This window comes from Microcaecilia unicolor, chromosome 6 (assembly GCF_901765095.1).
Source record: "Microcaecilia unicolor chromosome 6, aMicUni1.1, whole genome shotgun sequence".
Taxonomy (NCBI): Eukaryota; Metazoa; Chordata; class Amphibia; order Gymnophiona; family Siphonopidae; genus Microcaecilia; species Microcaecilia unicolor.
This window is the reverse complement of record NC_044036.1, coordinates 305798722-305861396: the sequence shown is the minus strand read 5'-3', so window position 1 is coordinate 305861396 and position 62675 is coordinate 305798722. Positions and strand designations below refer to the sequence as shown.

Below are 62675 nucleotides of genomic sequence, written 5' to 3'. Positions count from 1 at the left end.
TCCTTTCTGGATTTTGTTGTTAGTTGGCCCAGGCTGAGAACTGACAATTATATTGCAAGGATAATTTTCAAGAGCATTTCTAACATTCCAGAGAACTTTAACTGCGGTACATTTTTTTAAAATAAAATTGAATTACACTACTACAGCCTGTGCACACAGAAGTTTGCCCACACTGAATGGAGGTGTATATTAAAGGAGGGGTTTGAATTTACTTGCAGACTTTTGGAAATATGCACACAATCACACATGCATGCAAGACAACCCAGAAAACTTGAGCATGCTGAAGACCAGGGTGAAAACATAAGTGAATAAATTACCCACGTGCATATTTTCATTTCAAACTCTTAAGAACATAAGCGTTGCTATACTAGGACAGATTGAAGGTACATCAAATCAAGACCAATATCCTGTTTCTCTAACAGAGGTCAATCCAGGTCACAAGTACCTTGCAAGATCCCAAAACAACAAAACAGATTTTATGATGCTTATTCTCAAAAGTGACAAAAAAAGGGGAAAAAACAAAAGTCTTCCACAGGAAGTTAACAGACAAGCAAAACTGAAGTGGAAGTCACCAAACAACAGAAGTTCAAGACTGTAGATAACGCTGTATCAGCATGCTGCTATTTCACTGCAGTTTAGTATAAGTTTGTCCTCATTTTGGTTGTAACCTCTTATTATCCTCACACACAACATTCATAGGACCCCTGAAAAAGGCTTGTGCCGAAACATGGCTCGTGTTGGGTGTTACTCCTGTAGCTGGATTGAGGTTTAACCAATTATGGATGAATAAATTTGATGGACATCATTATTACTACCCTATTGATGTTTATTTACAGTCTTGAACTTCTGATGTTTGGTGACTTCTGCTTCAGGTTTGTTTGTCTAGTCTCAAGAGTGTGCAGAGGGGAAGATATACCCATACTTCTAATGCATCTGCTCAGTTATCCCCTAGTTACTGCAGGTTCAAAATGTGTCTAAGTAGTCAGTCATCCAAACCATAAATGTACAAAATAATTATGTCAGCCAATGGTAACATTTTTTTTCATTTCTTAAAAATAATTTTTGGCTTAATTCAGATGATTGTTTTAAAAATAGAGATTCTGGATAGAGAAAGCATGCCATTTATCATCTCAAGCTGAACATTAACTACTAAGGGCCAGATTCAGTAAATGGTGTCAAACATTAGGCACAGGGAAAAATCTGTGCTCAGTGCTATAAGCACATCCAACTATGGGTGTGTGAACTTCCACACCAGGATTTACAGTAGGTTTCAGTTGGTGTAAGTTGAGCATGCATCCCCCAAATTCAGGAACACCTGTGCATAACTTTTTCTAACCTGCTCATGCCCCTCCCATGGTCATGCCCCCTTTTGGGTTGCACACAAGAAGATTTAGGTGTGGTTCTTTATAGAATCATGCATAGGCAGTTGCATACACAACTCCAAATTAGTGCCAATTAACACCAATAGTTTACTGTTAGCAGTCAATTATTGAGTGTTAATAGCTCATTAACTATTCAAAAGCATGGATTAATGAGCATATTTAAAAGCATGGATTAATGAGACAAAGTCAACATGGATTTAGTGAAGGGAAATCTTGCCTCACCAATCTACTACATTTCTTTGAAGGGGTGAACAAACATGTGGGTAAAGGTCAGCCGGTTGATATTGTGCATCTGGATTTTCAGAAGGCATCTGACAAAGTACCTCATGAAAGACTCCAGAGGAAATTGGAGAGTCATGGGATAGGAGGTAGTGTTCTATTGTGGATTAAAAATTGGTTAAAAGATAGAAAACAGAGAGTAGGTTTAAATGGCCAGTATTCTCAATGGAGAAGGGAAGTTAGTGGGGTTCCCTAGGGGTCTGTGCTGGGACCGCTGCTTTTTAACATATTTATAAATGACCTAGAGATGGGAGTAACTAGTAAGGTAAATAAATTTGTTGATGACACAAAGTTATTCAAAGTCATTAAATCGCGGGAGGATTGTGAAAAATTACAAGAGGACCTTACGAGACTGGGAGACTGGGCATCTAAATGGCAGATGATGTTTAATGTGAGTAAGTGCAAAGTGATGCATGTGGGAAAGAGGAACCCGAATTATAGCTACGTCATGCAAGGTTCCACGTTAGGAGTCACAGACCAAGAAAGGAGTCTAGGTGTCGTCGATGATACGTTGAAACCTTCTGCTCAGTGTACTGCTGCGGCTAAGAAAGCAAATAGAATGTTAGGTATTATTAGGAAAGAAATGGAAAACAAAAATGAGGATGTTATAATGCCTTTGTATCGCTCCATGGTGCGACTGCACCTCGAATATTGTGTTCAATTCTGGTCACTGCATCTCAAAAAAGATATAGTGGAATTAGAAAAGGTGCCCAGAAGGGCGACCAAAATGATAATGGGGAAATACTAGGACTAGAGGGCATGAGATGAAGCTACAATGTAGTAAATTTAAAACGAATCTGAGAAAATTTTTCTTCACTCAGCGTGTAATTAAACTCTGGAATTCGTTCCCAGAGAATGTGGTAAGGGTGGTTAGCTTAGCGGAGTTTAAAAAAAGGTTTGGATGGCTTCCTAAAGGAAAAGTCCATAGACCATTACTGAACAAACTTGGGGAAAATCCACTATTTATGGGATAAGCAGTATAAAATGTTTTGTACTTTTTTGGGATCTTGCCAGGTATTTGTGACCTGGATTGGCCACTGTTGGAAACAGGATGCTGGGCTTGATTGAACTTTTGGTCTTTCCCAATATAGCAATACTTACTGTATGTACTTACGTATCTAATTTAGTTGAGCGCGCAGCTCAGAATCATGCCCTTTATAGAATCTGGGGGTAAGTGTCCAACTCTGTAATATCCTAGTTCAGATGTCCGTCAACTCTAGACCAATACTGATGTATTTTTGCGCAGGTTCACATCTTGTAGAAGAAGTCAGCTCTGGAAACTCTCCAACAACAGTTCTCATCTGAAATGGCCAAAAACATATGGGACAAATGACTGAGCATCACATATATTCAACTGACAATATTAAGGAGGCAATTACATAACTGGCTGCATTGAGGTTAGTGCAGAGGCCTGAGATCCTGGGGAACTGGGTTCAGTTCCCACTGCACTTCCTTGTGATCCTGGGCAAGTCACTTAACCCTCCATTGTGCCAGGTGCAAAAACTTAGATTATGAGCCCACTAGGGAAACAACCAAATATAAACCACGCTGGTTGTATATCTATATATAGATGTGTCAGTGCTGAGCACTGAATGCCAATTCTATAATGTTATCTGTGCACCAAGATGTCATTATAGAACACGAGTGTAAGTTGTCATTGATGCACCTAAGGTTAGGTACAAGCAGTTACGCTAGGTTAATCGCAGGCGTAAATCAGTGGCGTAGCCACAGGTGGGCCTGGGTGGACCAGGGCCCACCCACTTAGGGCTCAAGTCCACCCAACAGTAGCACACTTTTAGCAGTAGCTGGTGAGGATTTCAAGCTCCACCAGCTGAAGTCTTTCCCCTGATTGTAACAAAAATGCTACTCGCCACAATACCTGCACCTGCGCATTCTCAGTTTTCAGCACATGCCTGCTGCAGAATGCTAAGGTGGAAAGAAACGTTTTCCCGCCAGCTGAGATATTTTTTTGGTGGTGGTGGTGAGGGGAGAACACTTGGTGCCCACCCACTTCTTGTCTAGGCCCACCCAAAATCTGTTGTCTGGCTACGCCCCTGGCGTAAATGTTCATGCCTAAATGATCCATGATACATGTGTAACACAGTATTCTAGAAGTTACACATATAAGGAGGAGACATGCCCATGCCCCTCCCTCTCCTCCTCCCATGCTCAGCCCATATATATGTCCCTTGCAGTTATGCGCTAATGCACTTTCACATTAACTACATGCGCACAGTTATAAAATTGCCCTTTAATTCATTTAGCTCTCAGTATAATAGTGTCAGAATATGGCTTTGTTGATTCTAATGTTGCACTCCAGGCAAGAAATGCCAAAAGCAACTCCTATTTTCAGTTTCTTTATGACTGACCTATCTCAGATTGACTTGGCAATAAATTAGAAAATGGACTCAAAATCTGTTTGTGTAAATATGCAGTTATTCTGCTATATGTTTAGTAGCAATATCTAGGACATGTAAATATCTAATATAATAATTTGCACTCCCAACGTTCCAATGTCTCTGGCTGCGTTCGTAACCACCAGCTGACGTCACCAGAGACATTGGAACGTGTGCACAACATCTTCCTCCGGCTACACAGAGGCAAAATAAAAAAAAAAAAAAACTTAAAAAAACACATTTGCTAAACTCCCTCCCAGTTCCAGGATTCCCCCGTCCGTCCCTCCCTTCCTCCCTTCCACTTCCAGGCCCCCTGCCTCCGAATTTTTAAAGTAACGTCGGACTTACCAAGTCGGGGTTACGTGGTCCGGCAGTAGCACTAAGAGCCGTGCAGGCTCGGTCCTTCTCTCGCTGTCTGTCTCTCACCTGTGGTCCCGCCCTCATTTCCTGTTTCCGCAAGAAATATCTATTATCTGTATGGGATTTCTCATGAAAGCCTCCACAACTCTAGACAAATTGGGATGACTATTTGGATGCATCTAAAGCAGACCCAAAGCCAACTTCTTATTACCACATTACCATTCTTTGAATCCCTGATATCAGACTATGAGGCTCATTTTCAGAGCACATAGACTTAAAAAGTTATATAAGTTACTGTGAGGGTCTTTTACTAAGAGTGCTCACATTTTTGGTGAACATTAGAGATGCCAATGCATTCCTATGGGTGTCTCTAATGTTTAGCATGCCCACAACTTTAGCGCGCGCTAAAAATGTGAGCACACCTTAGCAAAAGACACCCTAAGTAACTTTGCAAGTCTTTGTACTTTGAAACTGAGCACCTATATATAATATTGTATATGATATGTGTGATATATCATCTAGTCATAACTAATTCTTACCTTGTTGGAAATGCAATCTCTATCTATTGATTTTCGCTGTTCTGCAAATATTGGTTGAATTTTGATTTTCTAATTGTGAATACCTCTTGACCGATAAACACTGATGGCTAAATCCATGCTTACATAGTGCCACATATTTGGGAGTCCCAATTGCCAACCTACCAACTAGAAACACATCTGAATCAACACGAACGTAGCTAAACCTGCACTACTCAAGCTGCAAAGGACTCAAATACATATCAACTTATGCATCCAGTTTTTCCTACATAAGCACACAATTGTGGAACACATTACCAAAAGCCTAGAAAACTACGTATGACCACCTACACTTCCGGAGAACACTAAAAACGTATCTGTTTAAAAAGGCAAACCCTGCCAACCCAACATAAGTGCCTGATCTCCGTAACACAACAAAACTAAAATACGGAATGGACATAACACAATTCTTCCGCTGTACGATTCCCTTCTGTGGCTGTACCACATGAACTTTATCTTATCTCAACATCACTCTGTATTTGTTTACACCGGAGTCTGCAAACGCATCTCCAGTACTATGTAGGCCACATTGAGCCTGCAAATAGGTGGGAAAATGTGGGATACAAATGTAACAAATAAATAAATAAAAGGGTCCATTTGGAAGGTACTTGGTCTAATATTTATTCACATAAAAACACGGAAATATGGTGGCAGCTAAAAATTGTATAGCAGTGGTTCCCAAACCTGGTCCTGGAGGCACCCCAGCCAGTCAGGTTTTCAGGATATCCACAATAAATATTCATGAGAGATTTGCATGTACTGCCTCCACCTCATGCAAATCTATCTCATTATTAGCTTATTCAATCTGCCCATACATACAATCTAATGTCTCTTCCTCTCCCTAAGAGATCCCATGTGCTTGTCCAATGCTTTCTTGAATTCAGATATGGAATTTGTCTTCACCACATCCACCAGGAGAGCATTCCATACATCATTACACTTTCCGACTTGAAAATAAAATTTGGGGGCATGTACAAGGCAGAGCCACTAAAGACTACTACTACTACTACTTATCATTTATATAGTGTAATAGAAATTGATTGCTCTCTATTAAGATGTTTTATCGTGTATTGTGTTAACATTGTAAGTAGTATACTATGCCATTATTATGTATTGTAATTTGAATATTTTATCTGTTGATGTTGCCTATTGCCTATCTCCAGGTTGATCTTGCTGTACACAGCCTTGGGTGAAATTCTTCAAAAAGGTGGTAAATAAATCTGAATATAAATAAATACATAAAAATGCAGTGCTGTACAGTTAAATGCTGAATATTGCACTTAATCGGTTCTATTTTTGCTGGCTCCGTATACCTGGAAATTCAATGCCAGAACCTGGACATGGCCTGGCATTGAATTTCCAGGGATAAGGTCAGCAGTGGTCAGTAAAAGTGCTACTGGATGAATATCAGGCCCATACTTCTTTTCTCAGGCTTTCCTGATTGCATCACACAGGGGTGTAGCCAGAAGCCCATTTTTGGGAGTTCCTAAAAGTGATCTGCCGATATTCTCTCCCTCTCCCCCCCCCCCACTGAAGCCACAGCCGCCTGCTCACCGGAATTAAATATTACCATTACTGGTGGGGATGCCGAGCATGCTCAATTAGACCTGAACTGAGTATGTGCAAGAGAGCTGGCATTAGCGGCTGAAGTGTGCCTGTTGAATTAAATGCTGCTGGAGGCGTGACTCAGGCAGGAAACGTCTTCTGCTGGAAGGGCTAGCATTCTCTGCCAGCCACGAAAGCAGAGGGGCTCGGAGCCGAAGGTGAGGGGGCCCAGGCCCCCCTGTGGCTATACCACTGGCATCACATCATTGGCAAGCCAAAACTAACTTATCTGCATCTCTATCACTGATTGCCTGGTGGCTCTTGAAGAACAAGAGCAACTCTGTATTTGACCACCCTGTTCCTTAGTTCCTTCTGTGTTAGTCCCCTGAATACAGTTCTGGTTTTTATTGTCTACTTAACTTTATACTCCCTCCTGTCCCTTATTCTTTTAAATGAACTTTGTATACTGCTTAGATTTCTTTACTGAACTTGAACCATCACCTTTGGGAACGCTCCTAAAAATCTCATCAATGCTGTATTGGTAATGCTAACATCCTATATAATAAAACTCACCCTCAACGTTCTGAGGACACTGACGCCAATGCAGCCAAGCCACTGACGTCACTTCCGTCATGAAGGGTTCGTGGTGGTGAAGCCACCGAAAGCACCAAGTCTCTGGGCCCCACCCTCGCGTCAAACGTGATGACGTCGAGAGCGGAGCAATGGCGTCACGCAACGAGGGCGGAGCAATGGCGTCAGTGGCTTCAGAACCAGGAAACGTCGAGGGTGGAGCAATGGCGTCATGCAACGAGGGCGGAGCAATGGCGTCAGTGGCTTCAGAACCAAGAAGCTGAGCTCAAGAAGGTGCGTTCACGAGGTCCGGAGCAATGGCGTCAGTGGCTACAGAACGACGAACGGGTGGGTAGGTAGGGAGGGAGGGAGGGGGGGGTATTGGGGAGGAAAACCTTGCTAGTGCTCGTTTCATTTGCTCCAGAAACGGGCCTTTTTTTTTTTTTACTCGTTTTCACATAAAGCACTATAGGCTCCTTTTACGAAGCCATGCTAGCGATTCCAGTTTGGCAAATGTGACAAAGCACATTCAATTCCTTTAGGCTTCATCGCATTTGCCGCGCCAGAATCGCTAGTACGGCTATATAAAAGGAGCCATATGCCAGCAGCACGTTAAACCCTTGGGACCTTTGCCCTACAGTTTCAATAGAGGGCACTCCCACACTTTCTTTTTTTAATTTCTTTTTTTATTGAAAGTATGGTATAAATATCAAGTCATTACACAGCAACAGTGTATTAAACATATCTCATAAACTTAAATACTGAACAATGTAAAATAGCACACAAAATATCCCCTCATTCCCCCCTCCCCCCCTATCTTGCAATCAGCAATTATAAAACATTGAAGGTAGTAAGACGTCCAGAAGCATTCAAAGCCTTGGAACAATGAGCTTAGGGGCATCAAGGTCTATGCTAGATTTTAGTCTCCATGATCCAGGGCCGGTCTTAAGCAGAGGCAACCAAGGCAACTGCATAGAGCCCCGCGCCTAAGGGGGCCCCGTGCAGCGCCTCAACTCTGCCTCGCTCGTGCCTCCGCTCCGACCTCCGCCGCTGCTCGCCTTAGTCGCCTGAGATGATCCCCATTTCCGCGGCTCGGCCACTCCGCTCCCGCCACCACCGGCGTGGCATCCACCCCCGGCTTGGGCCTGCTATTAATTGTAGTGGACTTGAACTGAATAATTTCTGGGGAGGGGAGGTTTCATGATAGCATTGTGCTTATTATTTCACTCAGATTTTTTTGTACAAGTTTAGCTTCATTTGTCTTTATTTGAAATTTCGTAAATAAAAAAATGTTCTAAAAATGGAATAATCTTATCAATGGGGTGGAGCTAGGGTGGGGGCGGGGCTAGGGTAGGCGGGGCTAGGATGGGGCCCCACCAAATTGGTTTGCATAGGGCCTCGCACATACTAAGACCGGCCCTGCCATGATCGGTATCGTTCCCAGAGCATATTAAACTTTGCTACATGTCCAGATCGTATAGCTGTCATTTTAGACATTTGATAGAGATAGTCCATCTTATACACTACTTTTATCACAGGTGGTGCCACTAAGCTTTTCCACTGTGAGGCCAATATAATTTTTCCCGCCACCAACCATATTGAAGTGAGCCAATGGTCTAAAAGTCGTACCCCTAAGGGGCGGACATGTAGCAAACAGATCTCCGGCTTGTGAGGATACCGTACTCCAGTCACTTGGACAAACATATCAATCAACTCTGCCCAATAAAGCTGAATTTTCGGACATGTCCACCAAATATGAAGCATGTCCCCCACTGCAGCACAGCCCCTCCAACATTTGTCAGACCCCCTGCCCATACATTTTTGTGACCACTCCCACACTTTCAAACTGCAGTCTTGTAACTAGCAAGGAAGCCTGTCCCATGTGTACTTCTTCAGTGCAAGGAGGGAGACACTGCATCTTTTCCAAGTAGGCAGAAGGCTTTCCTCTGACTCTTCCAACCAGGACTGAAGGAAGGAAGAAAAGAGAGAATGATTTCTCTTCTTCTGGTAGGACTTTTCACTCTACTGGTGTTTCTCCAGTTCCTGCCTTCTCGGAAGAAGGAAAGCCTGCCTCCTGGACCATGTCCATGGCCTCTGATTGGCTACATTCACCAGCTGGATAAATCAGTCCCTTATAAAACCTTAATGGAGGTACTGTATCTTATAATCTGTGACCTAGGGAAGGCTATTTATTGGGTGTCTCACTGTGTGTTATATCATGCCTTCCTTTTCGCTGACTGATCATTTCTTCAATGCTTCGCAAAGAGAACTTCCAGCACCAGTGTTGCATGTAAGTTATTTTTTTATTTTTTTTGTTACATTTGTACCCCGCGCTTTCCCACTCATAGCAGGTTCAATGCGGCTTACATATTATATACAGGTACTTATTTGTACCTGGGGCAATGGAGGGTTAAGTGACTTGCCCAGAGTCACAAGGAGCTGTCTTTGGATTTGTTGGAGTATTGTAAAAGTCCCTCTTCCATTTGGTCTTTAATTTTATTCTCGAGAAATGTTTTTTTTTTAATGTGCTGTCAAACCATTGTCAATTGCACAGTGCCTGACAAATGAAGGTGAAGCCGTGTGGATCCTTAGGCGACCCTGCACTTCTGTGGCACCTGTAACTTACAGTCTGTATTGCACAGACTTGCCATGTCTGTTCACGTGGATATGGGCTCTTTGCTCCATAACTTCAATGATGTCTTTTTCTCAAAATTAATTGGTTTTTTAATGGAAAGGCCCCCTTCCAATTTATTGCTAAATATCCAAAATGTTTCTGTCCTATTCCTTCTTTCTACACACTCAGTGAATCTCACATGCGCACTCGCACCTACTGCGTATCTGTACTTGTACTTTTAATGAGAGGAAAAACCTTATACTACTGTGGCCCCACTTGGTTACCTTTAACCGGAAAAATAATGCTGTTGGCTCACAGTGAAAAAGTAATGATGCGTGAAAAAAAACTCTCATTTGCCCCATCAATCGATTTGGGCCCAGATGCACTAAACTTTAACGACCCTTTAACGAGGAAATTTTCAACCGTAGCATGCATTAAAGGCCATTTTCCAACGACGCTAGCAGCTAACGAAAACGGAATGTAAACGAATAACTACCATTGAAATGTGGACAATTCGGGATGCGCTAACCATACCGACGATTGCACCGAATCATTTACCGCGATATATTTTACGTGAGGTCAGAGCTGTCGTTAAGGCCTGAGCTGTCAGACACGCTGCTACTCCCCGCTTCCCCCTGCAGCATACAAATCCAAACTGGCATGTTTAAAAGTGAGACTAAATAAAAACGCTACCAATAAAGAACGACAAGGTGGATGCAGTACTTCCTAGGCTTCCCCCTGCATTAAGAAAAGCAAAACATAAATCAAAAAAGGATCGGGAGGGGGCAAAGGCGCTCGTCAGGAGCGTCCTGTATGGACGACTTTCCCCCCCCCCGCACGAAAACTCCAAATTTTAGCAGCCACGGCCCCCTCCCTTCCTGTTCCTTTCTCTCTACTCTCCCATAGCTCTGCCTCCCACCATCCTCTGCCCCCGTGCCCCGCCCCTGCCGCCCCCCTGAGGTCATCGCTGCTGCTCCCCCCCTCCACCGTGCCCCCCCTCCGCATTACTGGGCCCGTGCAGCGCCTCTCACCTCTTTATGGAGTGCCCCTTGCTTGTCGGGTTTTTAGGATACCCACAATGACTATGCTTGAGAGATTTGCATATAATAGAGGTAGTCTTAAAGCCCACCTCTTCAATGCTGCGTTCGGCACCTAACCCTTACCGTTCAGTGAATCCAGACTGCCCCAATTTGACTGCCCCTATCGGACCGACCGTTCACTTGTCTATTAGATTGTAAGCTCTTTGAGCAGGGACTGTCTCTCTTTGTTAAATTGTACAGCGCTGCGTAACCCTAGTAGCGCTCTAGAAATGTTAAGTAGTAGTAGTAGTTTATGAAGGCGCTGCATGGGCAAGAAGACCATCTGATCGCTGCAGTCTTCAGGACGTCTCTCTCCGTTCCTGACCTGGGCCCGCCCCCCGTCTGGAGAGAGACGTCCTGAAGACTGCAGCAATCAGATGGTCTTCTTGCCCGTGCAGCGCCTTCATGCAGAGGTGAGAGGCGCAACTCGGGCCCAGTAATGCGGAGGGGGTGGAAGGGGGAAGCGGTGGCGATGACCTCAGGGGGGGCAGCGGGGTCGGGGCACGGGGGCCGAGGATGGTGGGAGGCGGAGCTGTGGGAGAGTAGAGAGAAAGGAACAGGAAGGGAGGGGGCCGGGGCTGCTAAAATTTGGAGTTTTTGTGCGGGGGGGGGGGGGGGGGGGGGGGGGGGGGGGGGGGGGGGGCAAGGCTGTCCATACAGGACGCTCCTGACGAGCGCCTTTGCCCCCTCCTGATCCTTTTTTGATTTAAGTTTTTAGTTTTCTATTTAATGCAGGGGGAAGCGGGGAGCCACGTGTTTGTGGTTTTTGTTGTTGTTGTTGTTTTGACGTTTGTGGCATGCGCAGAGCAGCCAGCAAAATGCTTGGCTGCTCTGCGCATGCTTTAGGGGCCGATTACCGACGGGGATTACACCACTTTAACGAATGTTTAATACATCGTACTTTTCAATACCGCACCGAACATGTGCGACTTGTTTTTTTGGTGCATTCTTCGTTTTTTTCAAATTCCTTAAGGACTTTTACGTTTTAGATTTTTTTTACGTTTGGTTGATGCATCTGGGCCTTGGTTAAGTAATCCAAAACCACTTATCTTTATGTGATCTGTACTGTGTCAGTGCTTCGTGGACCTCACTCACAGAACATCCAGGGAGCAACAAAGCACTGACACAGCACAGATCACATAAAGATAAGTGTTTTTGGATTACTTAACCAAATCGATTGATGGGGCAAATGAGAGGTTTTTTTCACCCATCATTACTTTTTCACTGTGAGCCAACAGTATTATTTTTCCGGTTAAAGGTAACCAAGTGGGGCCACAGTAGTATGAGGTTTTTCCTCTCATTAAAAGTACAAGTGCAGATACGCAGTAGGTGCGAGAGTGCATGTGAGATTCACTGAGTGTATAGTTTTAGAACAAAGGGTGTGAATCGGATCTAATTTTGTAACACACTATTCCTTCTTTCAACAAATACACTAGACTTCCAATATGGTTAGGAATATAGCAATGGGGGAACCCCCCCCCCCCCCCCCCCAAGAAAGCAAGGATGATTTTTAAGCAGAATACCGCTTGAAATATCATAATAGATACATATTATTCGAAAGATTTCTTCCTCCATATCTACCAACCGTCACTGCATTAGGAAGCTTTTCCCAGCCTGGCTTGGTCATTTCTTTTCACGTTGAAGGTGTGTGTAGCTCTTAGAATATTTACAGTAAATGTGAGGCCGGAGCAGGTGCATCATATAGGAGGTTTGTGGTAAGAGCCTGCAGTGTTTCCTTGGAGTTCATCACCAAACAGCAGCCTTGCAGAAAGCACCTCTTCAGCCTGCCTCAATCTCTGCTGCAGAAGTCTGGCAAATTGTGTTCAGAAAGGAAAATGGTGTTATTAAATTACCAACAACAAAATTCACTTGACAAGGGATCATTTTAATCAGGTTTCCCTGAGCATGTGGGTCATTGAGCTTCGGGAAGCCTTTAATTCTCGATATCTATTTAAATATATCTATTTTTTATACATAGTTTACTTTCAGAAAACTAAAGAGAGTGGAAGTAAATGGCTTCCTTTTCTATAAAAAAAAATTGGATTTTAGTAATCTGCCTTCTGACATCAAGCACCTAATTCCAAGTATAGGCACAGATGAATCACAGTCTCTCAAAAATCGAGATTTAAGACAATCCTAGTGGATTGTTGTGTTGGATCTCGACTGTTGCAACATCCACAGCATGGAACGTCTGGAGTTCAGGTTGGACCGGGCTCCGGCCCTGCGCTGCGTGAATGCAGGCTCTCCCATCCCCTTCTGTGAAACTTGTGAAACCTGCATCCTGTCCTCAAAAGTCTCTTTCACCAAAGAATGGTTCCAGAGGGCTGGGGAGACATCCAAGAGAAAGTTTGTGACTGGGATCCTGCACAGGTTCAACAGCTCTGACTTGCTGGCCTACACTGAGAGGCTGCTGCGGCCAACCCTGGGCAAAGATTTCACATACTCCAGGTCCAGAATTAATCCTGGCCTTCCAGAGGACCTGGGCGTGTTCGGCTCTGATCGGGCTCTGGATAAAAAAATGCTGGCACAAGCCATGCTGGAGACGTGGGAATGGTTCAAACAAGGCACCTACTGGACAAAGGCTAATTACAGCCTCCAGCTGCTGCGGCTGTGCCATCCTGATCTGCTGCGAATCGCTGCTAATTTAATCCATGTGCTCCTCGTCAGAGACAGACATGCCAGCTCTGCCAAATCAGAAGGTAAAACAATGACCAGACTGTATTTAATTAGAGAGAGTCCCTTTACGGGAAAAATGTAACTATGTTCTGGTGTGGTGAATATACCCCCTAATTCTGTATATGGCGCTCAAAATTACACACACAAAAAATTGGGCGTGTGCCCAATTTACACGTGCAATTTAATTGCATAAAGAAAATAGTATTTTTTAAAATGCTTTAAAGATAAAAAGAAGAAAAAAAATTGGGGGGGGGGGGGGGGTAGGGGGGGTTCTGGTTTGATGAATGACAAACGATAAGCCCCTGGTACAAAATAAGTACCTGAATATATGTAAACCGCTTTGAATGTATTTATTTGTTGCATTTGTATCCCACATTTCCCCACCTATTTGCAGGCTCAATGTGGCTTACAATGTTCTGTCATGGCATTCGCCATTCCAGGGTGAACGATACAATTAGATTGCTTAGAGAGCATGGATGAAATTCTTGAGTTAAGCAAGTAGATATAGTAAGAGAACATACAGAATATAAGGTGGAGTAATGATGATTTACAGTTCTAGTCATTGATCATTGTGGTATGCCTTGTTGAAGAGATAGGTCTTCAGGGTTTTACGAAAGTTAATTCATTCGTAAATTGTTCTTAAGTTAAGTGGTAGTGCGTTCCACAACTGTGTGCTCATGTAAGAAAAGCTGGACGCGTGTATTAGTTTGTATTTTAATCCTCTACAATTGGGGAAGTGCAGATGTAGTTGCAAAAACCTCAGAAAGACGGTATAGCAAGTCCCATTTCCCTTTCCCTTTAAATAGCAGTAAAGAAGCTGGCTGAAGTCTTTTTCCTGCAAAATCAATAGATAAAGTAATAAATGAATAGTGAGGAGGTAGGTAATGGTGAAAAATATTGAAGTAACCTAGATGTGGATTTTTATTTTCAAACCCAGTTTTTTTTCTATATTGTGCACAGTGCTGGTTGGGTTTGATTACTTGTTTTGAGTTTTTGTGTACTGCTACATGATTCAATAAAACGGCTAAGTGCTGTTATATATAAGTATCCAGAAACCACTGCAGGGATGCAATACACTCACACATAGGCATGTATTTAATGGCACAACACCTAGGGCAGTGTGTTTCAACTGGTGTGCTGTGGCTGCTCCCCAGGTGTGCTATGGGCATAAGCGTCACTACAGGGTGGCAATTGCAGGGGCGTAGCTACGTGGGGCCACGGGGGCATGGGCCCCCACAGATTACGCCCTGGCCCCCTCTACATTTGACCCCCGCCGTCACCGCCCACCCCCCGCCCCATCAGGTACCTTCTTTGCTGGCAGGGGTCCCCAAACCCCGCCGGTCGAAGAGTTTTCTTCAGCGCCGGTCGACTCCGGCGCCTCCGTTGTGGGATCACCTGTTTCTGACGCCTTACGTCCTGCACCGTGCATGTAGCCCCGTGCAGGATGTAAGGCGTCAGAAACAGATGATCCCACAACGAAGGCGCCGGAGTCGACCGTCGCTGAAGAAGACTCTTCAGCTGGCGGGGATTGGGGACCCCTGCCAGCAAACAAGGTACCTGATGTGGGGGCGGGCGGCGGATTTTGCGGTTGCGGCGGCGGTCCAAAGTGGCGGGCGGGCTGCGGTTGTAGCAGTGGGGGGGGGGGGGGTTTCCAAAGTGGGGGGTGGGGTCGGTGGTGAGTGGAGGTGGTTAAACATTGCCCCCCCACCTTGGGCTCTGGCCCCCCCTCCCACGGAGGTCTGGCTACTCCCCTGGGCAATTGCCACCCCCAAAAGTTGCCTTCCCACCCCTGCTACCTGCTCTGCAGGTGTAAATCCGTGCATGCATGCACATTTGTATTTTACAAGCTATGCGTGTACTTTGCAACTGCATGTGTATTTATAGGTGCAACTTTATAAGAACCAATTTCTGACTGCAAAACACATTTTACCATTAAAAAATGTTTTTATAATTACCCATTTATGCATTACTTTGGCAACACATATACACAACATGCCAATAAAGTTTCCTGAATCAGAGGGAGGGTACACACAGCCCACCAGCCTCAGACAGAGTATGAAAAGAGAACAGAGGGAGACATAAGTACATGAGTCATACTGGGTCAAACAGTGGCCAGTCTAGGTTGCAAGGGAGTATTTAGTTATTCATTAGTGTGATCTGGAGGGGCATTTCCGATATTACATCTAAGTCCAACCTTGGATGTTTTGCACAAAATGGCCAAAATCCAAATAGGAAAGAAGGTCATTAAAAAAAAAAAAAAAGAAAAATGTCTATTTTATTTCCAAAATACTATTTTGAACAAGGTTTTGTGCTTTCCATGTTTTCTTTTTGGGACCATTAAAAAAAAACCAAACCAAAACAAAAAACTTCCAAATGAAAAACATAGAAAATCAAGCCATTGGGATGTAGGAGGGGCCAGCATTTTTACTAGACTCCAGACATCCCAGGAGAGCAGTGAGATACTCTAGGGGGCACTGCTGTGGAATTCAAATAAATGCTCCCAGGTATACATTTCACCATTACTCCCTTATCTTGTCTACTGAGCCCCCCCCCCCCCCCACTGTATACCACTACAATAGCCCTTATGGTGAAGGGGGCACCTATATGTGGGTACAGTGGGTTTCTGGTGAGTTTTGGAGGAATCACAGTTTCCACCACAAGTGTAACAGGTAGGAGGAGGTATATACCTGGGTCCACCTATTTGCAGTGCATGGTACCCACCACTAGACTACTCTAGGGACTTGCATACTGCTCTAATAGACCTGAGTATAACATATGAGGCTGGTAAGTAATGTTTTTAATCACTTTTTTTTGGAGGGGTGGGGTTCGGTGACCACTGGGGAAGTAAGGGGAGGCCATCCCTCATTCCCTCCAGTTGTCATTTAGGGCACCTTTTTGTGCCTTATTCATTATAAAAACAAGTCTAGCTCAAAACCTCTTAGATTTAGTCCTGGGCAGTTTTGTTTTGAAAATACAGAAGAGGAGCAGGGGGAGCTGGCTCTTCCCAAAACAATGAGGGAGACGTATATATGATTGAGTCTTTATTACAAAACATCAAAACCACTCAACACAGCAGCTGTGTTTCGGAACTTGAGTGCCTGCCGCAGCAGTCTACAAAACATATAGTAAGAACAATATAAACACATAATATTGAAAATGAAAATGACAAAGCAAATATATACATACACGGAGAAGTTTAAAATAATTGTGTAAAAATACAAACATATAAAAGTATGTATATAAAAAGAAATGAACAACCAAACTGATGTATAAATATGAACACATATACTGTATAAATGAGTAAACAACCAATAAAATTTATGCATAAAACGATCTTCCTCTTCAAAGAAGTATATATAAATATTTGACATAAAAAATCATTTATGAAGCATTAATAAGTGAGCACTAATTAAATTCTACTGACCTTATGATGTAGTGAATGCTATTTGCAATGAAAAGTGTGGTGTTCCCCTTCGGTTTTGTTTTGTTCCATTATGGCTGAAAAATGTCCAAGTCTTAGGAACGCCCAAATCCTGCCCTTAGCACAGCCTTGAGATCTGGACGCAAAGCAAAGAAAAACTTCTGAAAAATAGGTTTAAAAATTTTGATTTTGTTGTTTTTGTGAGAAAAATGTCCAAATGCTGTTTCATGCCACTTTTTAGATCTTTTTTTCTCTTTTGAAAATGAGCCCTATAATTTGCCAATAGATATTGTCCTTGTAGTTAGAACAGCAAATTAAAATACCACACAGAGGTGAATACACAAAAAGAAAGCAGTACCATATATTAAACACTAAGGAGCCCTTTTACTAAGGTGCGGTGAAAAATGGCCTGCGGTAGTGTAGGTGCAGGTTTTGGGTGTGCGCAGAATCATTTTAAAATTCTTACTGAAAATGGACATTGGGCAAAATTAAAATTTTTTAACCTAGGGTTAAAAAAAAATACCAGTACGGCACAAACAATATTTAAGATAAAGTAACAACATGATAATGACATGATAATGGTTATAGTACAGAGCTGGGCTTCAGCATTCACATAATCTCAAAATGACCTATCTCCCTGTGCCTTGGGAATAATAATAATACAATATGGTTCATTGAATTTTGCTCTCCCTAGTTCTCCTGCTCTGTGAGCTGGAGTGCATGACACTGAATAATGTTTAAGCTCGTAACAGAGGAATGGTCAGCTATGCTTCGGATGATGACTGACGAATGATGAGAAACAAGATACTTCAACCATGGTCAACAACCTAGACTAACTTGATCATTAATGTGTGATATATAAACCTCACTCTGGCAGTTGCAGAAACATCTTGAGAGAGAGAGAGGTGTGGAATGCTTGCTTTCTAAGCCCAACATTGAGAATTTTGTCCTAGATGGAGGCAGTGTGCAAAACAATTGCCAAAAGGACTAGTGGCTCTGAAATTGACCAGTAGGGTCAAAGGTTGTACCTTGGGCTGAGGCATGAAGCCAGGAAGGTCTCAAGGAGACTGGAGGGAATGGTTCACACGCAACTTTTACTCTCTCATTCTGTATCAGAATGGCTAAATGTAAGTGCCATTTGCATGCTCATCTTTGTAGAATACTGCCACCCATGCATGTGTAACCCGGGTCTCACCACACAGTTCCTGGCACCAGCTAGTTCTTCGGGTCAGTACCCGAACCGGGGCCACAAACAAAAGTTTTGAACACACTGAGCTGGGCGCAGGCCCAGGCCAGGCTTGATCCCGGTAAGCCAGTGGCGTAGCAAGGGAGGGGCGGTCCGCCACGGGTGTCAGCTCGGAGGGGGTGCTCCCTGCCAGCTCCTCCCCCCCGGGTGCAGCACGATGACATTCCCCCTACCCAGTGCCTACCCTCCTCAGCTCCCTCCAACCAGCTGAGCACCCTACCTTTAAAGACATTTTGGAAGCGGTGGAGAGGCAGGCGCAGCGCCTCGCGCCTGCAAGTAAAAGAAGCGAGGATCGTCATCGGGTCTTCCTTCACGCTGTCTGTCCCGCCCTCCGCTGACGCAACTTCCTATTTCCGCAAGGGTGGGACAGACAGCGTGAGGGAAGGCCCGATGACGATCCTCGCTTCTTTTACTTGCAGGCACGAGGCGCTGCGCCTGCCTCTCCGCCGCTTCCAAAATGTCTTTAAAGGTAGGGTGCTCAGCTGGTTGGAGGGAGCTGAGGAGGGTAGGTACTGGGTTGGGGGGGGGGGTGCCATCGAGCTGCACCTGGGGGGGGGTGCAACGGTGAACTGCCCCGGGTGGCAGCCCTCCTTGCTACGCCACTGCGGTAGGCCGTAAGGTTTTAAGCTCCACTTTAGTAATTATTTTCTATTAGTCTAGGAGTAAAGTAACTTCACATGCACTCCAAAGAAACTCTCCACTCCAGGATTCATATTTTATGCAATACAGACTTTACTGGAACGCTGCAACAGACAGCTATCCAAACTTCATACTTTGTCAATATCAAACAGTTTCTTTTATAACCGAACAGTCTACTTTGCTGAAAGAGGTTTTTATGTCAGTCCAAACTCTTGGTGTATACCTTATCTACCTAGTTGATAGTCTCTTTATAAATCCTAGAGGGTATTTACATATCTACAGTACCACCAGTTCTCCAATACCCATCCTTTATGGCAGAACAATCCAAGGCTGTGCTTGCAGCGCTTTCTGCAGCAAGCTGTCCTGCTGGGTTTTATCCAGCTGCTGGACCTACTCCGAACCAGACCTCCCTGTCTATCCTTCCTTCAGAGGTGCATTTCCAGAGCTGCCTTTGGTACCAAACAGGCTCTTTCCTGCTCTGCTCCTGGGCTGGGTTAACCCTTTATACCTGCCCGGAGCACTCCTCACACTCCAGTTAATGCTTTTGTTGGCCAAAACCTCTTCTTTATTCAGCCTTAGATTATTGGACCTATCCAGGACACCCCCTCTACTCATGGGTCCTGGCGGGGGTGAAGGCAACCAAAGACTATGTGCTCACTAAACCCATCACTTTCCAGCTCCACTCCACTATGACACCTAGAGGGGCATAATCGAAAGGGACGCCCAAGTTTTTCTGAGAGGACGTCCCTGTGAAGGGTATTCCTTTGGTCGTGGGAGGAGCCAGCATTCGTAGTGCACTGGTCCCCCTCACATGCCAGGACATCAACCAGGCACCCTAGGGGGCACTGACTTCAGAAATTGCTCCCAGGTGCATAGCTCCCTTACCTTGGGTGCTGAGCCCCCCAAAAACCACTACCCAACTGTACACCACTACCATAGCCCTTACGGGTGAAGGGGGGCACCTAGATGTGGGTACAGTGGGTTTCTGGTGGGTTTTGGAGGGCTCACATTTACCACCACAAGTGTAACAGGTAGGGGGGGATGGGCCTGGGTCTGCCTGTCTGAAGTGCACTGCACCCACTAAAACTGCTTCAGGGACCTGCATACTGCTGCGATGGACCTGAGTATGACATTTGAGGCCGGCAAAAAATATTTTTAAATAATTTTTTTTGAGGGTGGGAGGGGGTTAGTGACCACTGGAGGAGTAAGGGGAGGTCATCCCCTATTCCCTCCGGTGGTCATCTGGTCAGTTCGGGCACCTTTTCGTGGCTTGGTCGTAACAAAAAAAGGACCAAGTAAAGTCGTCCACGTGCTCGTCAGGGATGCCCTTCTTTTTTCGATTATGGGTTGAGGACGCCCATGTGTTAGGCATGCCCAAGTCCCACCTTTGCTACGCCTCCAACACCCCCTCGGGAACTTTGGTCATCCCCGCGATGGAAAGCAGTTGGAGACACCCAACATCGGCTTTCAATTATGCCGATTTGGGCGACCCTGTGAGAAGGACGCCCATCTTCCGATTTGTGTCGAAAGATGGGCGTCCTTCTCTTTCAAAAATAAGCCTGCTTCTGTCGGTTACTCTTTGCAAATCCTCCTTCTTGGATGGGCTCTCCCCCACCCATCCATTCCTGCTCTCCCTCCTTCCCAGTGACTCTGGACCATTCTACAGCAGTCTAGTAATCCCATGAGGAAATTTCTCAAATTCAATTTACCAGGGGCTTACACATGTAAGTGTACACTTGAGTGTGTACATGGCAGCTGCACGTTAAGTGTTATTCTATAATGTAGGTGCACATGTCACTTAGGGCTAGATTCTATAAATTGCACCTTGATTTCCGCATGAAAATCAGTGTATTTTATAAAGTACGCTTTAATTTAGGTGTGCATTATAGAATACAATATTATTTTAATGTGTGCTCCGAATGACTAAATTTAGTCACTGTCAATTATGCCAACTAAAACCTGGTCTAAATCCCAATGCGTAAATTAGGCGTTGAGTGGGTGTATTCTATAACAATGCTTAGCAAGTTGTGCATGCAAATCTTAATGCCAATTAGTGCTGATAATTGCTTGTTAACATCCAATTAACAGCGCTGATTAACTAGTTAAGCAATTAAGTTACGCACATTGTTATAGAATATGCTTCCGTTTCTGTGCAGACATTAAGGCGCCATATATAGTATCCTGGGGTCAGGGCCGCCGAGGGGGGGGGCAGGGGGGACAAAATTCCCTGGGCCCAGGCCTCCAAGGGGGCACCCGGTGCCGCAGTCCCACCTGCTCGCCCTCGGCTCCGTCGTCGACCGTCTGCCGCCGGGCCCCCTGCATTAAAATCACAGCGCCTCTCACCTCCATGTGAAAGCTCTGCAGGCAGCAGCAGATCACCTCCCTTCGGGTCTCCTTCCCTCCCTGTGTTCCACCCTCGTCTGACATAACTTCCGCGAGGGTGGGACATGGAGCGAAGGAGGCCCGAAGGGAGGCGATCTTTCTGCTGCTGCCTGCAGCGCTTTCACACGGAGGTGAAAGGCGCTGTGATTTCAATGCAGGGGGCCCGGCCCGGTCACGAACGGAGGGGGGCGGGTGGAGGGGTGGTGGCGGTGCGGCGGCCTCGGGGGCGGCGGGGTCGGGGGCCCGGCCTAGTCTCTCGGCGGCCCTGCCTGGGGTTAGTGTGTAAGTTGCAAGGGGGACATTCACAGGGGAAGGGGATGGGTGGGGCATAAGCGAGACCTACATTTACACGTATGCATGTCGCATTAAGGTTCACCCATTTACACCATCCATTGACTTGATGTAAGGCTTGCCAAAGCCGACTTATTCTAGTCAAACATATAAATGGCAAGAGGCGTACTCACTCACAAATGCGCAGTAGAGACCCTCTCTGTCCCGCCCCCGCGTCAATACATGATGATGGGGGCGTGACAGAGAGGGAACCTGCGCACCTGCGAGTGAGGGAACCGTCGTCGCCACCGCTCCCCCCACCCACCCGGAGTCACCGCCGCCACCCACCCTCCACCCGGCCCGGGTACCTGGCTTCACTATTCAAACCGCCGGAACGCAGCACACAGCTCATCTGAGCTGCCGTTGGCCTTCCTTACCTGCCTGTGTCCCGCCCTCGCCGACGTTGCGTCACACGAGGGCGGAACACACGCAGAGAAGAAGGCCGACGGCAGCTCAGATGAGCTGTGTGCTACGTTCCAGCGGTTTGAATAGTGAAGCCAGGTACCCGGGCCGGGTGGAGGGGTGGCGGAGGGGACTCCGGGGGGGGGGGGGGGGGGGCGGCGGCGACCTATCGGGGGGGGGCCTTTCAACCCCCCCCTTTCCTTTACTAGCCCGTTTTTACGGGCTCAACTGCTAGTATTCTATAACAAAATCTGGGTGCCCAGATGCCATTGCAGAACAGGTGCTCCCCATGCTGCATCAGCCCACCTACAACGAGGCACCCAACTGTAGAACTTTAGAACATAAGCTTTGCAATACTGGGACAGACCGAAGGTCCATCAAGCCCAGTATCCTGTTTCCAACAGTAGACAATCCAGGTCACAAGTAGCTGGCAAGATCCCAGAAGAGTAAAACAGGTTTTATGCTGCTTATCCTAGAAATACGCAGTGGATTTTTTCATGTCTATCTTAATAATTACTTACGGATTTTTCTTTTCAACTTATCAGCTTTGTGCTCCCAATGCTATTACATGCCGTTTTATGGAGAGACGTAATCGGGCTTTTTCTGTTGCTGCCCCTTTTTATGGAATAGTCTCCCTGGATATCTTAGATGTTGTACTTCAGTTTATCAATTAAAAAAATTACTAAATACATGTTGTTTTATGAAAGCTTTTTTAGAAAGTTGATTAATTGAAATGCTGGGAATTTGTACTTCTCTTTAATGTTCATTTTCTTTAATGGATGAGATTGGTTTGATGGTTTTGTATGTTTTTGTGTGTGTAGTTTGTAACCTACTTTGTATAAAGTGGGATATAAATTTTAAAATAAATTGAAAATAAATACATACAAGAACAGGGACATTTAGGACTCCATTATACACTTATTAGTGGGTGAAGAACTGACTATACTTAAACCAAGGAACATAGACGCTGAGAGGGGGGGAAGGGGGGCAAAATTCCCTGGGCCCGTGCCTTCACGGGGGGCCCAGCGCCGGGGTCTCTCTCTCTCTCCTACTCCTGACAGGACCCGGGTGATCGCGTCCCGACAGGAGCAGGAGAGAGAAAATTCCGGTGCCGGTTCCACCCTTGCATTGCCTGCGTATTAGCTGCTGGGCCTTCAGGCCATGCATGCTCAGTTTTGAGACTGAGCATGGACGACCTGAGGAAAGCAGCCATAGGGGAAGGCAATGCCGGGCAGAGGAAGGAGCCACACTGCCTGCAGCTGGTGGAGCCAGCTAAGGTACTTCGGGTGGGAGGAAGGGGGGCGGTGGCGATGATGATTTTTTTTTTTTTGGGGGGGGGCGGCGGCGGCAGAGATGACGATTTTTACCCAGGCCCCATTCAGTCTCTTGGTGGCTCAGACGAATTTGCCCCTGCCCCAGGCCCGGCTCAGTCTCTCGGTGGCCCTGCCAACGAACAATAATATCATTCTTTATTAATTTGTCTGTATAGCTAACATTTAATTATTTCTCATCATGGTTTGCCATCTGTCATTATTGACTATGATTCCATGACCCACAACCGGCAGTGTCTGATTGTGAAGTATACTGAGATTCTGCATGAAAGAAATGCCAATTTTATACACTTTCATTTCAGCAAAGGATAAGATGGAAGATAATGGCGTTTCAATCCCAGTTTCTCATTACGCCTTGCGGTCGGAAGAGCACCCAGAGCTGGAGCTGCTGGTTCAGACATGCCCAGAGAACAAAGCATTGACGTCTGACATGGTCTATGAGAAACTGTCCACCTCAGCCTCAAGTGAAACCTCCAGTGGAAAAGAGGAGACCAGGATTTCAGGTACGGTAATGAAGTCAAGTTAAGAAATGTTTATATGCAAAGCAAATGTGCTCCTTCCCACAGCATTGTAATAGCAGACTGTGAAATTCATTTTGGAATAGAGTACAGTCTTGATTATCCGACCTTTGGTAATCTGACAATTGGGCATATCTGATAGACCACCCCCCCTCCTGGTGATGTCATTGAATTTATTTCTATTAAAAATTTTTTGTTTTAGAACAATTTTTGAAAATTGGGACCTCTGTGCCTTTCTTTGTGCATTGTTTGAGAGGTTTATGCAATATTTTCTGTATTATCTGACTTTTCAGCTATCCGACAATGGGTCAGCCTTGTTTATGTTGGAAAATCGAGACTGTACTATAGTTCTTTTTACCTGTGTCCATGTCTTTGATGATTTGTTATACTGGATTTCCATTGGCATCATCAGATATGTAGATGATAATTTGAACTTCATGATGTCATGTAGAGAAAATACTGCCAGAGCTGAACAATCCACCATTATTGAGAAATAATTGTGACATCACAGTGATTTTTACTAAGAAACTGACCATATGTAAAACAACCCAGAAACTGTATAGCCTGCAAATACATGGAACCCAAAGACTTTATAAAGTGGCATTTAAGAGGTAAGAGATGATTTAAGCTGGGACCCCTGGTTGTGTAGCGATCTGAACCAAGATGCTTAGGTTTCACAACTCAATCCACAACTCTAAATTAATATGACACTAGGAACAAAATCGCCAGGAAAGAAAGCCTTGAGAGGTTAATCATTTGAAGCTTTGGCGATGGATTCAACTGTTACCAGCTGGTTTTGAAGTTTCAGGCACCTCCAGGTCCAAGAACCTCTGGGTACAAGCGATAAAGCGCTACTTGGATGAGAAGAAAGAACCGGTGGATGATTACCCAGACCCTCCAGATGAGCCGGCTCTAATGCTCGTTCCAACATCATATCAGTCATCATCAGGACTCAGCCAGTTTAAGGACTTCATCCGCTGCCTGCCTGTTCACCTGTCAAAGTACATTCTGGGTAAGAACTGAGTGATGTACAATGGTACAGCAGTTAGGAGATAGGATTGCCTGTCTGTTTTTCCTTCTCCCTATATAATTTTCCTTTTGCTATATTGAAGGCAAGTGTTTGTTGTCTACTTTTATTGTTGATTTGTTTGTTTGGTATTATTTATTTGGTTTTAATGAATTGTTTACCAGCTTCATGCAGTTGTTTGAGAAAAGTGGTAGGTATGAGTCAAATAACAAAGAAACTAAACTACACTTGAAGTGATTATCACAGACACAAGGTCATGTGTGTGTCAATATGAGCTAAGGTTTTAAAACCTTAGTTATTTATTTATTTTTGTTACATTTGTACCCCACGCATGGCAGGCTTAATGCGGCTTACATGGGGCAATGGAGGGTTAAGTGACTTGCCCAGAGTCACAAGGAGCTGCCTGTGCCAGGAATTGAACTCAGTTCCTCAGGACCAAAGTCCACCACCCTAACCACTAGGCCACTCCTCCACTGTTGCTACTATTTGAGATTCTACATGGAATGTTGCTATTCCACTAGCAACATTCCATGTAGAAGTCGGCCCTTGCAGATCACCAATGTGGCCGCACAGGCTTCTGCTTCAGACTCACAGAAACAGAAGCCTGCGCGGCCTTCTACATGGAATGTTGCTAGTGGAATAGCAACATTCCATGTAGAATCTCGAATAGTAGCAACAGAATCTCAAATAGTAGCAACATTCCATGTAGAATCTCCAATAGTATCTATTTTATTTTTGTTACATTTGTACCCTGCGCTTTCCCACTCATGGCAGGCTCAATGTGGCTTACATGGGGCAGTGGAGGGTTAAGTGACTTGTCCAGAGTCACAAGGAGCTGCCTGTGCCTGAAGTGGGAATCGAACTCAGTTCCTCAGTTCCCCAGGACCAAAGTCCACCACCCTAACCACTAAATGTCTGTCAAGGATGCAAAAGGATCTCACCCAGGTCAACTTTGCCAAAACAACTGATCTAGTCCTGGTGGTTACCTCCACTGCACACCTAGAGAAGCAGTCCTGCTTTTCTTAAGGAAGGCAGAACTCCATACCTGCAATGGTACCTTAGATCAGCATGTTTGGGCTAAGAGTCAGCGTCTCCCCTTTTTTGCTTCCATTCTTCTAGGACTCCTGGATAAGGACTCCCTGTCTGTTTGCCTACATGTATGTCTGCACTGGCGTTACCTGGGGGAAGAAATCCAGAAGGAGAAGGAAGTCCAAATTGCAGTTCAGAATGAGGCCATGATTCTCCAGGTACTGTCAGGCATACCGCAGGAACGGCTTGCTTGCTTGGGGGAAGGCTGACAAGGTGATTTTTAACATCTGTTGACTGGTTTTCAGCATTTTATTTTACTTTGAGGAAAGATGGGGCCTCGGTGTTGGTAGAGAGAGAAACGTTTGCAATGGTGTTATAATATGTTTCTATAAAAATAGCATAATGCTGTTGCTCCTAAACCTGGTCCTGAAGGCACTCCACCCAGCCAGTCAGGTTTTCAGGATACCCACAATGAATATTCATGAGAGAGATTTGCGTGCAGTGGAGACAGTGTATGGAAATTTCTCCCGTGAATATTCATTGTGGGTATCCAGAAAACGTGGACTGGCTGGGGTGCCTCCAGGACCAGGTTTGGGAACCACTGGCATAATGACAGGCTAGACATAGGTTTGATTATGGTGTTGTGAACTGATGTCGGAAGGTACTGTTGTAATACTGGTTGGAAAAGTTCAGTAAAAGAGTAAAGACTAGTCACGGAACCCCCAAATGCTTCCCATTACAAACTGCTATAATTGAACTTCATTTTAATATCTGTAATTGTTAGCTTGATACATGCTGCAGTTGGTGTTTTTTCTTTAATTTACATTTTTTATTGTGTTAATGATTAAAAAACCCACAACTTAAGAATTTGGGTGGAGGGATCTGAGACATATGGGCCCTTCCAGTAAACTGCGGTAATATTTGCCGTTACCACGGGTTAACGCTGGACTTTAACCCCTGGTAGCTACAAATTGTAACGTGTTAACCGTTAGGAGTGTTCAAATTGTCTTATTGCATTTTGTACATTAACATTCAGTTAAATCTGATCTAATACAGTCATTTCTAGTCCGCTTTACCCACAAGGACTCAAGGCGGATTACAATATCAAAGTGAATAATGGAACAAAAAAATCCATTGAAATACAAAATAAAAACAGGTCCTTTTACTAAGCAGTGGTAGGGCTAACGTGGGGATAGCAGGCTTCAAATCGACACTACCACCGGGGTAGCGTGGGCACCCAGTGGTAATTTTGAAGTTGGCGCACACTGTTTCCCGCGGTAGAAAATATTTTTCTATTTTCTATTGTGGGGGGCATTCCCAGCGGTAATCGGCAGTGTGGCCACATTGGTGCCTGTTGAATGATTACTGCATGAGTAGCGCATGAGCCCTTACCGATAGGTCAATGGGTGGCGGTAAGGGCTCAGGCAGTAAATAGCCACTCGCTACTTTTAATTTTAGCACACAGTCATTTACTGCCCCAATAGAAACAGCCCTTTTTCCCCAGCCGCAGTAAAAAAAAAATGGCCCAGCGCGTGCCAATTTCACGCATCCAGACTACCATAGGCCATTTTTTACCGCAGCTTAGTTAAAGGACCCCTTAAATAACAAATATCAAACTAAAGAAGCATTCAGATATTGAGAGAATAATTTTGAGCGCCTTTCTAAAAGTGATATAACAGGTAATATTTCTAGTATCCTTAGGCAATTTATTCCAGAGATCTGGACCTTTACCAATTATAGATAGTTCTATCCCTAGTAGTCATCTTATGGAATATTGGCAAAGAAGGAGGCTTGATTAGAGAATGACATGGGGACGGGGAACCGCAGTAACCGTGGGGATGGGGACGGGGACAGAGCTTGCGGGGACAGGGCGGGGACAGATCCCACGAGGATGGGGCGGGGATGGGGACAGAGCCCACAGGGACGGGGACAGGGGACAAACTTTGTCCCCGTGTCATTTTCTACTTTGAATGAACTGGACTGTTATTTATGCTTAAGTGATGCCTAAAAAGATATTTTGATTTTTTGGAAATCAAGCAAACATACTGGCCACCACTAGCAAACTTTGCATGGGAGATCCTGTACATCCTGCTACCAGCACATCTTCTAAGAAGACAACTTCTATTCCAGGAAGGACTATGGAAGACAGGAGAGCTAGATTGAATCCTGAGATTGTTGATGACTTCTTATTTATCCACAGATTAAAAAAACATAACAGTTCTTTATAGGGCATATTTTTCCCCTCTAGGGCATATAGAACGGGTTGTATTTTATACCCCTGGACATTTTAACAGTGTGAATTAGGATTCCTTGGTGTAGTAGAAATCACCTATTGTTGGGGTTGGAAGGGTAGAGGGTGGTGGTGGGAAGGAGGGTTATTATTTATTTATTTATATTACATTTGTACCCTGCGCTTTCCCACTCATGGCAGGCTCAATGCGGCTTACATGGGGCAATGGAGGGTTAAGTGACTTGCCCAGAGTCACAAGGAGCTGCCTGTGCCTGCAGTGGGAATCAAACCCAGTTCCCCAGGACCAAAGTCCACCACTCTAACCACTAGGCCACTCCTCCACTGCTCATTGTTATTATTGTTGTCTATTTGTAATTTATATACAACAGTTGCACAGCATATTGTTCCTTTTTATATTTTAATAAAAAGATTTAAATATAAAATCATAAGTGTTCGAGGCTTCTGCAGATGAGGACAGAGCCCATGGGGACGGGGCAGGGACAGAACCTGCAGGGATGGGGCGGGGATGGAGACAGGGCCTGCGGGGTGGGAACGGAGACAGAATCTGCGGGGATGGGCTGGGGATGGAGACAAACTTTGTCCCTGTGTCATTCTCTAGGCTTGATACCTGCTCCTGGCTAATACATAAGAACTTAGCTCCTCCTCTTTAGAATGCAGTAACTGACATAACTGACAAATGCCCTCCATGCCCACTCTCCTGGCACAAGAAGCACTTAAACGCACAGTTTACTCTGCGCTAACTGCAAAGCCCTTTAACGCAGCTCTGCAGTAGCAGTTAACGCCATGTTAACCGTGTGTTCAGTGCTTAACGCGCTTGAGTACAAGAGCCTCATATGTTATACTTGAATTCTGTTGATCAGAAGGTTGGAGGATAACAGAATTTTGTGATCGACTACATGAGTCTTACGGGTTCGGACAGATTTTTTTTTAACCATTTCTACCTGCTCTACACTGTGGCCTAGAGGCTGCTGTGCCCACTCCTTCCTCCCCCCAACTATTATGACGATTAATTCAAGGTTGTAGTGCTGTTCATTTCTCAGTGGCTGCTGTACTCACTCCTTCCTTCTCCACCATTACTGCTAAGGTCAGGATTATCATACTGTCTGCTGTTTGTTTCTCATTTCTGCATCTCCAGCAATGAAGCTGATCCCATTGGCTTTCCTCATTTAGGGCACGTCACCGAAAGGTGTGAGTCCTTCCTACGCCAAGATCCGAAAAATCACATTTCCAGTGGTTTCCGAGGATGGGGACCTCATCCCAAATCCCGCAGAGAAGTATCGGCTTAGGAAGTTGGTGAGTGCAGCTGGGTCCATGTTTCATTTTATCCATAACATCAGAACTAATATGATCTGATCAGATCCAGTGCATGTCAGCTATCTTGTGATACCGATTAAAAAATGGCTGCTCTGGGCAGGTGAGGGGACCTGCATGGGATCAATTTAAAGGCTTTTGCACATAATAACCTTAAATTATTTGTAAAGTGATTCGTGGTAGCTGCTAGTATGTGCAAGGTACAGAAGGTGACAGTGGTATAGGGAAGGGAAAGGGAAATGGGACTTGATATACTGCCTTTCTGAGTTTTTTTGCAACTACATTCAAAGCGGTTTACATATATTCAGGTACTTATTTTGTATCAGGGCCAATGGAGGGTTAAGTGACTTGCCCAGAGTCACAAGGAGCTGCAGTGAGACTTGAACTCAGTTCCCCAGGATCAAAGTCCACTGCACTAACCACTAGCTCTCCAGCTGCCTATCTGTGTGTATTCGAATCCTCATTCTTGTGCTCCAGTAGCTTCTCTCAGGGAACTTCAAACCTCATTCTGGTGCTCCAATAGCACTCTTGGTGTATTTCAAATCTCATTCTGGTGTTTCACTGCACTCCAAGCCTCACTCTGATATCCACACTGAGGGGACAGGGGTGCAAGAACCTTGTAAAGATTTGCCACTGGGAGGCAGGCCTCTTTCAATGAAGCACTGGAATGAGAGATCATAAGATGAGGGAGAAAGGGGGTAGACTTGGGATTAATCTGAGGAAAGGGTAATGATTGGAATGGCCTCCCAGTGGAGGTGGTGGAGACAAGAACACAAGAACAGTGTCTGTATCTAAGAAAGCATGGGAGAAACACGGAGAGTCTCTGAGGAAGAAAGGATTGTTGAGCTTAATGGTTGGTGTGGGTGGGCAGAGTAGATAGGCTGTATGGTCCTTATCTGTTGTAATGTCTCTCTTTTTATTTTTCTATATGTAGTTTCAAGTTTAAAATATGAGGGCAATTTTTTTTTAACTTAAATCATTACAAGTTATACTCTTGTATCTGAAAATCAGACAAACATCATATTCCATTTAAACATATATATCAATCAAAACTAATAAGAATAAGCTTAACACGCTATTCCTGTCCATCTTAACTTCTTCTTCTCAAATCTATTGGATATTATCCTGCTTCCTATGTCACTCGTTTAGAGTCTATGAATACTCTTAATTGTTCTGGAAGAAAAAAAAACATATTTTAAGCCTAAATATTTTACCACACATTTGCAAGGATAGTTTAAATAGTAAGAGGCCCCTATTTCTAGGGTTTCTTTACTAAAGGCCAAAAAAGCTTTTCTTCTATCTTGGGTCTGTTTTGTAACATCCGGAAAGATCGATACTTTCTGACCATAAAACAAAGTTTGAGAAGCCCTAAAATATAATCTTTTTATTTATTTATTTATTTTATTGCATTGCATTGCATTTGTATCCCACATTCCCCCACCTATTTGCAGGCTCAATGTGGCTTACATAGATTTGTTGACATTGTCATATCAGGATATCAGATACAGTTAGTAGTGTGTAGCGATCAAGAAAGGGAAGAGGGAAGAAGGGAGGGAGTGAATAGGATAGCTGTATAAGGTAAGCTTTCATAGTTGAGAGGGGTGGCGAGGTGACTTAATGAGGTTGTGGGTGCTCATTGTAGGCCTTGTTGAAGAGGAATGTTTTCAACAATTTTCGAAAGATAGTTGTTTCGTTGATTGCTTTCAAGTCTGTGGGTAATGCATTCCATAACTGCGTGCTCATGTACGAGAAGGTAGTGGCATGCATCAGTTTGTACTTCAGTCTTTTGCAGCTGGGGTAGTGTAGGCTAAGAAATTTGCGAGATGATCTTGTGGCATTTCTGAGCGGTAGGTCCACGAGGTTTAGCATGTAGATTGGGGCGTCTGCATGAATGATTTTGTGTACAATTATGCAGGTCTTGAACGCAATGCGTTCCTTCAGTGGAAGCCAGTGAAGTTTCTCTCTTAGTGGTTTTGCACTTTCATATTTAGTTTTTCCAAATATGAATCTGGCGGCTGTATTCCGGGCAGTTTGGAGTTTTTTGATTGTCTGTTCTTTGCACCCGGCGTACAGTGCATTGCATACAAAACAACCTGACCATACACTGGAGGGTAAAGGGCAAAAAATGAAACCCACACTGGTGAACTGAATGGAAATGACTATGACATGAATATTACAGATCTATACTTTGAATGTAGTGGGTCTCCAAGCTATCCAGTACTTATGTACATGTAAAACATTTTTGGTTCGTTTTTGGGTGAGTTTTGGATTTTGTTTTAGACTTTTAGGTATTTTTCCTATTTTGTTTGACACATTTATTCTAATAAAACTTTAACATGCAGTAGAATGTTTTAATTCATGTTAATTTGCAGGTTAACATGTATTAAATCAATTTAAAAGTAAAGGTAAAGGTAATCCTCTTTATGCAAGTACCACATTGTGAACAATTAATGGGGGGCTGCCACTTGTGTAGGCTTCTTGGTAGACTTTTAGCAGGGTGGTTTGCGCCATTGTCCTCCCTAGTCATCTTTACCCCATAGCTAAGGCTGGGGACTCATTTACTGACTTAAAGTGGACGGATGACTGAGTTGGCCAGAGACTGGCTACCTGACAGAAATATAAATGTAAGATTTGAACTTAGGTTGTAAGCACATACTAAACTTTTAAGGAGCACTAATGTGCCAAATGCATTATATGAATGCACATCACTGTGTTTTTATTGTGGATACTCACATCTGACTGGCAGTGGGGTCTCCAGGGCCAGGTTTGGAAGCTGTGGGCTAGGCACAAGAGTCAGGTGTGTTAATGGCCCTTTCTTTTTCTCTTCTGAAAGGATAACCTGGAAGAGGCGTATTTTGGTTTGCACACGGATACCGTCCTTCTGGAAGAAAGGAATCTATACTGCGGATCATACAATGTTCTTGTTCTTACACACCAGTATGGACCTTTTTAAGCTTCTTTTATGCAGCTGGTTTATTCTTACTTTTAAGACAGATTTACAATGTAGTCAGAAATAATCGAATTGTAAAATATAGGGTAACTACAATCCATATATCTTGCTAAAAAGGCTGTAGTCAGTTTTAGCTGGACATGGGAGCAGAGGTGTAGTGAGACCTCGTGGTTGGAGGGGCCAGAGCCTGAGGTGGGGGGGGGGTCTCATTTTGGTCTGCTGCCCCGCCGCTTCCCACCCACTGCCTCAGCAAATACCTTGGCTGGCTGGGGTCCCCGGTCTCCGGCGCTACTATATTGCCTGCCCTGCTCCTCATGTCCTGCATTCTCCTTTCAGTGAAATTGAGCATGCTCAGTTTCACTAAGAGGAGCGTGCTGGACATGAGGGGAAGACAGAACAGGGCAGGCAACGCGGTGGCGCCGGAGACCGGCGCTGGACAAGGCTTCAGCTGGTGGGGGTTGGGGACCCCCACCAGCAAAACCAGGGGCCCAGAGGAAATTTGGGGGGGGGGGGGGGCTCAGGCCCTCATGGCTCGACATGGGAGGGAGCAATTATTCTGTCCCACTCAGAGTTGGAGATGGGTGGGTTAGAAGTATGTTAAATAATAAGTAAATCCTGTAAATATCACAAACTCTCTTCTTTCCTCTGGTTTTCCTGCTGTTCTAGGCAACATGGGTAATTTTCTCTTCTGTACAGGTCAAGACTTTTCAGACCTCGGTTGTGGCACAGGAACAAATCTTTCTAGTTCTTCCTGTGACAGCAGTGCCAAAGTGGCCTGTGTAACAGCACTCTCTTCCTAGACTGAAATGAATATCATGGTGCAGAGGGAAATGGGCACTAGTATGGCTTCACATAGATGGGAGTATTGTGTCCATTTTTCAGCTATACCTCTGAAATGAAATTAAGAGAGAGGAGGTGCTGGGCCAGGGACCACACCAAATTATGGTTCAAGGACCCAAGAGGCCCTTTTACTAAGTGGCGGTAAGCACACTGCGGGCTTACCACACGCCAAACTGGAGCTACCGCCGGACCAATTTAGGCGCCAGCGGTAGTTACATCCCCAGCGTGCGGCATTTCCAGTGCTAGCGGAAGTATTCAAAAAAATATTTCCACGGGGGGTTACCTGGCAGCGCCGTGCACTAAGTGCTCCCTCTCCCCCCGCATGGCCACGCGGTAAGATCGGTTTTACCACATGGTCACGTCTTTTTTTTTTCAGCCTTTTTACCCGCTGCGGTAAAAAGAGCCTCGGCGTGCGGCAAGAATGGTCCCCGCCACTAGCGCAGGGCCCCTTTTTACCACAGCTTAATAAAAGGGCACCTAGATTTGTACATTCTAGAAGAGGCGAGAGGAAACAGGGGAACTGCATAAAGAAACAAACTTTTTCAGAGGTCACAGAATGCAGTTCAGGAGGGGGGTGTCAGAAAATAGTTTTTTTACAGAAAGAGTGATGGATGCATAGAACAAACTCCCAGTAGAGTTGGTGGAGACAGATTTGGGAAAGCATGAGATAAGCACAGAGGATCCCTGGTTGTAAAGTAATGAAATTACAAAAAAAAATAGAGAGAATTCAACTGAGGATTATGGCTTATTCCCATGATGTAAACTGGCCAGATTAAATGGGGTTAACAGTGCTTATCTGCTGTGAGGGGCGTAGCCAGACCTTGGTGGGAGGGGGGGGGGGGGCAGAGCTCGAGGTGGGGGGCACCGTTTAGCCACCTCCCCGTCCCTGCCACTTTGGCCCCCCCCTGCCACCGCAACTGCAAAACCGCTGCCCGCCCTCCCCGCCGCTGCCGCATCAGGTACCTTGTTTGCTGGCGGGGATCCCCAATCCCTGCCAGCCGAAAAGTTTCAGCACTGGTCGACTCCAGTGCCTTCGTTGTGTGATCATCTGTTTCTGACGCCTTACGTCCTGCACCATGCATGTAGCCCTGTTCAGGATGTAAGGCGTCAGAAACAGATGATCACACAACGAAGGTGCCGGAGTCGACCTGCACTGAAGAAGACTCTTCGGCTGGTGGGGATCGGTGGGGGGGGGGGGGGGGGGGGGGGGGGGGGGGGGGTGTCAAATGTAGGGGGGCCAGGGCATAATTTGTGGGGGCCCATGCCCCCGTGGCCCCACTTAGCTACACCCCTGTCTGCTGTTACAGGTGCTTACTTTTCTTTATAGAATATTAGCATAACTGGGTTTATACGCACATATATATTTAGGTGAAAGCAAATATGCCAGCAAGAGAGGGTGGTGTAAATGCTCACATCTAGGAGATTGTGCTTAATTTATAGTAATCTATACATTATCCCCTGGATTCTAATAAGTGTAACTTAAGTTGTGCATGCAAATACAGTCGTATTCTATATTTGCATGTGCAACTTAATTAGAAAACAGGGAGGGGGAGGGGATTGGACTTGATATACTGCCTTTCTGTGGTTTTTGCAACTACATTCAAAGTGGTTTACATATATTCAGGTACTTATTTGTACCAGGGGCAATGGAGGGTTAAGTGACTTGCCCAGAGTCACAAGGAGCTGCAGTGGAAATTGAACACAGTTCCCCAGGATCAAAGTCCGCTGCACTAACCACTAGGCTACTCCTCCACTTCATGCCAATCAGCACTGATAATGGCCAATTAAGCAATTATTGACATTAATTGGCATTAATTAGAATTTACACGCAGAACTGTCTAAGCATATTCTATAGCCTGATGCATGTAGACCCTCCCCTCCCGCCGCCAACCCGCCGTCGCCTACCTTTGCTGGTGGGTGACTCCAACCCCCGCCAGCCGAGGTCCTTTTCTTCTCGCAAAAGGCTTCCTTCTGTTTCTGACGTGCAGGACGTCAGAAACAGAAGGAAGCCTTTTGCGAGAAGAAGAGGACCTCGGCTGGCGGGGGTTGAGGTCCTCCGCCAGCAAAGGCAGGCGATGGCAACAGCGGGTTGGCGGCGGGAGGGGGGTTGGACGGGTCATCGGCAGGGGGGGGTCCAGGGCCAAATCTACGGGGGCCCAGGCCCCCCTGGCCCCACATAGCTACGCCACTGAGTTGTGCAGACAGGCACTTGGTGTATTCTATAAATCACGTGGAAATTTAGGCTTATTCTATAAAGTATGCCTAAATACACTTAGGAATATTTTATTTTGGTGCCAATTTTTTTAGGTGATATATATATATATATATATATATATATATATATCAGACCTAAAAAATTGTCACATGCATAAATAAATAGCTCCTTCTATCTGAAATGCTTTGCTTGTGACTTTACAATCTGTATTTTCTTATAGGAAATGTAACTATGCCCTTAAAGTATGGTTACAATAACCTTGTTATGAACTATAGAGCATTATTTTATTGTTAATGCATTCATACGGCTAATGGGATCTCTTCTTTTATCCTTCTCTTATGTGTAATGTTAGCTTACTTCATTGTTGTCAACCCTTATGAGTTAATCTAATAATTTGTCATTGTTTATTTTATAAAGTTTGTTGTTCAGCTCTTTGAAATTTTGTAATGTAACTGCCACATTCAGTAATGATAAAGAAAGGTAAAGATCTAGCTGGGAATCTAACGGGAGATGGCACATTATAAAAAGCAATCCACATAGCCTCTAAAGATATACTGACGTGGAGATAATTTCATCTCAGTGTAGGGTAACAGAGGACAAAGTGCTGAAGCTTTGGTCTCCTGGATTTTAATGTCACCAAGCGATGCTCTTGCCGTTGTGTACTATGCTGATTTCTTCAGTTTTTTTATGCTTTTAAAATGATGGCAGATCAATGCCTATCAATTAATTTCCTTCTCTCTATCTGCTAATAACTCAGAGGAGATCCCAAGAGAGTCATTCACTACAACGGAGGGAGGCTGGTGGCTCTTGGGTCTATAGATCGAAAAGTGAGGTTTCTGGATGTATCTCTGATGGAGGATGTGCCGCCTGTCATACATGGGCATGCCGGGAGTGTCCGAGCTGTCTTTCTCTGTGAAGAAAAGGGCTTTGTTCTCAGTGGGAGTTTTGACCTCAGCATTAGGTGAGCCAGGCCTTTATTTGTTGGACTCCTTTCACGTCAGTCGTGCAGCTGATTGAATACTGCTGTATGGTTTAGTTCAAGTTTGGCCCTACCAAGGAGAAACTGCTTCTCACTCACAACCCCGCTTTTCAATCTCTACTGACTTATGCAAATCAGGCCTCACAATGAGTCTCTGCCCTCTTGGGCTGCCCCCCTGGTTCAGTTTAGGAATATTATTGCTAGAATCCTGAATGGGTAAGAGTGAGGAATCATGAACATTGAAGGCCATTGTTAACTTGTGGTCCTACTGCAAAAACAATGATATCCCTTAAGAAAGTTCTGCATTCATACCTTCCAACATTCATAATGACTGAGAATGTCAAACACAATACAAATTACCACTCCCTGGAGATAGTGAAGGTACTTGCTCAATATTAGGGGTTCTCAGCATCTATTGGAACCTGCAGAGCTGGGTCTTATTTAAGGATGGATGGGATCAGGAGGGTATGGGTTAGAGAGATTACAATTTGTTTGAACTCTTTGGAGTAAAAGAATGGAAGACAGGGTGATGGAGGAAAGCTCGTACCACAGACTCCAAGCAAGCTCAGAGCCAGGTTTTAAAGCTTGATTTGAAGGAAGAGTAAACACAGGCTGATCTCAGATAAAGAGGGATGGTATTGAAAATGGAAGGTACTATAAAGTTGCATGACCCCCCTGGAGGCAAGGGCCAGTTACATCTCTATGGAGGGCCTGCCCAGGTTACTACCCCAAACATGGGTTTTGTGACTTCATTTGGGAACATGACCCACAATTTGGAAAATCCTGCTGTATATAATTTCATATTACTTTTTTGGGGGAGAAATGTAGCGTCTCAGTTTATTAAAAATCAATCGTAGGTCATATCTCATCTGTGCTATTGTGCTGTGGGTTTATACCCCATTGTTCTCCCAGAAAACCCAAAGAGAGTAATTGTATAACTGGGGATCTCAACTTAAGTGCCTTAAAACCACGTGGTAGATTGTATAGATTCTAGACAGATTCTAGAAAAAGGAGTATGGAGGGACCACTAGTGAGCAGGACTGAGAATTGTGTAAACAGTCCTTAGTAGTTCTATAACTGTTGGACGACTCTTCTTCACCCATCCAACTTTGGATCTGCCAAGGTCTGCTTTGAAATTCTTCAACCCAGTTCAAATCATATTTTTTTTGTTATTATTACCATCAGGTTGAGCAAAATCTATTTATCTCATTGTTCAGATGTAACAAAATCTATTTAAAATATAACAAAATCTATTCATCTCATTGTTCAGATACTGGAACTTGCACACAGGGGCATGTATGAGAATTTTTTATGGTCACACTGGCACCATAACTTGCTTGGATCTGCACATGGACAAGCTGGTTTCAGGAGCAAAGGACTGTAAGGTCAAAGGTTAGTAAGCAAGTGATTTCTAACACTGGGCCACGGGTATCACGATTTTTCCCCATGGACACAAAAAGGACAGTTCTCTCAGCTGGTGCCAAATGCCTGCGGAGGTTATAGAATATTAGCACTTACATGCATCATTGGTGACAAGAATTAGAAGCTGCGGTAAAAAGGGCCCCGTGCTAGCGGTGGCCTTTTTTTGCTGTTTGATGAGGACTTTTCTTACTGCATCAAGTAAAAAGGCTGAAAAAAGAAATGTCCATAAAGGATCCCATGTTAAATCGGCAGTGTGCGTTGCCTGATGACCACCGGGTAACCATAGGCGGTCGGTGGCCCAATTGTTTGGGGAGGCTCAAGGGGGCGGGGTTAGGGGTGGGGCTAGGGGTGGAGCTTAAATCCATAATTGTCTGATAACACACAGAAAAAAAAATAAATTTATTTATTTATTGCACTTGTATCCCACATTTTCCCACCTCTTTGCAGGCGCACTGTGGCTTACAAAACATCATGGATGATGGAAATAAAAATAAAAATAAAAGTCACAATTAATACCTTTTGTTAAATTTAGATATTAGATATGTATCATATGTCAAAGAATGAAGTGGTTGCTCAAAGCATATTCTAAGGACAATCTCTCAACTACAAAACACTATGCACAACTTTGTGCAAAAACACACTCAAAACCTTACTGTACCATAAATATTACACTGGGCAGAACCTAATACACCAATATACCACCCAAACGGAAAATGCAGACCGTCAACAATATGAAACAAGGGATCATATCGTCACAATTCTCATGTAGAGCCACAAAACATGTTTAATGTGGGATAAAATGCCATAAATAAGTAAATAAATATAAATGTTTAATGTTGAGCACCTGATTCTCAAAGTGGACATATTCCAAACACTATAATGAAAATAAAATGATCTTTTCTACCTTTGTTGTCTGGTGACTTTTTCTGATCATGCTGGCCCAGTATCCGATTCTGCTGCTATCTGTCCTCAGTGCAGGTCAGGAAGTCATCCTCGTTAAATATCTCCCTGGCAACCCAGGACACCTCCAGCCAACCCCCCTTGCTCTCCCAGCAGTAAGGTAAACAAACCATAAACCAATTTCTACAACTGGTTACACAAGGCTAGAGGGCTTTCACTGCAGCTCCTGCTGTGAGGATGGAGGTAAATCAACAATTTAAACCCCTCAGAGCACAGCAGGGGAGGCTCTGCAGTATTACTCCGCAGTATTACTTTATAAAAAATTCCGGCAGTGACAGAAATGCCGTGTGCTGGGGGTGAAACTACTGCTGGTGCCTGCGTTGGGCCGGTGGTAGTTCCGGATTTCTGTGGGTCAAGCCCACGGTAGGCATACTGCTGTTTAGTAAAAGGGCTTACCACGGCAAAAAAATAGTATACCGCGGGGTGCGTTGAGGTGTCCCATGGTAATTTTGCAAATATGCCCACTAAAGTATTTTTTGGGCGCAGGGGGTGTGTCTGGGGGGTAGAGAGTGGGTGCATGTATGCAAATCAGTTAGCATGTCGGCATTACCGCACTGTAATCAATCAGTGCAGGTTTAGTGCGTGAGTCTCTAGTGCCTACACAGTAGGTGGCAGTAGAGACTCAAACACTAATGATCATGCACCAATGGGAAAATTAGTGTGTGGCCATTAATTGAAAATTCTGAAAATCAGCCATTTTACTCCTGTGGTGAAAATGTCCTTAGCATGTGGGAAAGACCCTTATAAGGGCTTGCCACAGCTTAGAAAAAGTGCCCCTTAGCCAGTAATTGAAGGGGGACGTGCACATGGGTGGAGCATAGGCAGGCTGCCAAGCGATGAACACAATTTATACTATCAGTTGTGTGTGTTGGATGGTGCACCTAAGTGTACCAACTTTACACCAGCCTTCGACCTGCCATATGTGGGCACCAACAAGCCTTTACCCTGGTATTCTATAATGGATTAGGTGAACCCTGGAGCCATTATAGAATTGACATTAAGTGCATCCCACTGTGACACTTAAAAGTGAGGCACCAAGTTATAGAATTACTCCCAAAACGAGGAAATCCTTGTAGTCCAGCTGCCCAATGGAAGACTTTAGAGAAGAGGCTCACTGAAGAATTTCTACTTTCTGTTCATTTCATATGCTGTATTATAAAATCGTAAAAGACAGGGCCGTGCCTAGGGTCTTTGGCGCCCCCCTGCAGACTATCAGTTGTTAAAGTCAATATAATGGCCCATGAAATAAATAACGGGGAATAACTGGTCATCCGGGAACCAAGCAGTGATAAATTCAAAAGAAAAAAAAAAGCTATATAAACAACGAATACCTTACCTTATCCCATGGTCTCAGGTTACACTGGTGAATTTTGAAAGGCCAGACAGAACTCTGCACCCTTACCATGAGAATTACCTCGTATCCATCCGACACTGGTTGCACCTGAGGGAGGGGGGAGGGGAGAACCAAAACAAGCCCAGCAGCAAGACGACACAGCAGAGCGGGCTCTGCCTCTTCCGTTTCAACCAAGTCCATAGCAAAACCCCCCACCGCCCTCTTGCCTCTGCGCAGCTCCCGCTTCCAGACAGCCACGATGACCCGTGAGTGCTTGCGGTGGTGGATGAGCCACAGGGACAGAGTCTGCACGCTCTGCTGCGAGTTGCTCAGCTCCGAGAGCTTCTTCTCCAGTGCCGCCTCGGAGAAGGCAGACATCACAGACACCGGAACGGAAAACAGGAACGAACCGCAGACAGTTGCTGATATCTACCTCTATTCCGCCGTTACCTTACCACCAACACCGGCAACGGTCCCAACAAGCACCCGACCCAGCTCCTGCTCCTTCAGGCACGCAAGCGTGGGGTGGGGCCTTAGCAGCAAAGTCCAATCAGCTGTGTCCAACGATGAGGCGGCGAGGCGCAGAAGCTGATGCCAGTGAGTCTGCTGTGTCCTCCTTTCCTGCTGCAGCTACAGGGAATCGGTCATGTACTCTTACATCGTTATTGCAAGCGTTACGAGATGGAGCGGAGGAGTAAGGTATTTTTTTTTTTAATACAAGTCGACGGCGGCGCCCTTGAAGGCAGGCGCCCCCCTGCGGCGCTTACCATGTTGGCACGGCCCTGGTAAAAGATAATCCAGAGATCTGTTGGAGCAGAGTGATTAACCATGCTGTAGTACACCCATTCCCAACCCAGTCCTTGGGGCATAGCTAGTCCCATCGAGTTTTCAGGGTATCCACAATGAATATTATTATTAGGAAAGGTATGGAAAACAGGTGTGAGGATGTTATAATGCCGTTATATCACTCCATGGTGCGACCGCACGTTGAGTATTGTGTTCAATTCTGGTCGCCGCACCTCAAGATATAGTGGAATTGGAAAAGGTGCAGCGAAGGGCGACTAAATTGATAGCGGGGATGGGACGACTTCCCTATGAAGAAAGACTAAGTAGGCTAGGGCTTTTCAGCTTGGAGAAGAGACGGCTGAGGGGAGACATGATACCAAACGATCTGGTAGAGGAAAGGGAGGGAGATTACTTGCCTTGTGTGTTTTGTATTTTTTGGGTTATGGGTGGGAATTGTCCTCCCTGGTGTGGTGGGAATTGGTTCAGTGGGAATTGTCCTAGGTGGGAATTGGTGGGTGGGAACAGTCCTGTTGAGAACTGACCTAGAACCGCCTGCATTATACCAGGTCTACTGCTGTGTAACTGCAGGCATGTAAATGGCCGGCACACCAATAGCTCATTACAGTAGTTTTCCATGACAGAATCCAAGTGTTCACATGCCATTATAGAATAGCCTCCCATCACATGACATTGGGGCAGTAGAAACATTTAGCAAAAGCTGGTGGGGATCCCAAGCTCTGCCAGCTGAAGACCTCCCCCTGATGGTAACAAAAACATTACTCTCCACAATACTGGCACCTGCGCATGCTCAGTTTTCAGCGTATGCGTGCTGCAGACTGCCAAGGTGGAAAGAAGTGTTTTTCCGCCAATTGTTGGCTAGGCCCACCCAAAATCTGTTGCCTGACTACGTTCCTGCTTTGGGTCACCTAAATGGAGAGGCCCATTTATATAATTGTCTCCTTAATGCCTAACACATCAACTAACAGCTAATGTGGTGGAATCAAGACAGTTACATATAACACCTGACAAAGAATTTTACGTTAATACAGGGAACAGGACCATAAATGACAGTTAACATGGGTGTTTCATAACCCACGTTATCTGCTGCACCATTAACAAGCAGAATCGCACATTTGCATCTCAGCTGCCTTTCCCGAAATGCCAGGAATGCCTCTGGACATTAATGTGGAGGTTTTGCACCTAAGGCTTAACAGCAAAAGTTAACCCCCCCCCCCCTGTTTACTAAGCCATGCTAGCAGCTGCCATCCACTAGTGCCAACACAGCCCATTCATATATATATTTTTTTCAATTTGAGGAGAATAGACTACTACGGAGGCTAGGGCTTTTCAGTTTGGAGAAGAGACGGCTGAGGGGAGACATGATAGAGGCACATATAAAATAATGAGTGGAGTGGAACAGGTGGATGTGAAGCGTCTGTTCACACTTTCCAAAAATACTAGGACTAGGGGGCATGCGATGAAACTACAGTGTAGTAAATTTAAAACAAATCAGAGAAAAAGTTTCTTCACCCAATGTGTAATTAAACTCCGGAATTCGTTGCCGGAGAACGTGGTGAAGGCGGTTAGCTTGGCAGAGTTTAAAAAGGGGTTAGACGGTTTCCTAAAAGACAAGTCCATAAACTGCTACTAAATGGACTTGGGAAAAATCCACAATTCCAGGAATAACATGTATAGAATGTTTGTACGTTTGGGAAGCTTGCCAGGTGCGCTTGGCCTGGATTGGCCGCTGTTGTGGACAGGATGCTGGGCTCGATGGACCTTTGGTCTTTTCCCAGTGTGGCATTACTTATGTACTTATTTATACAAACAAGCAGGGGTGGCTGCAGTACATGTGAGACTACATTACACACAATGCATTGTTCATATACCATTGCAGGAAGTGACTGCAGCAGTAAAAATCCTTAGAAGTGAGAATAACATTAAAGGCATTAAACCTGTGGTTCCCAAACCTGGTCCTGGAGGCACCCCAGCCAGTCAGGTTTTCAGTATATCCACATTTAATATTCATGAGATAGATTTACATGCAGTGGAGTACCACGTTTGGGAACCACTGCATTTTAGGACTACTATATAAAAACTGGCATAAGGCTGCCGGGGGCAGAACAGTGGTGTTCCGAGGGGCGCTGACACCCGGGGCGGGTCACCGATGCGCCCCGCCCCCCCCCCGGGTGCAGCGCCCCCCCCCCCCCGTGCAGCATGACCCCCCCCCCGGCTAAGGGATACCCCCCCACCCCGGCGAAAGAACCCCCCGGGTGCACGCCGCTGGGGGGGGGGTGCCGCGCGCCAGTCAGCGTCGTTGGTTTCCATGCTCCCTCTGCCCCGGAACAGGCTGTTCCGGGGCAGAGGGAGCATGGAAACCAACGACGCTGACCGGCGCGTGGCACCCCCCCCCCAGCGACGTGCACCCGGGGTGGACCGCCCCCACCGCCCCCCCCCCTTGGTACGCCACTGGGGCAGAACAAGGCCGGCGGACTCAAGCACTTCCTCTCATTCTGAATGGGTCTCAAAGGTAAATTTGAAATGTCAGTAGACAATGATAGATGCTAGACAGATGGTTGTTTTTATTGGCTAAAAAGTCACATCGGTCAATGTGCTGTTTCACTGCAGTGTACGGACATTGTTTCTTTAAATCCCACAGTTTGGCTTTTGGATTTGGGGCTGTGCATCAGGACCTTTAAACACCAAAGTGTTATTTTGTGTGTCAAGATAAATGAAGAGTATGTAATAAGCGGCTGCATGGAGGGACTGGTGAAAGTGTGGCACATCAGCTCAGCAACGTTAATCAAGGTAATGAGAGAACAATGAGTAACTTCAGAACATTTTTCACTGGTCTGATTCTTTTTTTTAATCATCTTTATTAATTCAGATCAGAGGAAATAACAGAAGAAAAAGAACATAGTCTCAAAGTAAAAGAGAAGCAAGTGATCACTTAGAGGTCAGGGGCGTAGCCAGACCTCGGCGGGAGGGGTGTCCAGAGCCCAAGGTGGGGGGGCACATTTTAGCCCACCTCCCCCAGCCGCTGACTCCGATCTGCCACTTTCGACCCCTCCCCCGCTGCAAGGTACCTTTTCTGGTGGGGGTCCCCAACCCTCGCCAGCCTTAGTCTTCTTCAGTGCCGGTCTGTGGCGCATTCGCTGATCTGTGCTGTGAGTCCTGACATCCTGCATGAACTTGCAGGACATCAGGACTCACAGCACAGATCCGTGAACGCGCCGGAGACTGGCGCTGAAGAAGACTAAGGCTGGAGGGGGTTGGGGACCCTCGCCAGCAAAGGTACCTTGCGGCAGTGGCAGCGGGTCAAAAGTGGGGGCGGATGGTCAAAAGTAGAGGGGGCCAGGACTAAATCTGTGGGGGCCCATGCCCCCATGGCCCCACCTAGCTACGCCCCTGTTTATAATTTATAACAGGGGTCCCACCCTGGGCGCTAGTTATGGGCCTATTTTTAAGCCCACTCTATAAAGAAAAGTAGCCATCTACTTTTCTAAATGGAATACAAGTAAAAATGACCAGAAACTATGGGGCTCATTTTTGAAAGAGAAAAATGTCTAAAGAGTGACATAAAGCAACATTTGGATGTTTGTCTCACAAAAACGTCCAAATCGGTATTTTTGAAACCTATTTTTCAGATGTTTTTCTATGCTGTTTGTCGGCAGGGCATCCAAATCTCAAGGGAGCATGTTGGGGGCATGTTAAGGACAGAATTTGGGCGTTCCTAAGACTTGGACGTTTTTCAGCCATAATGATACAAAAAAACATTCAGGACTAAAACTAAGGTGTTTTGAGCTAGACCTGATTTTATAACGAATAAGGCACAAAAAGGTACCCTAAATGACCAGATGACCACAGGAGGGAATCAAGGATGACCGCCTCTTACTCCCCCAGCGGTCACTGACCCCTCCCACCCCCAAAATGTGAATAAAAACATTACTTACCAGCCTCAGATGTTATACTCAGGTCCATTAGAGCAGTATGCAGGTCCCTGGAGTAGTCTAGTGGTGGGTGCAATGCACTGCAGACAGGTAGACTGAGGTCTATACCTCCTTCCACCTGTTACACTTGTGGTGGAAACTGTGAGTCCTCCAAAACTCACCAGAAACCCACTGTACCCATATATAGGTGCCCCCTTCATCAATAAGGGTTATCATAGTGGTGTACAGTTGGAGATAGTGGGTTTTGGGAGGCTCAGCAGACAAGATAAGGGAGCAACGGTGAGATGTGAACCTGGGAGCATTTATTTGAAGTCCACAGCAGTTCCCCCTAGGGTGCCTCATTGCTCTCCTGAGATGTCTGGAGGACCAGTCAAGTAAAAATGCTGGCCCCTCCTACATCCCAATGGCTTGATTTTCTACGTTTTTCATTTGAATGGTTTTTTTTTTTAAATGTACAAAGCACAAAACCTTGTTTGAAATGGTATTTTTGAAAAAAAAAAAAAAAAACCAACAACATAGCCGTGTTCCTTTTTTTGAAAATTCCCTTGTTTCCTATTCAGATTTTGGATGATTTGTGCAAAATGTCCAAAGTCAGACTTAGACGTCATAAATGCCCCTCAAAGAATGTTAAGGCACCATCACTTACACCAGCCCTATAGTGGATGTAAATATCCATGTCTAGTACACGAATAAAAGATAACGTTCTAGAATTTATATGTGGAATTTATTTTGTGGAACACATTGCCTGTGAACATAAGAACCATAACATCAGCAGATCAGTTTAAGTGGGAGTTATAGACATTACTATTTCGAGATTCATTTGGGGGATTCTACTTATATTCCTATGGGCGTCTCAGTGTTTACCGCCAGCTGATTTTTACAAGCTAAAAACGCTGGTGTGGCTTTGCAAAAGGCCCCCTAAAAGCATGTGTATGCTTTTAGCCCTGTTAAAATGTTTTGAACGGGAGAGGACATTTAAGAGGGATGGTTAAAGACTATGCATGAATATTCAATTTTCAAACATGTATTTTGTCTTTATTTTGAAACAACTTAAATTACATGCATACTCTTTATATTGTTAACAATTCAGTCTTTAAACACAGATTGTGGGAATACCTGGTGTTTAAATACTGGATTAGTTTATGTGGGCTGAAAAGTGCATGTCTGCGTTGCCAGTTAGGCACTTTATTGAAAGATTTTTTATTTAATTTTTATCACATTTCTGTAATAAACAGTACAATCATAACCAAATGTGTGTCAAAAGGCAATCAGAAAGTGAGAAAGCAGTATAATTTTATGGTTCACAATGTTGTAGGAAAAACAAATATTTTGAGACCTACCAGGGATCTGGGTTTCCTATCACATTATAAACCACAGTGGCGTAGCAGGGGGGGCTGCCACCCGGGGCGGGGCGGTTCGCCGTTGCACCCCCCCGGGTGCAGCACGATGACACCCCCCTCCCCCTGACCAGCTCCCGCACCCTACCTTTAAAAAGAATATCGGGAGGCGAGGGGCAGCGCCTCGCGCCTGCCCTGCACGTAAAAGAAATGTGGACCATCTGGCCTTCTCTCGCTCTATCTGTCCCCCCTCCGCTGACGCAACTTCCTATTTCCGCAAGGGCGGGACAGACAAAGCGAGGGAAGGCCCGACGGTCCACATTTCTTTTACGTGCAGGGCAGGCGCTGCCCCTCGCCTCCTGATATTCTTTTTAAAGGCAGGGTGCGGGAGCTGGTCGGGGGGGGTGTCGATTTGCCGAGGGGGGGAGCTGGCAGGGAGCACCCCCCCTGAGCTGACACCTGGGGAGGACCGCCCCTCCTGCCCCCCCTTGCTACGCCACTGATAAACCATAAAATTATACTTCTTACCTTCTGATTACCCATCCATTTCTCTCTGTTCCTCACTCCCCCTCCCCCTCCTTTTCCCTCGAGACTGTGAATAAAATGCATTTCATGTTTCTTATATATATTTATATTCTGTTATCATCTTTTGCTTATACTTGACCTGACGAAGGTGCTACCTTCGAACGTTTGTCAAAATGTACATTGTTATTCCATTAAAAAAGCTATCACATTATTTTCCTTTTTTTTGTCTTATTTCTATTTATTCTTTTTCTATTGTTATAAAAGTGGCTGGTGACATTTTAGGACCCCTTTTAACGTCCATTATGAGTAGAGTGATGTGGAGCCGTGTTAGTCCACTTTTAAAGGTAATCAATAGAGATAAAATAAAACAGAGAAAAGAAAATAAGATAATACCTTTTTTATTGGACTAACTTAATACATTTTTTGATTAGCTTTCGATTGTAACCCTGCTCTGATGAAGAAGGGTTACCTTCGAAAGCTAATCAAAAAATGTATTGTTAGTCTAATAAAAAAGGTATCTTCTTCTATGTTTTATTTTATTTCTATTGAACATCCATTATTATTGCATAATTATCAGATGTAATACACCAATATGTCTGTATGTCTGTTTTCATTAAAACTATTTAAAAAATCATATTTTTTAAGATTCCAGTAAAATAAAACATTTTCAGATTGATGGCCTGATCTTCAATTTGTTGGGGAGTAACTGTCTGGATCCACATCAAATCTATAGAGAAAACAAGCCGAATCTCTAAGCCATCCCAAACGGAAAACAACAACAAAAGTACAGAGGAGGAGACCCTTAAACCATCAAAATGAAAAAAAAAAATCTTTTAAACTAATTAAAAGACACAAGGGCATCAGATGTTTATAGAAAAAGATATGAGACCACTTATAGCACCCAGCTACTCCAGATCAAAGCTTTATAGGTGGCACTCCTTTCATTACTAGGTAACTGGTGTATTGTCATTTCTTTTAACAGACATTGAAAGGGCACCAAGGACCCATTAAGTGCCTCTCTTTTGACAACTGGCATTTGGTGTCAGGCAGCTGTGATGGATATGCCATGGCATGGAGCATGATGGGACCTTATAAGAGATGTTTAATGACCTTCAGACATCCAAAGTATGTACGTCTGAAGTCTGAGAAAACAATAGATGATGGCTTTTTGTGTTTTGGCATTCTACCTTCAGCACATGAACAAGATGGAGAGGACCAGACAACTCATTTAATTTTTCCATTTTGGGTTCCTGCTACCCTCATTGATCTCTGATTTTACTCTCACTGCACCTCTGTAGAGAATCCTCTGGGCTTGTCCCAAATTTAGTCGCGATCATTTACGCCATGTTTTACTTGGCGTAAATCCCGACGCCTAAATTAGGCACAGAGCGGGTGTATTCTGTAGCAAAGTGCACAGATTTTAGAAATGCCCCCTTTTCAACTATGTGACTTACAGAATACACAGCGGGTTGTGTGCGTAAATCTTAATTAATGCCAATTAGTGTTGATAATTTCTTAACATTGAACCGAAGCTGTACGGTATTGTGCAAGCCACATTGAGCCTGCAACTAGGTGGGAAAATGTGGGATATAAATGTGTTAAATAAATAAATAAAAAATTTTTTTGTTTCATTTGTACCCTATGCTTTCCCCACCCATGGCAGGCTCAATGCGGCTTATATGGGGTAATGGAGGGTTAAGTGACTTGCCCAGAGTCACAAGGAGCTGCCTGTGCCTGAAGTGAGAATCGAACTCAGTTCCTCAGGACCAAAGTCCACCACCTTAACCACTAGGCCACTCCTCCACTCCAACTAAAAGTGCTGATTAGCTAGTTAACTAATTAATTTATGTGCACTATTATAGAATATACTTCAATTTCTGCTTGGAAATTAAGGCGCAATATACAGAATCCTGGGGTTAGCGGTTAAAGATAGGCCTGCTATTTAGGTGGCCTATTTTAACTGCTAAACATAGCTGATTTGGCACTGAATAGCCACACCTAACCGACTATGTCGCGTAATATAGCCGGTTAGCAGCTAGCCTCTAAAGGCGGATATTAATTGGTTATCTCCCACAAAATATCCGTGGTTAGGCACTAAAATGATATTTAATTGGCCAGGAGCCATTTCTGGCCAGTTAAACAGTTTTGAATATCTGGTCCTTAGGGGGAGATTCTATATATGGCACCTAAAAAAATGGCGCAGAAATCAGTGCTAAGTGTATTCTATAAGCAGCACCTAGATTTAGGTATGGTATATAGAATACGCTTAGTTTATTTATTTATTTATCGGGATTTATTAACCGCCTTTATGAAGAGATTCACCCAAGGCAGTGTATAGCAGGTACAGTTTAACATAAAACTTACACTTTTGTTTACAGTATAACAATAGTAAAATAACCAAGAATAAACTAAATACAATAAATGATGTAAACTTGAAAACAATTGAAACCTAATAGAATTACTGTGAAACGGTATCAAAAATATACACATTGATCAGCACTGAAATTCAGAGATACAATACAATGTTAGTATAATACGGATACACCTAATAAGCATGCATTAGAACAGTCAACTATTATGATGCTAAAGATTTTCTACAATACGGCTTACCATATAGCTGAGGGACCAAGAGCTGATATATGATGGGAACAAGATGCGTGGTACAGAGTCAGTTGACATAATTTGATGGTTGGCTAAACTCAAGGCAAATTCTTTGTATAGTTAAGCAAGAGATAAAGAACTGATCTAAGTTAGTGTGTGCAGAATGAGTGTATAATCAGTCACCCTGTGTATTAAGAGCCAGGCTTGTACCTGCTTCCTGAAGTAGAAGTAGTCTTGAGGTACACATAGCCCCTCTGGGAGTAAATTCCAGAGCATGGGGGCTACTCCTGAGAAGGCTCGCTGGTGGATATCACATCATACAATTTCTTTTGACAAAGGGACAGATAGTGATGATCCTTGACAGGACCTTAGAGGTCTCAGAGGTGTGTAAAAGGGCTAGCTTATTCTTTAAGTATTCTGGCCCATTTTATCTGAGGACCTTAAAAATCAAACATAGAGTTTTAAATTTAGCCCTGTAAGATACTAGTAGCCATTGTAGCTTTTGCAGGAAGGGTGCGATGTGGTCACACCACTTGCAGCCTTCTATCAGTTCTGTAGCATTCTGAATTAGCTGGAGCTGGTACAAACTCTTTTTTGTTTGATCAGTATACAGGGCATTACAGTAGTCTTGTCATAATGTAATCGAGGCATGGACCACTGTTGTCAGACTCATCTTTTCAATATCTTGAGAGTTCATTCATAGCTGCTGTAGGTGATAGAGACAATTTTTGAAGGTTTAAATTTGTGGGATCAGAGTGAGTGATAAATCTAGCAGTATGCCAAGATTCCTGACCTGTGATTTTAGGGGGAGTTCATACTTTGCACCTCCATTTACAACAAGAATGTAGTGTAAATCCATATTTATTTATTTAGATTTTGCTCACACCTTTTTCAGTAGTAGCTCAAGGTGAGTTACATTCAGGTACAGTGGATATTTCTCTGTCCCAGGAGGGCTCACAATCTAAGTTTGTACCTGAAGCAATGGAGGGTTAAGTAACTTGCCCAAGATCACAAGGAGCAGCAGTGGGATTTGAATCAGCCACCTATGGATTGCAAGACCGGTGCTCTAACCATTAGGCCACTCCTCCACACTCCTCCATTCTATAACAAAGTGCATAAATTTCAGAATGCCCATGAAACACCCATTTCCCAGCCTATAACCATGCCCCTTTGCCTGTGCGTGTTAGAAGTTAAGCGCACTGCATTACAAAATGCTCTTAGTGAGTTGTGCGTTTAAATTCTAATTGCCAGTTAGTGCTCATTATTGCTTGTTAAGAGCTATCAATGCTGATTAGCTTGTTAAGCCAATTAGTATGTATTTTGGTATGGATCTCTAGGCGTGTTATATAGAATCCAGGGGTTAGCGCGCAATCTGCATAGCGCACAAATACAAGGGGGCATTGACATCTCCCCAGTTACGTGCACATGTTCTAGAAAGGTGTCATTTGTGCACCAAAGTGCAGCACTAAGCTACACCTACCAGAGATATGTATTTTATAACGGAATCTGGACGCCCAGATACCATGGTAGAAGTTGTGCTTAGCACTCACCGTTCATCACCCCCTGGATGGATAGAATTGGGCCGAAAATCCCACTAACTGGCCTAATACTATTCTACATGGTGCCGATGTGCACTGTCAGCCAAAGCTTAATTAGTTAAAATAAGATGTCTGATTTTGCTTCAGATATAATCTTATTAGTGAGCCACATGGATAATTGAATCAAATCCTTTGAGAATGAAAAATTGATACAGCAAATTAAGTTCTACAGGAGTAGGAAACGGTTAAGATTTTGAAAATGATAAACGACCAGAGAAATTTGAACAAAATGAATATTATTACAGATGATTAATATCAAGATTGTTGTTTTCCCAGAGTTCCGGGTATGACTCCTAAAGTTTTTCCCTCTGAAATGATTCATCTTAGTATATTAATTCAAAAGGAGTGAAGCCTGTGAAACTGGGATTACCTTAATCAGTGGGAATTGGATTAGAGATTCAAGTGTTTGTATTGTTAAATAATTTCTGGTTTTAAAAGAGAAAAAAAATGAAATCAGGTTTATTATTTCCACTAATATTGGACAATAAGTATGTTTCCAACGAAATTAATTGACTATACACCGTCTTGGGTTTGAAGAAGCCAACCAGACGATCAATGTGGAATAATGATTCAGATAAATAATAACCGGAAATAATCAGGTTAATACCACGTTTTCTTTGTTTACTGTTGTTTAATTGATCTTCTTGTCATGTTTCACTCTCTTTATTTTGTGGTCTAAGAAAGAGAAAGATTGTATATAATCCATTTATTTAGTTGAGATTGTTTTCCTCTAATATTGTATTAATGTACAGTCATCTCTGTATTACTGTTTGCAAGTGACCCTTGTAAAATGAAAAATTATAAATAAATGATTAAAAAAACATATATATAAAAAAATAATAAGATGTCTGAGGCAGGCTGAGGTGGGTTAAAACTTTAAACTGGATAACGCTAATATTCAGCGCCATCTGGTTAAAGGTATCTGATTTAAGTTGGGCCACATAATATCAGGTCTAAGTTAACCAGGTAAGATATCTGGGTAACTTTAATATTAAGCAGTGGTGACTGAACGGAATCTCTCTTTGAATATCTGCTTAAAAGATAATTCATCTGGTTATCTTTAATTGTATATAGCACGCAGAATATTGACTCAAAGTGCTTATTGTTTTGCATTTCTTGTTTCCAGGGAAGTACTATGCCTAAAATTTCTTTATCTCAGAGTAATAACTGGCTGTAAGGATGGAAAAATCCGTATATTCAACTTCTTAAATGGTGACTGTCTGAGGGTGATGAGGGCCAATAGCAGAGCAGACCCTGTGGCATCATTCTGCATCACAGGCAACAGGTGAGCAACCACTGGGATGAGAGTCCTCTTCACCAAGCACAACTAGTCCAAGATGGCTGACTGATTCTGAATTATGTTCATGATTCTGCTCTCAATAGCTCAATGCATGCATTACCTAAAGACAACTTTATTACTCTACAGCTTATTTTCCCCCTCAACATTTTATTATCTGCTGCTCATTGTTTTGAAATAGGGAGAACCCTCAACAGCACTCCGTTCATTTTGGTATAATCTAAAGGTGACATCATCACTGATTTTCCCCCAAAAGGAATGACATCATCAGAAAGCTCCAAACCATCCAGGCAACAAATATTATTTATTTTTAAAAATGTATACACTATAACCTAAGCAGTTTCCAAATCAACATACACAAATTAAAATCATAAAGTCACAAACACAAAAACTTTACAATTTGAGAATATATCAGTGCTTCTCCTGCCCCACAGACCTGCTGAATGGTACAACTTGAACTTTCTGGCATAAATGTTTTATTGGCAATTTTGTTTCTCCAATACATAAAGGCCTGAATTGTATCGCAATTTCATTTGGTGCAATAAAAATTGAATCCTAACTGGATTCCTTTATGAGATTTGTACTGTATTTTATAATGTTCCTGATGTGTTTGTGGCTTCTTTATAACATTTAAAACCTAAGAGATTCCTCCTCTCCAGCATTCTGTCACTTTGGGGAGATGAACTCGCAGCTTCTCATTGTCCAAAACAATACCAGCTCCCTCTCTCATCTGATCTCTCCCACCATTCCATTTCTTCTACCAACCCTATACTACAGTGTCCTGAGACTGTCTGAAGAGTTTAAAAAATTTCCTCATGGTTTTCGTGGCCACTACCTCTGTTGCTGAGCTACTCCAGGCATCAACCATCATCTCTGTAAAAAAAAAAAAATAGTCTTATTATTACTACATGTTTTAAAAAATTATGCAGTCAGCATCATGAGTTGTAATTATTAGTATGCATTTTTATCTAACTTCTGTTTAATTCCCAGCAAAATATGTGTTCAAAGATGTAGTGGAGAGCTCTGTCTATTCGGTAGTCACATGAATGTGAATTTAAACAGGAGAATAGCACTCATAGTAACATAGTAGATGACGGCAGATTAAGACCTACTACTACTACTACTTGACATTTCTAAAGCGCTACTAGGGTTACGCAGTGCTGTACAATTTAACATAGAAGGACAGTCCCTGCTCAAAGGAGCTTACAATCTAAAGGACAAATGTACAGTCAGTCAAATAGGGGCAGTCAAATTGGGGCAGTCTAGATTTCCTGAAAGGTATAAAGGTTAGGTGCCGAAAGCAACATTGAAGAGGTGTATGGACCATCCAGTCTTGCCAACAAGATAAACTGATTATATGTGGAGCTTTATATGTATACCTAACCTTGATTTGTCCTTGCCATTTTCAGGAGACAGACCGTAGAAGTCTGCCCAGCACTAGCTTTGCTTCCCAATTACCGGTGTTGCCACCCAATCTCCACTAAGCTTCTGTGGATCAATTCCTACAGGATTCCTTTGTGTTTATCCCACGCATATTTGAATTTCGTTACCGTTTTCATCTCCACCACCTCTCATGGGAGGGCATTCAAAGTATCCACCACCCTGTCCATGAAAAAATACTTCCTGACATTTTTCCTGAGTCTGCCCCCCTTCAACCTCAATTCACGTTCTCTAGTTCTACCGCCTTCCCGTTTCCTTACCTACACCAGAGCCATATGAATAGTTGAGAAGTAACTCCAGAGAAGATTACTCTAAGCATAAGAGATCTGCTTCACTGTGGCCTTTTTCCCTATTCTCTAGCTCTGTCTATAGGTGAAATGCTTAGTAAATCAGGCCTAAATTAAATCCATAACAATCGGTGTTGCGCACAATGTAAAAAAATACTTCTCCCCTCCCCCGATATTCAGCCCATAGCAATCAGTGTTTTTATTAAATGTCGGTGCTGGGTATAAGTTGGCTGTCTGAATGCCGGCATTGTTCAGACAGGTATCTGGATAGGTAAGCGGATTGAGTTCGGACAGCCATTTTTCTGTCCTGACATCTGGTGCAGTTCCCCGGTTAATGGACCGAATATCGCCAGCATCTCAGTCACCCCCTGGCCTGCTCTGGCACTATCTAGATAGTAGAGATGGTCTGACCAGATATTCAGCAAAAGGCTTAATATTCATCCATGGCAATCAGCGTCTTGCTGACCGTTCCCATCGTTAATCCCGGGTATACAGAGCCGGTGAAAATATAGTTGGTTACATGCTGTATTCAGCGCACAAGTGGCTATGGCAAACTGTATAAAGATAGGACTGATTTTTATATGGTCCTTTTTATGTGTTTACCTTGGCTGGTTAAGTGCTCAGTATCGACACTCATCCATTTGGATACAGAAAGTGAAAGTGCCTTGGTGCTTTGTAGCTTTTACTATATGAGACGTGGGGTAAGGAATAATATATTGTAGAGGAATATATTTGAGTTATTCCCCAAGTTTTCCACGTCATCACTGTGACCCCTGACGCAGGTGCTAGTCACCGAAACACGGCCCGTGTCGGGTCTTTTTGTCAAGGCTCATTCATTAAAGAACTGTGTTCCATTTTTAAAGGCCCGTGGTGCTGTTTTTTTTGTTTGGACTTTAGTTTGTACTTCGTTCCCTCTCTTTTGTTATATCCAAGTCTTATAGACCTACCAACCAGGAATTCTACTAGATCGTCACGTACGTTCCTGAATCTTCACTACCCCAGCTGCAAAGATCTAAAATATAAATTAATTTATGCTTCCAGTTTCTCCTATATAAGCACGTAAATATGGAATGAATTACCAAAATCCATAAAAACAACACACAATTTAAAAAAATTCCGAAAATAACTGAAAACCAACCTATTCAAAAAGGCTAACTGCAAACAGGTAACACAAGCATGCAAGAGGTAGCCTAACAGTCTAAAAATAAAACATGCAGAAAAATGAAACAATACTTACGTGGCTTGCTGTGCGGTCCAGCGCAAAAGGTCTGAGGCAAAGGTGAGAAGGCAAAAGCCCAGGCACTACCAGCAGGTAGCATGCATGCGCTTCTAGCGCCAAATAATAAAAGAAACACCTAAACCCTAAGGGTATGTGTGTAGAATTTGGGGTATCCTTCAAAACCATGCAATAAAAGGTGAAATAGAATACTGTTACCAATAAAGCAGACCAATATAAGGTGGGGGGGGGGGGGGGGGGAACATGCAGACAGAAGGGAGGCAATATTTATAGAGGCATATCACAAAGACCATCCTAAACACCAGTAAGAAATTTCCACCGGAACTACACAAAACGTAACCTTTAATTTTCTGATTATTCAAACTAACCTATTCACGATTGAAGTTTATTATTTCTGTTTGTCTCTCTAGGTTTTTTTTCTTATTTAACTATCCTATGAAATAATTTCTAGTTGTCTGGTTTTGAATCTTATGTGAAATATCTCGCGTCCTGTGAATACTTCCTGCTTCTGCTCGAGTTGAAATACACGTTGTATATTTACCTGAATATCTAATCCACTCTCCAGCTTATAATTGAAAAAGAAAAACGCCTATACGCCTATATTGCAACCCAAATCGGGAGATAGACGTTTATCTCACAAAAACGAATAAAGCGGTATAATCGAAAGACGAATTTGGACGTATTCAACTGCACTCCGTCGCGGATGCGGACAAAGTTGATGGGGGCGTGTCAAAGGCGTGGTGAAGGCAGAACTGGGGCGTGGTTATCGGGCGATCAGAGATGGGCGCCTTTCGCCAATAATGGAAAAAAATATGCGTTTTTAGCGAGAATTTAGGGCACTTTTCCTGGACCCTGTTTTTCCACGAATAAGGCCCCAAAAAGTGCCCTAAATGACCAGATTACCACCAGAGGGCATCGGGGATGACCTCCTCTGACTCCCCTAGTGGTCACAAACCCCCTCCCACCACAAAATATGCTGTTTCACAACTTTTTATGTTCACCCTCAAATGTCATACCCACCTCCCTGGCAGCAATATGCAGGTCACTGGAGCAGTTATTAGGGGGTGCAGTGGACTTCAGGCAGGTGGACCCAGGCCCATCCCCCCCCACCTGTTACACTTGTGCTGGTAAATGGGAGCCCTCCAAACCGCCCCCCAAACCCACTGTACCCACATGTAGGTGCCCCCCTTCACCCCTTAGGGCTATAGTAATGGTGTAAACTTGTGGGCGGTGGGTTTTGAGGGGGATTTGGGGGGCTCAACACCCAAGGGAAGGGTGCTATGCACCTGGGAGCTCTTTTACCTTTTTTTTTGTTTTTGTAAAAGTGCCCCCTAGGGTGTCCTGGCATGTGAGGGGGACCAGTGCACTACGACTCCTGGCCCCTCCCACGAACAAATGCCTTGGATTTATTCGTTTTTGAGCTGGGCGCTTTCATTTTCCATTATCACTGAAAAACAAAAACGCCCAGCTCACAAATTGTCGAATAAAACATGGACGTCTATTTTTTCCGAAAATACAGTTCAGTCCGCCCCTTCACGGACTCGTTCTCGGAGATAAACGCCCATGGAGATAGACATTTTTGTTCAATTATGCCCCTCTCTGTCACCTCCATCTTAACTATGTATTTTCTCTTTTCCGGAATTCGTGATCACCATTACGGAACAATGTTAAGCCACATTGAGCCTGCAAATAGGTGGGAAAACGTGGGATATAAAAGCTACAAATAAATAAATAAGTGCTCAGGAGCTGTTTCTGGCTGGTTAAATCGCTTTGAATATTGACTCCAACATTATTTGGATAATACCACTGAAAATCTGGGTATGGATCCGGCCCGCAGGATTTATTCAGATAGAAACAGCTCCTATCCAGATAAAGCCCACTAAATACTGACCCCGAAATATTTAACAACTAAGAAAGATCCAGGAGTAAAACAAAGGGAAGAAGAAATTTTAAACAGTGACGCAAGTTAATCTGAAGAGACCAAAGTACAACCTTGCTACTTCTTTATCCATTTTCTCCAAAGACCAGGGTGGCATCTTTCAATGGGATTTGTATGCCAGACTGAAATCAACACCCTTTCTATATTTTAGGATGGTGATCAACGTCCTGACCAGTATCCTGATCTATCAGTTTGAGGAGGTGCAGTGGGATTACACCATTGAGGCCGAGCGAGAGGAGGTCCCCAAAGAAAGAGATAAGTTTAAGAAGGCCCCAGTCAGAACACAACCATACTCCTTCGTCCGTGCCCAGAGAATGAAACGTGTTGGATCCAGCAATGTGAAGATTTACCAAAAGTCTGAGAAGGGAGAGACCAGGCTGTCTCATCACGCTCGTAGTCTGTCAGCCAAGAGTAGGAAGACCGCTCAAAGTATAGTATATATTTTAAAAGTTTTTTTTTTTTTCTATCCACAACAATATTGAACATTGTATAGAAACCTTTTAGCAATTAGGTTGATTTTCCATAAAGGGGCTGATATTCAGCCCGTGACGGTCAGCGGTTTTAAAGCCTCTGACAGTCATGGGCCAAATTAGACCTGGATATTAAATGCTGGGCTGTGTCTGTGCACCGACCTTGAATATCAAAGTGGAACTGATGTGCTGCTACCTGAATACCTAACTGGGCAAAGATATAACTGTTTTTTTTTGTGCAGTCATTCCTGCCTAGTTAGATACAGGGGCCCTGGCAGTGGATACCACCACAGCCCACATATCTTCCGGGTTCAACCTGACTCCACCCATTGACTGCCCTAGGACTAACTGGGTAGTAGTGTGGCAGTCAGAGAGGATATACAGTGGCACTGCCCAGTGAAGTGCCATTGAATATCCCCTCTCTGCCCACTTATTCCATTGATTACTGACCCCTGAGGAAATAGAATACATTAAGCAAAAGAAGCTGAAATCACCAACATGCCATGACAGGGCAGGATTAACCCTTTGGTGGGCTGTCAGTAAACAAGTGGCCCAGCATCGTTCTGACGGCAGAGAAGGAAGCAGCAGATAAGAAACAATGCTCACCAACTTATTTTGCCAAATGGAGGACAATGCACAGGGGGTGAGGGAGAACAGCCAGTCCTTTGAGAGTAGCAGTGACTCTAGTCCCTGCTCCCAGCCAGGGGCTGAACTAACCCTGGATATAAGCATCTCCCAGCATTAAATACTGGGTATGTGTGTGAACTGGAAGTTAACTGGGCATCAGCCGATATTCAGCTCTGTGCCAGGTTAACTCAACGTTTTGGCTCCTCTCTCCTTTGGCCTCCCATTCAATCTGAACGAAATTACACTGTAGTATTTGAAGACCTCAATAACAACTATTTCAGCACAGTTAAACCAGTTTTGTAAACATCCTTGACTCTATAACAGGGGTGTCCCACTTCGGCCCTCGCTCAGTCAGGTTTTCAAGATTTCCTCAATGAATATGCAAGAGATCTATTTACATACAATGGAGGCAGTGCATGCAATAGATCTCGTGCATATTCATTGAGGAAATCCTGAAAACCCAACTGGACTGCAGCCCTCGAGGACCAAGTTTGGACACCCCTGCTCGATAATAAATTCAAGCTAACATGTTCCTCTTATGTTGAAGGTCTTCATCTGCAGTCTCTGAAGCCTGTGCCTTGGAGTGAAATCGCAAATTTCCACAGGAGTTCGGCTTACATCGATCTTCAGCCTGAATTCTTCAAAAAACGACCTTCTGCCATTAGACTACTGACATCTAGCAGGAGCAGTCACGAAGCTGCTAATCGAACTACATCCACACCAGCCCTGGCACCCAAGGCAGAGTCTGGTAAGCTGACCTAGAGTTTCTGTACCTAAAGCTAGATAAACTGAGTGAGGTTGTGTGAAGGATATGATTTTAAAAAAATCCTAGGTATACATTTATATTTAAAAAACACCAAAAAAACTAAGGTACTCTTGTGATAAATGTTAATATGCATTTGGCTTTGTTTTTCACCAGACACAGAATCTAGTGATGGGTCACCAGGTCGCAAGTCTGCCCTTTCTCTGAGTGAAGAAGCAACTTTGCAACGAATACGGAAAAGAGGTCCTCATGGCTCCATGTCTCCTAACCGGATCTTACTCACGGTCGGCATGTTGCACCATTCACAGAAATCAGACATACTCAGCTCCAACATAGAGCACAATGCAAACATTCGAGATGCTTGGGGGCCTCCGGCATCCATCCAAGAACAGAAAAGACATGCGCCCAAAGCTCCTGAGGACCAAAAAATTGATCCTCTAATCCATCTCAAACAGCTCAGAGAAGCAGGAAGCAATGAGGGATTGAAGAAAATCAGCACGCCATTTGAAGTGAAAAGGCTGGGTCTGAATCTGAAACGCTCCCTGCATAGGCCTGAGGTGCCGTCCTCAATCCCAGCACCGTGCATCGTGCGTGCGAAGTCATGCTTCGGAAATTGGGAACAGAAGGCCAGAACTGAGCAGAAAAAAACAGTCTCTATGGCACCAACCCAAGCGGAGCGGACAGACAATCTAAGAAGCTCTGTATTAACCCAGGAGGTAAGTATGGTGATGGGAAGACCCACAAAAGCTCCATCTCTCAAGACAAAAAATTCAGAAGTCTTTGTGACAGCGAACCCTTATAGAGAAAAGAGTGGATTTCAGTTAATGACAGTAAAACAGATGAAGGAGTACAGGGAAGAGAGGGCTTTGCATTATCAAACAGCTCAGGCAAAGATCCTAGTATACAAGCAAAAGGAAAGTAAAAATGCATGGCTGAGGAAAATTAAAGGATTAGCCATTGATGATTTCACAAAAGAAGGAAAGATAGCAGCCCCAGAACTTGGACCTGATGTGTTTATCTGATATGGGAAGTTAAGAACTCAACAACTAGACTCCACTGGGTACTGCATGAATACTTTCACCTCCAGGAGACCGCCTAGTGGTTGGATGAGGAAAGAGTGTTTGTATGTGGAAGTGCAGCACTTTCCAGCCAAAACTAATGCAGCCTACTTGCCAGGACATGTCCATGGTCCACAAATGTTCATGGATCCAATGAATTCAACGTAGCAATGATGGTGTATGTCCTAGTTTGTCCAATACAGGTTGCAACCTACTATGCCTTAGTTTAGGGGCTAATCTCACTTCTGCTCTTTTAGCTGTTTCAAAATATGTAAGATTTTTTTTAAGTAATAGACCTCTTCACAACCTTTATAATACAGTAGTTGTCCCTTCCATTGGCTATTTAAGGGTAGAATCTTTGATTTATGTTTTAATTTAATATGTTTGTAGAATATTTTTGCTCTATTATGCTCCTTGTGAACTGTATTTTATGGTTTATATTGTTGTTATACCCTAAGCTGTTTAGAAGGGCACTGATCCATTTCATTCCCTCTCACCTCCATTTTCATCTATATTTGATTCGGTTTTCTTTCATTTCTGTGTAAACCTTTATTACAGCCTGTTCTCTCTCATTTGGTTCATCTTCTCTTTTCCCATCTCAATCCTCTCTCCCCTCCTTGATGCATAATAAAGACACAAAACTGGGCTGCGTGCTGAGGCCTGAAATAAGATTTGAAACGCACAAGACGCAGGATTCCTAATGGCTCTTGTGGAAAGCAGTCTGCTTTTCTGTTTGATACAGACCTAGAGGGTCTTTTACCAAGGCACGCACACGTTTTTAGCGTGCGCTAAACATTATGCATTCCTATGGGCGTCTCTAACATTTAGCACGCCCACAATTTTAGCGCACGCTAAAAACATGAGCGCACCTTTGTAGAAGACACCCCTAGTGATGGCCGATTGTTATTTCTTTATTTCCGTGGTGAGAAAACAGTGTTTAGCTACTTTTTGTATTCTATCCCCTACAGGACTGCAATAAGTAAGGGCCAAATTCAGTAAGTAAATGGCGATCAAATTTGGGTGCTGGAAAAAAATCACTGCCCAGCGCTATTCTATAAAGGGTTCTGTGGGTTGTGTCCTTTATAGAAGCACAGCGTCGATTCCTGTGCCCAATTTTGGGCGCCAGGACTTAGGCCTTCTGAAACCAGGTGTAATTACTGGTGCCCAGTTTAGGCATACTTCCCAGGTATTCTACACAACCGTCTGCAAATTTACTGAATTCCCCTGATCTGCCCTTGCCCCTCCCATGGCCACGCCCCCTTTTGGGTTGCGCGCTACAGGATTTAGGTGCCCAGTGTTATAAAATAGCGCACAGCCAGACGCTCGTGCAAATCCTAATTGGTGCCAATTAACACCAATAATTGTTAGTGCTGAACTATTGCCGTTAGTTGACTTGTTAACCAATTAAGTTGCACGTGCATCTCAGGATCGCACCCAAATTTTGGTGCACAAATTTGGGGGCCGAATTCGGTAAATGGCGCTCAAAACTCAGTACTCAACGCTATTCTATAAAGATCGTTCCGGGCTGAGCACCCTTTATAGAATACCGTATAGCGCTGATTCCCACACACGTTTGGGTGCCAGGATTTATGCCTGCTGAACCCAGGTATAATTCCTGGTGCCCAATTTGGGCGCGCAACCACATCCATTCATTTCCGGAATGCCCCTAACCTGCCACACCCATGCTCCCTTTTGGGTTGCATGCTATGAGATTTGGGTGCACAGTTTTACAGAATATTGTGTAGCAAGATGCGCGTGCAAATCCAAATTGGTGTGAGTTAACATCAGTGATTGATTTAGTTCCCAATTATTGCTGTTAATTAGCTCATCACCCAATATAGTTGTGCAAATTTGAGCACCTTTTATAGAATCTGGGGGTAAATATACAGAAATGACACACCCAGAAAAATAATTTGTCAGTATAACATTCTGAGCATTGGGCTTTTGAACCCTGTGATGCTGCAATGCTCAGGAAATGGGGACTATGGGTGCATTAAAAGGGGGAACCATGACACAATAAATGTGCACAACATAATGATGGTAAAATGTGTGACACTAAAAAGTTAGTGTACACTGGGTTCAGAGTTAGGGCTTTTACTCAACCAATATAAGCCAAAGAAATAAATCATTCAAACTTACACAAAATAATGTAAATTGTATTTACATTCTGTAGAGCAGTCTGTAAATCCAAAACTGAATAATTATTAAATACACAAAATTACAACTCTTGTCATTATTTATCAGAATCAAAACAAACTTTAGAAAGATCCTTTTCCTTTCTCATAATCCTTGATTTGTTACTTATGGTTCCCTTGATTTTTCCTTCAACGTCTGATTCCTGCAGCAATCTCTCCACTTCAAACCCGTGTCCTCTTCAACTGGTTCCATCTGGAATTCTAGTATTTATCTTGCATGAGTCTAGCAGTTCTCCAAGGCTCTGGTTGAACCATAATCCTGCAGCTAACCTGGCATTTGCTTTAAAGTTTGCTGCCTCTGTTTGGGGTAAACCTTGTGTGCATTTTTTGTACTGAGCGCTTGCAGTGTTCCTCAACATGACTGACCCCATGGCCAGCTGTGTAAGTACTATGCTCCTCACTATACCAGAACTGCTAAATTATCCAGATCAAGGAGGGAGATTTTGGCCTAGTCCTAAATTTCTATCAAACCCATTATGGTGAACTTATGGGACCTGTGGTAC

General features: G+C 44.0%; 1 protein-coding gene across 1 annotated transcript; it reads left to right on the top strand.

Moving 5' to 3' along the window:
* Window positions 1-12811: 12811 nt before the first annotated feature.
* On the top strand, window positions 12812-61059 carry LOC115473271 (CMT1A duplicated region transcript 1 protein-like). The gene is made up of 14 exons (XM_030208086.1): window positions 12812-13499; window positions 23530-23730; window positions 24548-24757; window positions 25892-26019; window positions 29223-29345; window positions 32197-32300; window positions 36126-36329; window positions 37618-37739; window positions 43508-43656; window positions 47643-47785; window positions 51986-52144; window positions 57211-57488; window positions 58704-58904; window positions 59076-61059. The coding sequence occupies exons 1-14, from the start codon at window positions 12983-12985 to the stop codon at window positions 59939-59941; spliced, it is 3405 nt and encodes a 1134-aa protein (XP_030063946.1). The 5' UTR covers window positions 12812-12982; the 3' UTR covers window positions 59942-61059.
* The last annotated feature ends 1616 nt before the right edge of the window (window positions 61060-62675 follow it).

Coding starts and splice junctions, on each gene's coding strand:
- LOC115473271 (XM_030208086.1), top strand. CDS start 12,983: ATGGAACGTCTGGAGTTCAGGTTGGACCGGGCTCCGGCCCTGCGCTGC. Junction 29,346..32,196: donor AGTATCGGCTTAGGAAGTTG/GTGAGTGCAGCT, acceptor CTCTTCTGAAAG/GATAACCTGGAAGAGGCGTA. Junction 52,145..57,210: donor TTCTGCATCACAGGCAACAG/GTGAGCAACCAC, acceptor TCTATATTTTAG/GATGGTGATCAACGTCCTGA.